We start from the raw sequence: 69927 nt of genomic DNA, 5'->3' as shown, positions 1-69927 counted from the left end.
TTAGTGTAGCTGCTACGTTTGTGTTTGTAGGTTGCAGTCCTGTCCCGATCTCATCTGGTGTTGGTACGATCCAGTATTGATGCCTGCTTTGCTTGGGAGATGATCCATGAGATTGTAACGGGGCATTTCAGCATTTGTTCTAACTTTTTTTTTTGAGAGAACCATTTGTTTTAACTTGACATATTCTTTTGTGTGATGTGAACATGTACGCCCCTCCTGCTGTCTCTGGTTGACTGTCTTGTCCTGAGCAGTTGAAGAAGCAGTGATTATATCTGTCAAGGACATGAAACTGAAGCATGGAAAAAAGTACTAGTTAAAGAAGAATATACCAATAAATCCCATTAGAGACAAAGGAATTAAGGAAAGAAGATGAAGAACTGAAGAGCAAAAGGCTCAAAGTGGAAGAAACAGTATTACAGGCCAAATTAAAACAACGAGTTGGAAATGGAACATCACACGAACGAACGAGTTGGAAAGTAGGAGATTAGGACTAATTAAGGGGTTCCCTTGTTCCATTTCAAATTCATGATACTCACACGAACGAACCACAAAATCAAGTTCCATCAGCAGAACATTGACTAATGTGAACAAATACCATGTCTACTACAGAAGCCATTACAAGCAGTGTCTCTTTCAGGAGCAATTGAGCATTAACTGATCAAGTCGTCAGTAAATGACTCCACTGTCACCCAACGAGCAGGCCACCAACATAGTCCTAGGAGCTTGAGCACCTCCTGCTGCAATTCATCCGTAGGAGTATATCCTTGCACAGACTTCCCCATGCTTCTTGTGCAAAATTTTCATTGCACACGACACATTATTTTTTTTACCTTATTATATATCTAAAGTTCATCTTTTATCTTGTAAGTTATTCAATTTATACTTTTAATTTCTACAAAGATATCAGAGATTCTTAAAATCCTCAGCGATCTTTACTGTCGAGCACCATAGTCACAGAAATCGGGGTCGATGGTACCGTTTCTCGACCCGGAAACACCGATCCCATCCCAGAAACACGGGGTCACTTTCGTCCCCGCCTTATAAAAACCTCTTGCAAGGACCGTATCCTATTCCTCGACCCCGCCGTCCCTCGACCCTGGATCCTTGTGATTATGCCGAGCACTCGAGCTGCTGTTTATCCAGGCATGTCAGTTCCCAATAAACACATGAATTTCTGGCTGCTAAAAAGAATATATTTGCCTCACGTGTTAGTCTCCACATCTGCTGTTCATCAGAAATGCATGTTTGTATCTCATTTTCACATGACCACAAGGCCAAGTGGGCAATTTCTTTATTTATGGCGATCCTATAAGTATCCATCTTTGAGGATTTAGGATTTTAGTGTGACAAGATTGCATCAGTACTCTTCTCTAGGTTGGGAAAGGAATATATACCTCAAATGTGTGTTCTGACTTCTGTACTGCCTAACACACAGCCTGCAAGGTATCATGCTGATGCTAAAACAAGCTTGACAACAATTGGCGTCAACTATCATGAACGGTATGAAGCCAGCTTTTCTTGATTTTGCTAGAGTGAAGCGAACATTTTCATCGAGTGCGTCCAAATCCAACAACCACAAATTTGCTATGGAAGCCGAAATGGCTGCAAGGCAAGCCCAAGATGCAGATTACACCAAGTCATAATCAAACTTGATGATTTGCATTTTATTCTTTTGACACGTGTGGCCAGGCACTTTTTTTTGCTGATTTGCATTTGTACGCAAAGAAAAGGCCATTGTGACAGCAACTTACTGCAAATACTTCATATGCAAACTAAATCTTGGATGTTCATTGGTTTCTAATTGTGTCAGCAGCTTACTGCAAAATACTTCATATGCAAACTGAAATTGGGATGTTCATTGGTTTCTTATGTGCAGGAATAATGACAAAGTAATAAAAGATGTGGATACTACTATACTTTTGATGGATTTTACTTCCGATGGTTATCTCTATTTGTCTGCCCGTGAAAACGCATGGAGTAACAACAGTTCAAGGCGTTGCTTAAATTGCCGCAACTGTTCGTGCCGCAACTGTCACTATTTCCTGTGCGTGCCTGTAATCACTATTTATTACTAGGTGATACCCCGCGCGTTGCTGCGGGATTTCTTAAATTTTAACGTGAAATTTGAAAGTAGAAAAAATAAGATGATTGCATGGCAACATTCACAAAAAAAATTAATGAAAAACATAAATAGATGGCCCTAGTGGACGTTGATGTGGCATTTGATATAATGGATTCCTATATGATGCGGATAACTTGCATGTTAAGAGAAATAGAGTTAATGATTTTAGTAGGTGTCATCTATATAGGCTATATAGTTTATATGAATTTTACTTGTGATGGAAATGCTCCAACGTCTCTTTCAACGGGCTGCTTCACTCGGCGTTCTGTCACCACCAGCTAGCCAGGTCATCCAGCATCAGTGCTCTCTGTACGCCGACGATGTTGTCCTCTTCGTGAATCCAGCGGCCCAGGACATGATCACCACCAAAGAGATCTTGGCGTTGTTTGGTGATGCTTCTGGTCTGCACACAAATCTGCAGAAAAGCCTCATCGCGCCAATCGCCTACAGCAACAGTGAGATCACGCTCGCCGCACAGCTGTTTCCAGCTGAAATCTCTGATTTCCCAATTAAATACCTCGGGTTACCGCTTACGGTAAGACGTCTGCGCAAAGCACACCTACAGCCTCTGGTCAACCGTGTGGCTGCCTACATTCCAACTTGGAAGGCCTCGCTGTTGAATAAAGCCGGAAGGTTAACCTTGGTGAAAGTCACAATGTCTGCTGCTTGTGTGCACACCCTAATCTCCCTCAAGGTGCCTGACTGGGTGTTCCAGGAAATTGACAAGAGGAGGTGTGGCTTTCTTTGGTCTGGCAAAGAGAAAGCTAATGGGGGTCAATGCTTGGTGGCTTGGTCCTTCGTTTGTCAGCCGACAGAGGTCGGAGGGTTGGGAGTGGTGGACCTTCGTTTAGCAGCATTTGCTTTGCGCCTAAGGTGGATGTGGCTTAGGCGCACGGATGCTAACAAACCTTGGAAGAATTTGGACGTGGACTTTGGAAAGGATTCTGTGCTGCAGGCGATGTTCAACGCCTCCATTGTGATCGAGCTGGGGGATGGCAACTTGAGTTTATTTTGGTCGGATCACTGGCTCGGACACAACTCACCTTGCCTAATCGCACCGGAACTCTGCAAGCTGATCAAACCGAAGACGCGGAACACTAGAACGGTTGACGCTGCACTGCTAGACAAGAGATGGATTCAGGACATCACAGGCACGTTGACTGTCCAAGCTCTCTATGAATACTTAATCCTCTGGGAAGCTGCTGAGGGCGTGCAGCTAAGGCAGGGCGTTGAGGATACTATCAAATGGAAATGGACCTCAGATGCCACCTATTCTGCACGGTCAGCTTACCAAGCTTTCTTCCTCGGAAGCGCTCAGTTTGAGGGAGCTAGGCCAATTTGGAAGGCTTGGACGCCATTGACAGTAAAAAATTTTACTTGGCTGGTAGTCAAAGGCCGCATCTGGACAGCAGACCGCAGGTGTCACCGGGGGCTAACTACGGACACGACTTGCCGTCTATGCGATCAGGAAGACGAGACAGCCGACCATCTACTCTGCAATTGCAGCTTCACCAGGGAAATTTGGTACGCCCTGCTGCTTGTGATCGACTACCAGAGCCCTCCGCCTTCTGCCGATCTAAGCCTCCTACAATGGTGGCTCCTGCTACGCCAAGACTTGTCACATGATCAAAAGAAGGGGCTAGACACAGCTGTAATGCTCATCTCTTGGCTGGTGTGGAAGGAGCGGAACGCCAGGGTGTTCAACAATCTTGAGCGAACACCAGGCCAGCTGCTGGACGACATTCTCGCCGAGGGAGGTAGCTGGATTCGGGCTGGGGCGACTAAGCTCGCTGCTATCGGCTGGCCACATCGGTCGCTCACGGGTACAAATGTCAATGGTAGCTAGGTCTCTTAGCACAGGGTGCTCTCTGGTTGTAATCTACGGCCGTATAGTCCTCTTCTAGTTTCGGTTGAGGTGTGCGTGCGCCCCTTTTTGGCCCGCGTTGTAAACTTTGAACAATCTTTTCTTCTTAGTGAAATGATACGCAGACCTCCTGCGTATTCTCGAAAAAAAACTTGCATGTTATTTTTTATCAAGATCTGGTAGAAATCGATAAACTAACATCAATAGAATATTTTATCACATTATAAAAGAATAGGTGCTCAAAGAAATAGAGTATGTATATGAGTTTTTACGTTAATAGATTAAAGATGAAAAGTATTGCAAAAATAGAGTATGTATATGACTCTACATTAATAAATTAAATATTAAAAGTATTGCACATAGTAGAGATCATATGGACATTTTCTTGTTTATTGAATCTCGTAAAAATTGATAAGCTAAAAGAAGAAACACTAATAGAATATTTGACACATTATAGAAGAATATGTGATGAAAAAATAGCGTATGTATATGATTTTACTTTAGTTAATTAAAAATATTGCATATTGTAGAGATGACATGAATATTTTTTTTATAATTAATAAGGTAGTTGAAAGTTAGTGGGACACTTAGTGGAGAATGATGTGGACACCTTGCATGAAGAGAGAAATAGTTAGTGGGTGTTATGTATATAGAATATATAGATTGGGTTTATCCACTGAATGATACCTGACCCTACAATGCATACATGATAAAACAGAACGGGGTTTTGTATGCATGATTCCTCGTTTTGAAGATAGCCAAAAAGCCTAAGGCCTTGCAGTGTTTGCACATATGGCATTTGTTGTGTTAAAATTGCAGCAAAAGCTCACAACTGCAGGTCTGCAAGCAGACCGCAGTTCCCAGAAGTCCAGAACATCAATTTCAGCACACAACAATTTCACATGAAGATTAAGCTAGTTACTATGCAATTTCACAACATTAAGCTCTCACAAGTGATTCCTAGTGATATCCGATTCCTAGATGTTTGGAAAATGCTGTCTTAAGTTCAGAAACTGTAACTCTTAAATGTAGAATTGATATATCAAAGCTCATCATCATCAGTGTAAACAATTTATATGAAATCCAACACTAAGTAACATAATATGATCACAATTGAGATGCTCCCAGGGCTGCTTTGACAACAGGAATCTAGGTTTTGCTTATGATCAGCATCCTCACAAATGCAGATGTTGAACATGAATTCTCTGTTCTACCAAAGTATCAACTTGCTACACAACCAAGGTTACAAACCATAGTGTACAAATCGTGTTTTCTCATGTTGTTAGAAGATCAGACGGACAAGTCACCCACAGAAAAAACTCGTGTGGCCTCTAATCAGTAAAGAAATGTATATCAGGTGAGAGGTTTTGCTTCCTCTTCTGCATTTGCCCCTCGTTTTATTCCACATGAGCTTGAACATGGATTGACTGAATCATGCAGTACTAACTGAATATCACGGCCTCATATTTCTTGAATGATATTCCATGGCAGTCATGCCGCTGATGACGATGAACCTATATTATCACTAGACCTGTGGACCAAACAGCGAAGGATTTTAACAATTTCTCCAACCTCAGGTCGTTCAACATCATCTGTCATAGTGCACATCCACGCGGTAGCAAGAGCCTTGTAGAGGTCATCAGACTTAGGTGCACAGCCAGGTAACATTGGATCAAGTAGTTCATTGAATTTGTTTGGATCTTCTAACTTGGATCTAGCCTGCAAAGGTGTTATTTGTGAAATGATAATCTAGGAGAAATGAGATCAGGTTCTTGAGACAAAGTGTAGTGGTTTACAACTGGGTGCATCACACCTTCAAAACGATGAATAGCCCTCTCCGACAAGTAACCCTCTCTGACAAGTATCTGGTACCAAATAACCCTCTCCGACAAGTAAAGCATATAATTTTGACGGGTCTTTTAAACTTGCTGCTCCATGCAAAAGTGATATTTGTGAATGATGACCTAGGTAGGAGATAAAATACTTGCTGCAAAGTGTAGTCGTGTACACAACCAGGTGTGGCACTCTTCCAAATATGAACAGTATATGTACAAACAACTCTCTCCGGTATTATTCGTCTTCAGATAAGTAACAGACAAACCACATACATGTCTAACATGTCCAACAGTTTATATATCTCCATTAGTTCCAGAAATGATGTTTCAACCTTAAACTGTCCATAGATTTGTTGGACTTTCAAACACAGTCAAATGAGCCACTACTCCAAAACTTGTTCTTAAATAACATAATAAGATCCAAAACTTGCCTTCTAATACCATGAAAAATGGTCAAAGAATTAGGTACCGGGGAAGACAATTGAAGAGGGAAAAAAGGAAATAAAAAAGAGTTAAATATATTGTTAGAAACAAGAAACGTACCCAAGAAGCTAGATGTTGTTCTTCGTCTTGTCTCTTACTATCCATGGCTTTCCGTCCAGTAATGAGCTCCAAGAGCACAACCCCAAAACTGTAAATATCTGACCGGATCGATATGGATTTACAAAAAGCAACCTCTGGTGCCATATATCCAAATGTTCCCACCTGTCCAGATCCTACGCCCCCAGATGGGACAATTTTAGCAGACCCAAAATCAGAAACCTTTGGCTCAAAGTCCAAGCATAATAAAATGTTGTCTGATTTGATGTCCCTGTGAATGATTGATGGATTGACTTGGAGGTGGAGTCACTCCAGAGCCTTAGCTGCACCAAGGGCAATATTCATTCTTTTCTGCCAGTCCAACTCTGCAACAGTTCAGTTCAATTATTAACAAAACTTGAGCATTAGAGCTTAGTAAATAATAAATCCAGGAAAACATATGCGCATAGCATATACTTCAAAAGCAATAATCATCAAAATGAGAAAATAATGGTTTCTCACATTTTTCTTTGATAGACTACATCCTCAGGTTCACAGTAACATGAACGGGGTTGCATTTTTACTTGTGGAGCTACATTTTTCCTAAAGAAGCGAACAAAGTTTCGTTTTAAAGGAGTACAGATTATAGTTAGCTACTATTTAGCTCACAAAAATAAATTGACCCGACACATGCATTCTTCAAAATACAGAACAAAATAGTACAAATGATGAAATGGTTCGAAATTGTAGAATATCAATATATTGTCCTTGAGTTCATGCGGCAAACAGAGCAATCCAGAAAATAAAGGAAGTGTCTGCTTTTCAATAAAAAAGCTGCACAATGTAAGGGACTGTTGGGGTTGCCTAATAGATCTAAGAAATTATGGGAACTTAAATGTTGTGATAATTCTGGAGTTCATGGATAAAAAAATCTTTGGAATTGGGTAAATCTCTGCTCATTTGCTATTTATCAATGTGTATTCTCTTGTCTCATTTTTGTACTTTAATCACTATAAATTTATCTGAGAGTTTGCATCTCTTTATTGGGACTGTTCTGTGTAGCCTGATTGCTTCCATCAAATCATATCAATTGTTAGTGCTACTTGTTGATTTGTTTAGCAGCCAATATCATTGGCAAGACGCCAAGGCCCTTCTTGATTGTTTTCCTAATTAATTATAATAGATAGCCCATTCATGGTGGTCCTGAAATGTGTCCGCATTCTCATCTAGGTCCATGGCCTCTCATGATGCATATCTATGTCCCAGAACTTGCTAATTGTACAGCGCATGATACAAATCACCTGAATAAGTAATAACACTTACATGGAACACTGAGTATGGGAGATACCGAGATAGGAAGAGAAATGAGAGAGAAGGAAAAGACAGCCCATAAAATTTGGGTCCCAAATATCCACGTCCACATAGGTGAGCAACACCACGTAGAGGTGATTTAGATCTTGAGTGATACAATTAGCAAGCTTAGGGAAATTGATATGCATTTTGAGAGTTTGTGGCCTAGATGAGAATGTGGACAAGTTAAGGACCACTAAGTTTCGCCCTTAATTATAATCAAGTACATAAGCAACCAAGTCTTATCAATTTATATAACTAAAGGATATATAGGTAGCAGAGAAGAGTGCAGGGATGGGAGAACTAACCAGTCAAACGTTTACGCATAGACCCCCAGTAAATATATTCATACACAAGTCGTTCACTTTCCTCAGAACAGCAACCAATTAGCCTCACAATGTTAGGGCGGATAATTGAATTGAGCACAAAGACCTCCCTAAGAAACCCTCTTTGCAGATGGGCAGCTGTATGTCTAGAAACTCCATCAAAGCTCAACCGCTTGACAGCAACCTGGTAAGGTTTGAGAAGATAGTGAACTGTTATAATCTGGAAATATAGTAGTAACCATCCAAAACATGTAACAAACTATAGGTACAGAATCCAAATTTGGTATTGTTTGAACATAGGATTTTTCTTGTTCCAATCAGACAAATTGAGGTTTCTTTAATCTGTTTCACTGTGGCAACTGCAATAACCCTGCATATGCCATTCCTAACACGTGATATGTGTTGCTAGTTAAGTTCAGCGATTTCATCATTCAATACAAGAGGACTGCAGGAAAAAAAATCTCCTCAATCAGCTTATGGTGACACAGTGACAATGTTTTAAAATGTATGCATTACTATGATATGTAGCAGATTGACCTTTCCAATCCCGGGTAAGTGGCCTTCATAGACTTTGGAAGAGCCTCCAGAGCCTATCAGGAAGATATCATTGAATTCAGCGGTTGCATCAGATAGCTCTTTGAAGCTAAACGTTTCCACATTCAGTGTGAATCTTGTATCCTCATCATCTGATCCTGTTGACACTACTCAAGACAACATCTAGTTAGCTTGAAATCGAGCTTAATAACTTTTATCTAAACAGACCTCCAGAATTGCAGATTCAACAACACTAGGGATCTTGACTAGTCCAATAAAAATAAAACTGAGTATTGCTTCAGTGCCCTCCCAAAAATTCAATTGCAGAATTAAATCCAGGGAGGACTTGAAGTAAAGATGACACAAGAACCATATCACTGTAATTCTGCATAAACAGTTCATCCACGCTACGAGTTGGAGAAAACAAGAACAAACAAACGAACCTTCGTTTAGAAACCATCCAATTAGCACGCATTTCTTTAGAAAAGCAAAGAAAACGGAAAATCAAGAATCCCACTCAGCGACGTGCATTTCTTGGAACGAATCAAAACTGGTAAATAAATCTAGCTTTTTTTTCCTCCTGAATGTGAGGGTACACGTACTAATTCGTCGTTTCTTCAAACAGCTCGAGACTAACATTGCACAAAGGAATTCAAGGACCTGGCGGAGCCATGTATTGGCCAACATGGGCCATGGCCCCCCTTGGTCCATACAAATTTCTAGGCATATGTATAGGATTATAGAGATGAGTTACAAGAATACAGAGTTATAACAGCTAGCTAGTCAGACCATGACTGCTCCTGCAAGCCCACGCATGACCACGTAAGTCTCATTGCATGGGCACAACAAGCAGTAACAATGTACTCAATCTACATTTCTACAGCTGCGAGAGGTTGGAATGTTGTACTTTATCTAAAAAACATTTCTACTACTGCACTCCTTGCTTTTCTGCGTCAACATTCGAGCTCACATATGCAGTCTGCTATATATATATATATATATATATATATATATATATATATATATATATATATATATATATATATATATATCCATTTTTGTCAATACAATTCTACACATGTTAACTGAATGATTGTCACTTCCTATGTATAACATGTGCGTGTTGTTGGCCTCCACCCGTCCACCACTTCACAGCTGCCATATGTGTAAGTGTTGTAGAAACCGGCCCCTCCTTGAGTTGATTCCTAGCTCCGCCAGCATAGGAAGTACCTAACTATCTTCAAACAAGCACGCGCGGTTGAAGATAAACGGAAAGGAAAACATCACATCACAGAAAGAAAGAAACCAAACAAAGAAACCAAGAAGTCAGACACGAACCCCCACAGATCCCCCCGAAATGCTGCCCAAGAAAAGACCCAACCTGCTGTTCCGGCCGCGGTATCCTTCTCTTTCCCCCTCCCCAAATCTTTCAGATTGAAGAAGCGGCGCACCCTCTTCATCCTATCTCCTGTGGTACAGAGTACAGACCAACGAGTTGGAAGATTCGGGGCAACCTCAGAGCAAGGAACTGGTTCTTGGGGGGTGAATCGTACTCGCCGCTTGCGGTTTGATCGGGAACCGAGCTCGAGGGAGACGGGCGGGGCGGAACGAGAGAGCGAGCTATGCGAGTAGAGCGGCGCCTTTTGTCTTGGCGGAAGGGAAGAGGGGGTATTCTAGAAAATGAAACGGAGAAGAGGGATGGATGTGTAAATATATATGTAGAGGTCGGACCGTCGGATGCATATGTCGGCGATTTACACAGATTATGGCCTTGAGATCAGACTCTGTAAACCCGTAAACGTTAAAAAAAATATCACATCAAATATTTAGATACATGTATGGAATATTAAATGAAATTTATTTACAAAACTTTTTGTATGAATAGGCTGTAAATCGCGAGACGAATCTAATAAGCCTACTTAATCTATGATTTGTAACTGTGATGCTACAGTAACCATCAGCTAATTATTAATTAATCATAGATTAATTAGCATTATTAGATTCGTCTCGCGATTTACAACTCATCTGTGAAAAAAATTTATAAATAGACTTCATTTAGTACTTCAAATTGGCAAGATTCCATCGAAAAAAAAATTACGTTTCATCTAAACAAAGCGTATAGCACAGAGTCAAATTTTGCATTAGTCGAAGAATTCTAGGTTCTTAAACTGGATGGGATTTATTTTCCATTTTAGAACAGTCGTGTGCAATTCATTGGCTCATTTATTGTAGTGTTCAAACTAACCACTAGAACGGTTGCAAAATTATGAATTGAAATTTTATATACTCCAAAAGAATTAGCTGCAAATGTGTTGTGCTTAGAGCATTCCCCTTTGTATATGGTTGAGAAAAGTAGGGGTACATATTTAAATTTTTTATGAAATACATATTTACATATTATCACGTTACACCAAGTGTAGGCTAACAAAAAAATCCTATTCTAAGTTTAAACATATAGACTCAAACCCTGTTTATTTTCCAAAAATTTCCCAATACTATCTATCACATCGAATTTTCGAACACATGCATGGAGTATTAAATACAGTTGAAAAAAACAATTAACTACACAGTTCAACTGAAAATGTGAAGCGTCCCCTCATAAGAGAGAACTCAAATGTGATACAAACATCAGTCCCAGGAGGCTGATGCCACATTTATTACATCAGATGGTTCATTACCGTACAAACCTCCGAGGAGAACACTCGATACAGATGATAATAATAAGTAACCAAGCTACGACATAACACCAGAGCGCGACCCATATGGGATCTAGCTCGGGCTCAGAGTACTGCGTCAGCGAAATCATCTCGAACAGGGTAGGTTCCACAGGCAAGGTTGGGTGTAGAACGATAACCCTACTCGGCGTCGTCTGGTACGAAGTCTGGGTCTTCCTCTGTAAAAAGTAAGAATGGGGTGAGTACAAACGTACTCAGCAAGTCCAACCACACCCATGGAGGGGGGTTATATCAGAATAATATGCACAGGTAAATCAAGGGTAAGGTTACAGTTTAATTTGCAGAAAGCTAACTTTTATGCAGGAGTTTATTTAGCAGAAAATATTTCAGAAACTAGTTTTTGTATTGAGTAACACGGAGTTCAAGTTTTAACTGCTACCGGACTCCCCGTCCGTCGTAGCACACGGCACAACTGCCGGACACATTTTCAAAACAACTCACGCTAGCCCGTCCCGAAGAAACACTAGTTATATGACCACACCGTAACTCGCCTAGTATCGTGGGCACGACTATTCGAATAGCTTTTAATTCTGCAGAGGTGTGCAACTTTACCCACAAGCGGGTATCACAACACGAGCACCGAAGTGTCGGTGTAGATCCCGACATAGCCATTACCCACCTTAACTAGACCTGATTCGCCATTCCGGGATTCAACAAGGGGTCATCGACCTATCTCTGAGGTACGACCGGGGTATAAGTCACACTGAACATATCCCTTCTCCCTGGTCACCCGTTGCTCTCAGCCCTCCTGATGGCTATCACATCAACTAGTGGGGTTTATGCTAAGCCGTTGCCCATTCAACGGTCGAGTGGTTTGCACGATAGTGGAGTTAGGTGAGACGACACACCAACTCGGTCCTTAGACACGACAAGATGGATATCTCCCTTCTTTGCCCTGCCACATTGGCACGAGCACACCAAATGGTAAATCCGTAGAAATGCCATCCATCCCGTCTAAACTTTTTTTACAAAAACACCACATTTATCTCATCCCACATACGCACACATTTTATTTATAAAATAAATCGTATTATGAGTAAAGTCCTAAGCGTTCTAATATCGATTAACATCCAAGCAAAATCAGACATTAATCTAGGTGGTCAAGGAATGGTCATCACAAATCAAGGGGTGGTTATCCAACCGTGTTTTCATGCAAGCAAAACATATGCAATTTTATAAAGCAGGCCATTGGGTTGTGTTTATAAAAACTAGGACAGAAACATGCATCAAAGGATAGGATTAAACTTGCCGTCTTCGTAGCCTTCGGGGAAGTCCTGGTTGACGCAGTGTCTTTTGGGCTCGGGGTCGTGGAACTGGTCCTCGTTCACCTACTTGCAGTACTGCTCGTTGGCGGACTCTCCTTCGTTCACACCATGGTCTACGTTGCACACAATCAAGAAAAGAAATAAAGGTTTTATCGTTGAGCTCGAATCGGAAGTAATTAAGATATGGAGTTCGGAGTAGTATTTTTGGTTGGTTTCGTAATGGCATGGCCGAAACTAGGTTAAGAAAGGCGTGGTAGAGTTTTGGGCCGATCAGAGTTCGTTTGGTGCATGAAATGATAGGTTACAAGAGGGTTTAGGGGTTAAATAGGGGTCTAGGGACCTATTTGTAATTATAATTGAGAAGGCAGGGGCTTGGTTTGTAATTTAGAAACTATTTGGATTATTCTAAAAAGGGTCAGAGGTTTATTTATAACTATGTTTATATGGGAGGAGGGTTTATTTCGAAATATATTAAAGAGAAGGGTTTTATTTGCAAACATATTAAAAGGTGGAAGAGTTCTTGAGTAATTAGAGGAAGGGCCAGGGGGTTATGGGCAAAATGCCCTGTCCTCTTCCACCCCTCGCGCCGGGAAACAGGGGAGGGGGAGACGGCTCGCCGGCGGTGCTGATTCCGGCGGCCAGGAGCTCGGGGCGGCTCCGGGTTAAGGGGAAAAGGAGAGGGGAGGCCCGCGGGGTCGATCCCCGGCCGCAGCTCGGGCGGGGTGGTCCCAGGGCGGTCTGGCCGCGACGGCGGGCGGCGGCGGCTTCGGGCCGGCGTCCCAGAGGCGCGACACTGAGCAAGGGGAGGGGGAAAAGCATCACGGGGTTCCGGGAACTCGATTCACCCGCTCACCTTGGGTGGTGGCGTCCTGTGGATGGCTCTCCACGGCGGCGGGCGGCGCTTGGTGGTTACGGTGGCGGTGGCGGTGCTGGGGCTCGGGAGGAAGTTGTGCGGCGGTGGCTGGGGAGCTCGGGGGCTCTTTATAGGCGAGCAACGCTGTGACGGCTTGGCGGAGTGCGGGCGGAGGCCGGCGGCCGAGTTAATGGCGGGGGGCGGCTCGGCGCTGTGCTGTCCGAGCGCCGAGGCGAGTAGTGGGCCGTGGTGGCGCGTAGCGGGGACGGCGGCGGCTGGACGATGGCGAGGTGACCACTGGTGACGTGATGCTTCGAGCGGGCGGCCACCGGCGCTGTGCGGGCGTCAACGGCGGTGCGGACGGCGAGGTGACGCAACGCCTCGGGCAGGCGGCGACCGTCGCAGGCGGCGCTGTGCCGAGGTCACCGGTGCTGTGCGCCCAGGGTGTCGGCGCGTGTGCGCGGGCGGGGCGGTGTGTGTGCGTGCAGGCGGGCTGGTGCCGCGGCTCGGCGCACCGTGGCGCGGCGAGCTCGCGCGTCCGCGCGTGCGCAGCCTGTCTTGGCGTGGCGCGTCGCTCGGCCAGGGAGGGGAGGCCGGGGTGGAACGCGCGGGCGTGCGCGGGTGGAAGCAGGGAGCGGTCGGGGTGGCGCACGGGGCAGGCAAGCGGGGGCGAGCGGCGTTCGGGGCGCTCGTGCGGGGGCGGAGCAGAGGAGAAGGGGGAAACGGGAGAAGGAAGGAGGGGAAAGAGAAAAAGAAAGGAAAAAGAAAATGGAGAAAGGAGAAATGGAAAAAGGAAAAAAAAAGAAAAGAAAAGGAGGGGAGAGAGAGAAAAAGGAGAGGGCGGTGGTGGGATTCGCGCCGCGAGGCGATCGCGGCGCCCGGTCGGCCACGCGCGACGTCGGGTATGCGTGCACGGTCGGTCGCGACACGCGGGCCGAGGGCGGACAGTGTGATGGATTCAGATGTCGGGGTCGGGTCTTTCGGAGATCAGGAGATCAGGCGGGAAAATGGTTTGAGCTCAACGACGAAAAACTTTTTAAACCATCTTATCGCGTGAATTAATTCGGTGGATTTTGGGATGTTACAAAATGACGAGACGAATCTTTTAAGACTAATTAGTTCATAATTAAATATTAATTATCAAATAACAATGAAAGTGCTACAGTACCTAACTCAAAAAATTTCATGAACTAAACACTCCCTGAAGCTCTTTGTTTCGGCAAGAACAAAAATGATGTTGAATCCGTAATCCGTCTGTTTGGGCCGGTTTGGCACAAACGTGTCGAACAGACGAACACCCGGCCCACAAGAAATTGACAGGCAACTAAGCAAGAAAAGAAAAGATGAGCAAGTCGAGCCTTTTCTTTTGAACGAAATGAGCAAGTGGAGCTCGGCAACCGGCCGCCGGTGCGGTGGCATGGCAGGCTCAACCATGCCGGCCATGGCCGCCGGTATCCACCGAGCTGAGGCAGCAAGTACACACATATAGAGTAGAGATCAGCTCTACCACTTGAATTCCTTGTCAATCCTCAGATCATGAATGTCATTTGTCCTTCAATGGAGAGAGTTTTTTTTCCAATCTATACCTATATATTATTTCTAGAACAAGTAATGTTTTCATATAAATTTTTTGTTAGGTCCATCTCATATTATTGATACGTAGGTCTTAGTTTATCCCGTATGCGAGTTGTATCAACTCCTTCCGTCCACGACTTGATCACATAAATTTCTACAACTTAACGCACAACACCTATACATAATTGATATTTATTCCAACTTTATCAGTAACAAAACATAACACATGAGCGTAATTGCGTGTAGTGCCGGCACGAGGTAGATGAACATGCCGCGGTTCCCCGAGCAGACGACACGAGCGCAGCCAATGTGCGTGGAGCTGCGCCACACCACCTGCGTGTAGTGCCAGCACATGTTTGGTTTGGACCTTGGCGATAGCTGCCTGGGCCAGGCAGCTCCCCAGGCCGTCGGATTTGGCTGCCTGTGGTGGGATCATGGTTCACCAAACCGGTGGAAACCGGTCCGGTTTGATCGGTTACCGGTCCGGCTCGATTTCGGTTTGGGCCGGTATCAAACCATCTCAAATTCAAAATTCAAATTTGAATTCAAAAAATGAAAAATTCCTAAAAATTCTTAAAAACACTTCAAGGTGCGACGAATCTAATGGTGTCAAATTTTCTCAAAAATTCGTTCATTTAGTATAATTTGCGGGGATTTGAAGTTAAAAAAAACGTACATACAAAAGTATACAAATACAATATAAAAATAGTACAAAAGAGGGTTGGAGGGTTCATTTAGGCTAAAATATGTTATACAAACATTTATTTAGTATAATTTGCGGGCATTTGAATTTAAATAAAAAAATTGAATTTGACCGGTTACCAGTCAAACCGACCGGTAAACCGATCAAACCGGCCGGTATACCGGTACGAACCGTTTGCACAGCGGATTTTAAATTTAAATTTGATTTCGACCGGTTTGGACCGGTTTCGGCCTGGGCGGTAACCTGCCTACCAGGCTGAAACCAAACAAGCCCGCCGGGGGTCGCAGCTTTTGGTGTTGTAGTGGTAGTGCGCCTTCTTAAGTTCTTATCCACCCACATCTTCATCGCGCTCAGCGCCGTCCCAGCGGGCAGCGGCGAGGTTCTCGCCTTACGGCCCCTAGGATGCAGTGCACCATTGCGAAGTCACCGGCGCGCTTCGCCGCGTAGCTCTGGGCGTACCTGGCCACCTTGGCGTCCCATATGGCCGGCGTGTGCCTTGTTGTGCAATCTGGGTGTACGTGGCCACCTTGGCGTCCCGCATGGCCGGCGTGTGCCTTGTTGTGCACTCTGGGCGGCGTACGTGGCCACCTTGGCGTCCCATACGGCCAACGTGTGCCTTGTTCTGCACTCTGGGCGTACGTGGCCACCTTGGCGTCCCATATGGCCGGCGTGTACCTTGTTGTGCAGGTTGACGAAGTCCCGTGGTGTGTTCTGAGCTGACGATGAGGTTGACGCAAAGATAGGGATGCATAATTATTGGATTATTGGGTCGATCTAAAAATTGATAAAATAAATTTGAATGATATTCTGTATAAATAATTTGGGAGAAGAAATAGAGTAGAGTGACATGCCATCATAATTAATTAGTTGTTAGAAAATACCATTGGTTCTCACTTGCATCCTTAAAGTAGAGGGTATAATCGCACCGGCTACTCTTGTGTATTTAACTTTTGTTGTGAGATGAGAGTGGACTACTGCGCTGCCCCGGCCGGATCCGGTGGCCACGCGACGCGACGGGAGGCACGTGGATGTGTGTGTGTGTGGGGGGAGGGGCGGCACTGGGTTACAGCGGCGGCGGCGGCGACCGGCACGGACAGCACCGGCAGCGGCGGCGGCCGGCGCAGGTCGACGGTGGTAGTGGCTGCCGGTGTGAATGGGCGCAGGGGCTGCAGGTGGTGGCTGCAGGCCGTGGCCTAGCCGTGGCTCACCGGGGCTGCTGGTGGTGGCTGCAAGCCGTGGCTGGCCATGGCGGCCGTTGGCTGGTCGTGGCCGCCCGTGACCATGGCTGGCTGGGGTCAGCACTCGGGCGACGGGATCTAAGGTGAGGCGGTTGGTGCTTCTCGACGGTGATGCTGGCCCGACGCCGCCTTGGTGGTGGGGTTGGGGAGCTGGCTGGCGTATGCTGATGGCGCTATGGTGGTGCTTCAGGCTGGGCCGGGCTTCTTCCGATGGAGGCGATACGGAGGCAACGAGGAGTGGGCTACTGACTTGACCAAGAACGTGTGGCAGGCATGGTGCTGAGTAGGGAGAAAGCCTTTACTGACGCTTTTGTCAGTGGCGATGGTGGCGGCGCTCTTGTGGCGTCGTTGTCCCTGCTGGGGGCACCATTGTGAGGCACCATGTTCCCTGCTGCATGAGGCTCTTGAGGGTGAGAACCCTGTCCATCTCTGGACGTGCGACGGCAGCGCCATTGGCGTCGTGCCCTCCTTAGAGGCGTCACATCTGAGGCCCGCTTTGGTTAGGTAGTGGCGATGGTTGGTTGATGGTGTTGCTCGCGTGCAGCGGCAGTGGAGGTGCGCTTGGTTCGTGTTGGCAGGGAGGTGCAGAGAACCCATGGGTGCTTGAGGTCTTGAGCTGGCGCACTTGGTGCTGTGGTGACTCCGGTGTCGGCTGGGCTGAGATGTCGCTCTCATAGTGGTTTTATATATCTGAGTCCTTAGCAGAGAAGTGCGAGGCGGTGGGAGAGGCGAGGCCCCCACGCAAAGTGGCCAGGATCAGTGATTTTCATCGGCGCTGTGACGGGAGTGTTCTGCTAATGCTCCTTTGGGACCGGGGGATCGACGATCGTGTGTGTGGCTTGAGGATGATCTCCCATGGTGGAGGAGTTCGAGGTGCCGCTCAAGTTTGCAGCGGGCTGCGGTTTTCGGCGTGGCACAGCGTTGGCGACGACGGCGCAGTTCGCGTTGGTTTCTTTCACTTCCTCTCCCAGTTTGTGGTGGTGTAGTGTTTTGTTGGGTGTGTTGTTTGCGTGCGTTGTTTGTGTGGTGGTGGTGTTCGCTTCGGCACGTTATGTACGAATGCTTCTTCTTCTTATATGATGTGGCACTGCTCCTGCCTTTTATTAAAAAAAAATGAGAGTGGAAACTTACCGATTATTTATAGGCTGGGGATATGGAAGTAGGATGGCTGAAGGATAATAGAATAATCTTTCAGTCGGTTCAATTTATTTGTTTGTACATTCATCTTAATTTTCTATTCAACAATGTAATTAAACCGACATTATATCTGCGTAGTGACATGCGTGTGCCGATTCCATACAATGGAACGAAGTTCCTCTAATTTAAATAGCTTACTTTTGGAAGTTGATCAAGTTCTGCACGATTGACTCGAACACTCAAATATGTTCATCAAAACCAGTAATCCCTCCATCTTAGAATATAGTTACTTTAGTTTAGATTTATTTTCTAAGTCAACTGTTTCTAAAGTAAGGATTGATTCCGTGATTTATTGATCGTAATCCTAATCAGAATCCGAATGACTATATGTTGAGATAAGGGTCCGAAACCATTGAGAATTGGCGTTTGATGAATAAAATAAAAAGAGATTGATGTTCTCAACCAACACGCACCAGTGCACGAAGTGGAAAGAGCACAAATTTGATGGTCTCATATAGATCTAAGTAAAATTTATATTACCTGTAGTGACCTATGTTACGGTACTAGGCTAGTCTAGAAACAGTAAAAGAGTCCTATAATGTTACAACTTGACACGGATGGAAAGTCATTTGATCTCGAGAAGAATCCTAATCCTAATGAAAGTAATGATCCCTGTTTCCAAACTTTGCACGACTCCATGCGCATACAAGAACCAAAGTACCAAACCCTTCCTACCCCGCGTCGTGGATCGACACCACAGCCGACATGGATCCAAACGTGGGTGTCGCGTCGCCGCCGTGGGCCGAGCTCCCCGCCGAGGTGCTCGGCGTGGTCGCGCGCCACCTGCACGACGCCGCGGATTTCCTGTGCTTTCACGCCGCGTGCAGGGCGTGGCGCGCGGCGTCGTCGTCGGCGCCGGCGCGCCTCTACCCGTGGCTCGTCGCGCCGTGCGGCCTCTTCTCCTCCGGCATGTTCTTCCGCTGGCCGTTCTCGCCGGGGGAGGGGAAGGGCGGCGCATACCTGTCCCACTTCCCGGCCCTCTGCGGCAGGAGGTTCGACAGCGCCGACGCCGCTAGCGGCCGCGTCCTCGCCGCCGGCATTTTCGACGACGACCGCACAGCCAACCTCGTGAACCCGCTCACCGGGGACGCCGCCCCGCTGCCTCCGCTGCCTTGCGCGGTCGCCCGGGGCCCCGCGTGGTCGAGAGGCGTCTTCTGCAGCAATGGCGCCGTCCTGTGTGACACCACGGTCGGCCGTCTAGTCGAGGCCGTCCTGCAGCCCGGCGAGGCAGACTGGGAGGAAATTCACGTGGCCTCCCCGGTGGGGCTGGGCCTCCGCGACGTCCTGCGCCTGGACGAGCACGACCGCCGCGCCGCGGCGCTGTGCTCGGCCGGCGTCCTCGCCGGCGGCAACCGCGCCGTGGCGAAGCTGCCGAGTATCGTGGCGAGCTGCTGTGCGTTGACGTCCTGGACATAGACACGGCGGCGGCTTCGGTGTCCGTCCACGCGCTAGAAGCGGGCGACGACGGGGCGGCTCCTCGGTGGGTGGAGAGGGAGCGCGGCCGCGGCACCACGGAGCGGGTCTGCCTGTTCCTCGGCTGGGAGAGCAGCTTCGCCGTCGACGCTCGGGAGTTCGCTGGTGCGGAGGTGGCCGGCGGGTGCGCCTACTTCGTGGGCAGGAATCCGAGGTGGACGACGACGGAGTGCAAGGAGGTCTATGGCGTGTGCAGGTACAACTTCCAAGACGGCACGGTGACGGTCGTGGACGAGTTGCCGGCCCTGTTTGACAAGAAGTCCATGTGGTACACGCCTCGGCCAAGAATATCACCGGTGCCTTCTTCACGAGAGCCGGCGCTCCACGCAACAGATCAGGCGGCAGGGGCTATTCATCGCGCTCGCGGCTGGCAGCCGAGGCGTCGCAGACCTAGAGGAGGACCCGGCGGCAGAGGCGGTTCGGCCGGCGGAGGGCGCGGTGGCGCGGGAGCGCCGCCGGCCGGGCGGTGCCAGCGGCCGGGGCGAAGAGAAGACAGCGCGGCGGTGGCTGGGCGGCGCGGTGGCGGTCTCGGCTAGTGTGGCGGCGGTGGAGGGCGGCGGCAGAGGCCGCCGGAGCCGGGGGCGGCAGGGGCGCAGCTCGCTTCTGCGATTGGACGGGTTCCAATCGCAGAAGGCGATAAATAGACGCCCTCGATCAGGCTTCGAGGTTGTGTGGGTTTTCAGTTTACACATACTAGCTTTGTACTTCCCTTTGTCTATTTATATTTTTGTAATTGATCAAGGGTTTGAAAGTCTAAACATATTTAGAAGAAATTATATTCAAGTTACAATGAAACTCTTTCATTTTTGGGACGAATTGATTTCAGCCTTTTCAAGTACACATTGCATGAATTTTTTATCGAAGAACTAGAACAGAGGATGACGCATTGACGCCGCCCCGTGCAACAGCAACCCAGTGATTACTGCGTGGCCAGAGCCCAACACGGACGCGGCCTCCGGCGCCGCCACCCCCACCGATGACCTCCAGTCAGCTGCATCTTCATGGTGTGACGCTGCTCCCCGGCGTCCGGTCCAAATATCCACGGCGATCTCCAAGTTCTCGCGCACCTGTTGCCGCGCTCTGCTCGCGTGCCGGCCTCGGATCAGAGCACGCACCGCGCCGCCGGCCTCTCCAGGTCCTCCGGGCTCATTGCCTCCGCGCACGCCGGCAACACGACCTGCTTGTTCCTCCTGTCGGTGTGCATCCGTATGAGCGAGTAGCTCCGCAGCTCCTGCCTCGCGGTCGGTGCCCTTGCCGGCGGCGTGGCCCGCCGAACCGCGGTGCCGCGACGGCGCCTTCCTGTCCGCGAAGAAGCAGACCGATGGCGCCTCCTCCCTGGCGCTCCGGAACACTTCCTCGCAGCGTTTGGAGCGCAAGAGGGATGGCGGCGGAGGTCAGGACGGCGCGCTGCCGTCGATGGCGCCGGCGGCCTGAGCCAGGGGCGGACGGTATTCGATTTACCATCCAGGGGATGTGGACGGTAAATGAAATACCGTCCACCCCTAGACCTCTCGTAACCATCCGATTGCAGTCGTGCGGCCGAGATCGACGCAGATATGCAGGCAGCGAGCGGCCTCTTCGTCGTCCTCTCGCGACAGGCTGCCCGCGTTCTGCTGCCCCTCGCGACGACGCGCTGTTGCAGCGTTCCTCGCGGCGCCGCTCAGAAACCCAAGGATCGCCGGCGAAGGCGGAGACCGTCCGGAAGCTGCCAGCCAGAAAGAAGTGCCTCGCACGTACATCTGGGCCAGCAGGCGGCACCTCGTCGAACCGTGACGTCCTCGGTGGCTCGGTGAGCATCGTCGTGCTAGTACTGGGAGAGCATCGCAGGAGTACGCCGTCCCCCAGGTTGGTGCCGCAGCACTGGCCGGCCAGGCGCGTCTACGGCAGCAGCAGCGGCATCCATCTGGGCGAGTAGCTCCACCAGAACACGTCGGTGCCCGTGCTAGCGGCGCTGGCCAACGTGGCGCGCCCCGAACCGCGCTGCCGTGACGGTGTCCTGCTCTGGTACATTGGTGGTTGTCTGAATATCAATACAGTGCACATTGACACTAGAAAAAAGAACACTTCTAGCACAAATTTCCAAATCTGCATTTGATCAGAGGGATAGTGTGAGCTAAAGATCGTCGCGCCATTCCCATAAGCTTGCACATTCACCAACTTGGTCTGCTTCTTTTTGTAGCAAGGGCGTAATTTCAGTATCCATTTTCTGAACCTTATAACAGTTGACACACAATCACTATAGGATTTGGAAAATTGCTGGAAAACCCGTATTTGATTTTTGTGGCCAATTCAGAAGCCCCTCTTTGCATGAATAAGGTGAGGACACCACTGGCACAACTTCATACTGATCCTTGCTTCTACAAGAATACTGAGCTTGATACTGATCCCTAGCACGGCCTCATGTTTTCATTGGACAAATTGACTGTGGGCTGATTCGGCATTCAGCAATGATATTTGGTGATTCAAGAGGTAATTGGTTGGTCTAATTACAAACATCTGAAATGAAATAACTGAACAGGATTTACAGGCTGATGTGAATTTCGCTCCATCGCAACACTATTTTAGCAAGCAATTGGTGATGGCATCTTTGCATTTGAGGACCTGAATGCTGAATTGCAAACAAGGGATGTTGTTCAGTTGAAGTCCCAGAAAACTAGGAAAACAGATAATCAAAAGGAATAACAGATGGGCATGGACATTCAGTGAAATGTTCAGGCAAGGGGCAGAGTGAAACACCGCCTTTAGCAACCGTGAACGTTGACAGGCAGAAGCTCAATGCGACAATTGTCATGAAGAATACGCGGACAGATGTGTCCTCCAACAATAGGGCATGTAGATCGTGAATACACTTGGTCTTTGAAAGTTGGTAATTACATTGAATTCAGTAACTTTCATACGCAGGGGTGGTTGCAATTGGCAATCTCTTCTTTCCATCATTTAGGACTAATTGTAGGTTCAGAATGAGGCGCAAAGATCCATGCATCATCGCTCAATCGCTCTTAACAGTCAACACCAAAGGCAGTGATAAGCATGGTTTGATTTACTATACTTCCCTGAAAATAGGAATGTCTGATTCTGCGATGAAACGCATAGCGACGTGACGCTGCCGATGCGGAGGCGGTAGGTCTTCCCGGCACGGCAGTGAACAGCGCGCCGGCAAGACGCAGTACGGGCTGGAGGCGTTGCAGGCGCCTGCCCCAGCGGCCAGCCCCAGCAGCGCCCCAGCGCGTCAAGGAAGTTCGTCTCCATGACGACTCGCGAACACGTTTTCCGCCGCTCCAGCCGCTGATCGCATCCATCGTCTGAGCGAGTAGCTCCGCAGCTCACACGCGGTCGGTGCCGGCGGCGTGGCGCACCGAACCGCGGTACCGCGACGGCGTGCTCCTGCCCACGACGAAGCAGACCGATGGCGCCGCCTCCTCCCTGAAGCTCCGGAACACGTCCCTGCACGGCTGCACCGTTTATGGCACAGGAGAGATGGCGGTGGGGGCCATGATGGCGTGGCTGCCGTCCATGGCGCCGGCCGGCCTGAGCCTGGGGCGGACGGTATTCAATTTACTGTCCCGGGGGTGGACGGTAAATGAAATACCGTCCACCCCTTGGGCCTCTCGAAGCCGTCAGATCAAAGTCCTGCGGTCGAAATCGACACGGATAACTGCAGGCAGAGGAACGTACTCTTCGTCTTCCTCTCGCGACGGACACCGCGCCGCTCAGCACCCCTCGACGACGCGCTGCTGCGCAAAGCTCCCATGAGCTAGCCGCGCCACCGCATCCACAGGCAGCTGCCCCAGGATGACCGACGAAGGCGGAGTCCGTCCCTGGGAGCTGGCAGCGAGAAGGAAGCTACAGGCATGGAGACTGCAGAGTGATCGTGGGCTTGCCCGGCCGTGGCCATCTATCTGAACCAGCAGGTAAAGATGGCCGACGTCCTCGGCGAGCATCGTCGTCTTTGCTGGTTCTGTGCGAGCATCGCACGAGCATACCGCCGACGCACCGCGGCATCGGCCTAAATTGCGTGGCGGTCGCCCTGTACGATGCTTGAAGCTCCTGGTGGGCATCAAGGATCTATACACCGCATCCGTAGACCTGGTATTTGTTTTATGAACTCTCTTGGCCGGTGTCTAATAATCTTAGGAATGATGATTTTTCTTGCAACAACTAGTAGTGTATTCATGTAGTTCATATAGTCTTGACACATTAGCCAAGGCTAAAAATAGTTTTTGCATGTTAATACTATTTGGGAGTAATTTTCATTACATGAAAATTGTTTTAGGTTTTTAATAATCACAATATTTGTATATGTTCTTTGTTTCATAATTTTTTGGGAACCGGTAGGCCTCGTTTAGATGCCCGTGTAAAATTTTTGAGATGAAATCTTTGCACATTTGAAGTATTAAAAATAAACTAATTATAAAATTAATTACAGAACTCGCATGTAAACTACGAGATGAATTTATTAAGATTAATTAATCCATCATTAGCACATGTTACTGTAGCATTTTAGTATCTAATTATGGTTTAATTAGGCTCATTAGATTCGTCTGGTAATTTACAAGTAAACTATGCAATTAGTTTTTTATTTCATCTACGTTTAATACTCTATACATATAAGATTCTCATTCGATGTGATAGTTTTAGAATTTTGAATTTTGTATCTAAACAAGGGGTTGCTTCAATTATAGAAAAGTTCCCGTCGCACATTGGGCAAGCAAAAAAGAAAGAAGCCTTTTAAGATATCTCTGAATTTTGAAAATTTTGAAAACCATTACAGTAGTCAAGGCCTCAATAGCCACCTCGCGTGCATCAACGCTGCAATGCCCAAAACTACTCTAAATTGCAGCCAGCGTTGACAAGCAAATGGTTTCAATAATCAATGGTTGTTGTCGGTGTATATTTGTAAAATAGATGTTTCATAGGGACTAAAATATAAAGTTTCAACCCCAAATAGATATGACCAGAGAAGGATCGAGAGAGGATGAATGATCCTTTCTTTCAAAAAAAAATAAAAAGATGAATCGATCCAAAAACCCTCATTCGGTGTTCTTCATGGTCTCTGTTCTTCCCTATCTCCAATCCCAAATCCACCACGAATTCATCCATTAAACTTCAATATGGTATCAAGAGTGGGTTAATCCTGCGGATTCCATTCCGTTTCCATCAAGTTTATTGTTTTTTCGCGGCCCGTCGCTGCCGCCGCCTGCCCATCTCTGCCGCTGTCGCGGCCGCCCGTTCCGGCCTTCAGTCTCGTTGATTCGCTGGCGTTTGATTCGCCGGCGACGTGTGAGGCGTGTCGCCGCCCGTCACCTGTGTTGCCTGCTTGCTGTCCGGTGCGTGGACTGCAGGCCTGCATCTCCATCTACCTGAGCTGCTTGGTGTTCGGAGCTAGTTTGGTTTCTGCAGATTTTGGCTTTGGACACGTGCCTCTGCTGTTGCACGTGGACCGTGGTGGAAGCCACGCAGGGACAAACAAGCTGAAGCAAGTTTTGTCGTGGACTGTATGTGCGCCCAAGAGCCGAGCTACTGTTTTGCTATTGATTTGGTCAGCCCGTAGTGCTGCTTGTGTATGAAGTTGAAGCAACTTGGTTTGGTGAGTATCTTGCAAATTGAGATTTTGTGATTTGAGTAGTAAAGAACCATGGCTGGTATTAGTGGAGAAAAGGAGGCTGATGTTAGCATTGGAAAACTATGTGAAATTTTTAGCAAAATAATGGAGCAGACTAAGGGAGTTTCAGAGATTGTCAAACATGCTCTTGAGCCGAATCCCATAAAGTTACAGGGACAAGAAAACTATTTGAGTTGGGCCCGACATGCTCGATTAATTTTGAGCTCTTATAAATATGAGAGGTTATTAGTCTCTGATGAAGGCGATGCTAAGGGTGAAATGGATTCCCAGACAAAATAGATCAATGATAGAATTTTTGTGTGGCTGTTGGGAAGTATGGAACCTGTAGTTAGAGAACAAGTTGAAATAATGACTACTGTAGCAGAAGTGCGGGATGCTTTAAAAAATCAATTTGCAGGCAAATCTAACAATATGCAGGCTTACTCGTATTATGCATGAGTTGTTGCATTTGAAGCAAGGTACGAAATCAGTAACTGAGTATTCTGGTGAATTGAAAAGATTATACAGAGATTTATATTATTACCATCCGTTTGAGCCTGTTGACCAAAAGGATATGGCTATTCATCATTCATGGTTCTAGTCATTGGTGAGCAAACTTTTTCTTGATGGGTTGAACCAAGAATTTGACCTCCGTCGGCAGCTTATCTTCTCTAAGTCAGAATGTCCTACTCTTAATGAGATAATTTCTAGCATTATAGAAGAGGAAACCAGATTGTCACATCCCACGGGGGATGAATATAAAGCAGTTAATGCTAGTGCTACCCTATCTGTATAGAAGGGCCACACATCTATCTTCCGAGGGAATCAAGAAAGAAATAAGGTGACTTGTAATCATTGTGGTGATAAGGGGCACACTATTGGGAGATGCTTTAAACTGCATGATTTTCCATCTACTAAGGTAATTTGTGATCATTGTGGTGATAAGGTGTAACATCCGTAAAAATTCATCCAATTAAATCACTCGTTAAAAATCGTTTCAAAATCTTGTCGTCGATAAGCTCGAATCATTTCAAATTCTTCTTCTGTCTGAGATCCCAATTCCACGAAATCTTTTCCGGCAATCTGCCGTCCCGACATCGGAATCAATCCCCGTCCCCTCCTTGTTTCCTTTTCCTCGTTCTGCGTACACATCGCTTCTGGCCGAAGCCACAGTGCACGCGTTCACGACCGCCGCTGCGAATCCCGCCGGCGACTCTCTTTCTTTTCCCTCTCTCTCCTTTTTCTTTTTCCATTTTCTCTTTTTCTTTTCTCTCTCCTTTCTCCTCCTCCCTCTCTCCTTCCTCACGCGCAGCACACCAGAGCAGAGCACGGCGCATGCAAGGCCGCCGCCCCCTTCCCACTTGCGTGTCCTTCACTGCCGCCGCGTCCTCTCGCCGTCGCCTCCAAGCGCCACCGCTCCGCTCTGCGACGCCAAGCTGGCCCCTACCGTCATTAACGCCACGTGCAGAGCTTGCCGGCCGGCCTTCATCGCTGCGCCCACCTTGCTCGCTCAGCTCACAAGCATAGCAAGCAGAGGCACGCCTAGCTCGCACAACAAGCTGCTCCGCGTCGAGGCCGTCGACCGCGCCTAACTGCCGCCTTCCCCGCTAGACGCCACCGACCATCCCTGCATGCCATCCCCTTAGCAACACCATAGCTGCAGGTAAGCACGTCGCCATGCCGACGGACCCCGCGTCCTCGCCACAGAGACACCATTGAAGGCGAGTTGCTGTGCTTGCCGTCCAACCACCCTCCAGCGCCTATAAAAGCCTACCTCGGGCTGCTCTCCTCGCCACCCCGAGCTCTCCGAGCCGTCCCGCTCCGCCACTCATCTTTCTCCTCGCTCCAATTCCGCTCCCCTCTATTCTTCACCAAGAACAGAGACACTCCATCGATCTCCTCGCCCAGGCCATCTTGATCCGATTCCCTTCGAGGTGAGCACCTCCACACCATCCTCCGCCAGCCCCAACCCACGGCCTTACCTCTCCCTTCCACCAGCAAGTCCCCACGAGCTTCCAGAGCCACTACCGTGGCCATCCATGGCCGGCCTCCTCCCAGCCCCTCTCCCATGCCCGGAGTCGCCGGAACACAACCCCTTCCTCTTCCTCTCTCTCCCCGCGCCCTCGGATTTGAAAACAGTGGACCGCAGCTCGATCCCAGCGAAGCTCCGTTGAGTTCCACCGTGGGAGCCGGCGGCGCTATGTCGACGGCGTTCCTGTCCCCTGTTTCCTCTCCCGTGAGCAGCTAAAGGCCTATGGGCCTTGCTGTCCCGTGCTCCCCCAGCCCAAGAAAAACCAGCGGCCCAACAAACTACCACGTGCAACTCCCTCCAATTATATTAGTTTATTTTCGGAATTAATTAAACATCCAATCTTATAACTCCAATATCTCATCCATCCAAACTCCGATTCAAATGATTCTTCTTCCTAAAATCCTATAAAATCATATATTATCCATTCATCCTATTTTCATCTCTCCTTGAACCCTAGTTTAGCTCTAACCACCTCTTTAATCTATTATTTCATGCGCCAAAAATCCTCCGATTGCCCTGAAGTTCGACCACGTCATTTCCAATATAATTTCAGCTATGCCATTAGAAAATCTCTCAAGAATATTCTTCTTATCTTCATAGCTTCATTTTTTCTGATTCGAGCTCAACGATAAAACCTTTATTTCTTTTTTCTTTATTGTGTGTTTGTTTGTGTGCGCCGTAGATCACGGTGTGAACGAGGGAGAATCCGTCGAGAAGTTTGCCGAGCAGTACCGCGAACCGGAGTACGCGGAGTAGTACCGCGAGCCGGAGCCCGAGAACGAGTACCGCGAGCAGGAGCTCCCGGAAGGTTTCGAAGACGGCAAGTCCAATCTCATCCTTTGATGCATATTTTGACCCAGTTTTTTAAACACAATCTATTGGCTTGTTTTCAAAACTGCATATTGTTTTACTGTTAAAACCCGTTTGGATAGACGCCCCTTGATTTTTATAACCATTCCTTGATGACCTAGGTTTGTCTCTAAATATGATTTTGCTCTGTTTGGATGATAAACCCTGCTAGAATACTACCCTGCTAGAATACTTAGGACCCTGTTACTCATTACACTCCAAAATATGATTACAATGTGTTTTCAAAACAAAATGCGTAGGTATCAAAAATGGGAAAATGGGATTTTGTGGAAAATAAAGAGATGCCTAGATGAGATGGATGGTGATTCATGTGTGGGACACCAAATGGTGGACTCGTACCTGTGTGGTTGAGCTAGGTTGGGAGATATCCATCTTGTCACAATTAAGAACCGAGTTGATGTGTCATCTCACCTAACTGAACTTATCGTACAACCACTCGACCGTTGTGTGTGGCAACAGCTTAGCATAAGTCCCACTAGCTAGTCTGTTAGTCATCAGGAGAGCTGGTGAGCAACGGGTGATCAAGGAGATGGGATAAGATCTGTGTGACTTATACCCTGGTTGGGCCTCATTAGTAGGTCAATGACCCCTTGGTGGATCCCGTGTTGGCTACTCAGGTCTAGTTAGGTGGGTAATTACTTCGATGGGATCTGCACCGACACTAAGGTGATCGTGCTGTGGTACCCCGCTTGTGGGTTGGAAGGAATCGGGTGCTTTAGCCTAAGAGGGGGAGGGGGTGAAATAGGCACTCTAAAAACTTAGACCTATATCTCCAACTAGTTTGCACAAAACTTAAACTAAAACATGCTATCTAGATGTGCAACTAGGTTGTTCTAGTGTGAAAACTCTATCCCAAAAGAGTTTAACAACCTATAGCCTTTCTTATCAAGAAACTATTCTATGAAAGTAAAGGCACACAAATTGCTAGTATGAAATGCGGAAGCTTAAAGAGCGGGATAGGAGGTAGCAAACTCTTGATGCGGGTGTTTATCCCGTGGTTCGGTTAGCCACAAAGTCACACCTACATCCACGTTGTTGTAGCACTCACTAAGAGTATTGCTACTCGGCCACCAAATCTCTTCCGTGAACACAATCACGGTCACCTTGGCCCCGAGTTCCACCAAGGAACTTCTCCACAAAGGATGGGGTCTCCACGTCCCCCGCACAAAGATGTCGTCGCCGCTCCACACCAAGTCGGAGGGTCGATGACGTTGCCAGCGAACTTCACGCTCCAAGGTGCCGGCGCACCAAGCTTTTGTTTTGGTTCGCTAATGAACCACAGCACAAAGGCTCTAAGCCTTGCAATCTCACTCACTAAGAGCTAATCCTTTACACAACACTCTCAAAGTGTGCTAAGGGCTAAGGATATGATCTTGATGCTTTTGTATGGCTTGGAGATGTTCTTGGGTGTGTGTGGGATGTTCAGCAACTCCAGCAGCCTTCAAATGGCCGGGGTGAGGCGTATATATAGGCCGCCAAGTCTTGTAGCCGTTGCTCCAACGGTCAGCTGAAAATCTGCGTATCACCGGAAGAACCGATGCCTCTGGCAGGGGTGGCGTCGGTCCTTCCGGTCACTCATAAACCGAAGTACCCGTTGAAGTCCTGACAGCTGACGCAGTGACCACCGGTTGAACCGATGCTTTGTTCCGATGCATCACCGGTTCATCCGGTGCTTAAGAATCTTCTCCTGACAGCTGACGTCATTACACCGATGGTATGCACCGACGCTTCACCGGTTCAACCGGTGCTGAAGACTTGGCTCTTGCGCGACTTGCATCGTCTTTGGAACATAGGACGCCCAATGCACCGATGCCCCTTTTTGACCCGTCGGTTCAACCGGTGTCTATAGGCTGACTTGGCTTCGATTCCCTTTTGCACCAAACTTCATAGCGCCGGTTCTTCCGACAAGCGTCGGATGCACCGATGCTTAGGCATCGGTTCTTCCGGTGCTCCGGATCCGAAGAGCTTTCAGCCTCGACCCCCGTCCGCTAACCGGGTAGCGGAACTCCCGTAGGGGCGGCCCTTCGGGCCTTACTACGCCTATCTTCTCTTTCTCTTTGTCATTACTTGAACCTAAAAACCTGAGAATGATTATCTTAAATATCATATTAGTCCAAGTGTTGTGTTGTCATTCGATCACCAAAATCACTCGAAATGGCATAAATGGTGCCATGTTCGTTACATGGGTAAAGTGTACACCTCTGCAGAGTCAAAAATTATTCGAATAGCCGTGCCCACGATATTGGACGAGTTACGGTTTGGTCACATAACTAGAATTTTCTTTGGGATGGTTGGTGTTGGTGTGGGTTGTTTTGGAAAGTGTCCGGCAGTTGTGCTATGTGCTATGGCTGATGAGGAGTCCGGTAGTAATTTAAAACTTGGACACTCAAATATGTTCATCAAAACCAATAATCCCTCCATCTTACAATATAGTTACTTTAGTTTAGATTTATTTTCTTAGTCAATCCCTCGCTGTTTCTAAAGTAAGGATTGATTCCATGGTTTGTCAGCTGGAATCCTAATCGGAATCCGGGTGATTATATGTTAAGGATCTGAAACCATTTAGAATTGAGGTTTGATGTGTAAAATAAAAAAGATTAAAGTTCTCAACCAACACGCACTAGTATACGAAACGGAAAGAGCACAAATTTGGTGGTCTCATCTAAATCTAAGTAAAATTTATATTATCCATAGTAACATACGATACTCTGTACTATGCTAGTCTTGAAATAAGACCGTAAAAGAGTCGTATAATGTTACAACTTGACACGGATGGACAGTCATTTGATCTCGAGAAGAATCCTAATCCTAATGAAAGTAATGATCCCTGTTTCCAAACTTTGCACGACTCCATGCGCATACAAGAACCAAAGTACCAAACCCTTCCTACCCCCGCGTCGTGGATCGACAACACAGCCGACATGGATCCAAACGTGGGTGTCGCGTCGCCGCCGTGGGCCGAGCTCCCCGCCGAGGTGCTCGGCGAGGTCGCGCGCCACCTGCACGACGCCGCGGATTTCATGCGCTTCCACGCCGCGTGCAGGGCGTGGCGCGCGGCGTCGTCGTCGGCGCCGGCGCGCCTCTACCCGTGGCTCGTCGCGCCGTGCGGCCTCTTCTCCTCCGGCATGTGCTTCCGCTGGACGTTCTCGCCGGGGGAGGGGAAGGGTGGCGCATACCTGCCCCACTTCCCGGCCCTCCGCGGCAGGAGGTTCGACAGCGCCGACGCCGCTAGCGGCCGCGTCCTCGCCGCCGGCACTTTCGACGACGACCGCACGGCCAGCCTCGTGAACCCGCTCACCGTGGACGCCGCCCCGCTGCCTCCGCTGCCTTGTGCGGTCGCCCGGGGCCCCGCGTGGTCGAGAGGCGTCTTCTGCAGCAATGGCGCCGTCCTGTGTGACACCACGGTCGGCCGTCTAGTCGCGGCCGTTCTGCAGCCCGGCAAGGCAGACTGGGAGGAAATTCACGTGGCCTCCCCAGTGGGGCTGGGCCTCCACGACGTCCCGCGCCTGGACGAGAACGACCGCCTCGCCGCGGCGCTGTGCTCGAGTACCGTGGCGAGCTGCTGTGCGTCGACGTCCTGGACGTAGACACGGCGGCGGCTTCGGTGTCCGTCCGCGCGCTGGAAGCGGGCGACGACGGGGCCTCTCCCCGCTGGGTGGAGAGGAGGGAGCTTGGCCGCGGCACCACGGAGCGGGCCTGCCTGTTCCTCGGCTGGGAGAGCAGCTTCGCCGTCGACGCTCGGGAGTTCGCTGGTTCGGAGGTGGCCGGCGGGTGCGCCTACTTCGTGGGCAGGAATCCGAGGTGGACGACGACGGAGCGCAAGGAGGTCTATGGCGTGTGCAGGTACAGCTTCGAGGACGGCACGGTGACGGTCGTGGACGAGTTGCCGGCCATGTTTGACAAGAAGTCCATGTGGTACAAGCCTCGGCCAAGAATATCACCGGTGCCTTCTTCACGAGAGCCGGCGCTCCACGCAACAGATCAGGCGGCGGGTGTCACAGCCCAAAGAAAAAAAAAGGGAAAAGAAAAAAAAATCGCGCCCGGGCCCACCTGTCAGCCCCTTCTCTCCCTCGGCGCGCGGCACACGTCGCCGCCGCCGGCGTTCATCCTCGCGAGACGTGCCACGTGCCGGCCATCTTCGCGTTCCATGCCGCCGCTTCACTCTTCCCCTCGCCTTCTCCTTATCCGTGCCCGGCCCGTCCCCGTTCCCCGCCCCAAACCCTAGCCTTCCTCTCCATTGTTGTCGCCGCCGCCGAGCTCCTTGCCGCCGCCAATTCGCCGCCCACGGTGAGTCCCTCGTCGATTCTTCGCGGGTGGAGCATCTCCTCGCTTCCCTCGACCCGTTCCACCCCTAACCCGGCCCTTTCCCCTCCCCTGCAGGGCCGCTGGCGAGCCCCTTCGCCTGCCGCCGCTCATCGCCGTCGCGCCGCCCCTCTGTTGCCGCTTCTCGCCTGCATCACCGCCGGTGAGCTTCGCCATCACCTAGGGCACGCCATGCGCCCTCGCCCCGAGCTCCTCCAGCCTCGCTCCGCCGCGCCACTGTCCGCCGGCGCCACCGCGTCGCGCACGCGCGCGCGTGGGCGCGCCCAGGCGCGGGGTCAAGGCAGGCCTTGGCCTTGACCCGGCCTGGTGGTGCCGCCCGGCCCCCTGGGCCCACTTGTCGGTGGCCGGGGTGGCTACCCTCGGGTAGACCTAGCATTTTCGCTAGGGTTTCTTAGGTTTCATATATCTGCAATCTTGTAAAATTCCTAGAAATTCGTGTATAGCTCCAAAAATTGTGAAACTTATTTTGTTGGATTCCTCTAGCTGAGATCTACTTAGGAAAAATATTGTTTTGCATGTTACTTTGTTGTAGATTTATCTTGCAAAAATGAGTTTATTGCTTAGTTAATTGTATGCTGCTCGAAAAATGCCAAACCAAATTTTGTTAGACTCCTTGTAAGGAGTAGTTTTCAGTGGTGCAACTTGTTCACTTGGTTCCTTGCTTTTTATCAAATTTTTAGCTTGTTTTTTTATGCTTTAGCTGAAAATGGTTTAATATAGAACTTTTTGCTGGAAAGTGAGAAAATAGTAAAACCAGTTTTGTTAGCCTTGTGTTCCTGCCTAGTTTCTAGGATAATTTTCTTGGATTTGTTTAGTTGAGTTTGCATGCCTTTCCTGATTTATCTTGCTTAGAGTAGCTGAAAATTGATCTATTTATGTTTACTTATAGGATAATGCTTTTGCTGCAAAACCAATTTTCTTGAGTTCCTTGTAATGTTCTCTGCATGCTCAAATTAATTCATGATTTATGCTTGTTATTTAGTTAATTTCTTAACTCTTGCATCACATTCATGCATTTTAGTGACCGAACTGTCGGAGAACGAACCCGTGGAGCCCGCCGAGCCCGTCGAGCCTGAACCTGGAGTTCTGTACGCGGTCGAGTCTGAAGCTATCCCAGGCAAGCAGCTAAGCATGAATCCTTGCTCCTATTTAATCTGACTTAACTAGTTATCTCACCGGGTAATGTTGGGTTATATATATTATCTATGTATTGCATTCTTGTACCTACTTTGATGCACTAGCATTCCTTGAATTGTTTAACCATGTCCTTGCCACATGTTAGTCAACTATTAACTTAATTTGACTAGATGCTTAGTTTTGCTTAGAATACTTATATTGCTTGCTAGAAAGGAATGGTTTGGATTATCACACTTACATGTTTATCCTTGATCGCACTTGAGCTGGGGCAAGTAGAGTTTGATAGTACCGAGATTCGAGCGGAATGGTAGGGCCTAGAGAATGAAGTCACATGGGCATAGTCCGCTTGGGTCGATTAAGGACCGAGTGGATGCCATCGGCCTTGAGCACCTTTCCGTGCTACCACATATCCAATATAATGGAATGTATGAGCCAAATACCTTCTTTGACTTGATCATTGGGGCCCGGTCCCAGATGCGTGGCCAACGGGCTATGCAGGGAGGCTTAGCAGGTCCCCGAGTGGAACTATGTGTAGGAAAATTTAGAGATGTCCTCGGTGGAACTAAGTCTCCACGCGCAAGCTGGGCGTACCCTCAACGGTTGAGCCTTATTGGGAACGGTTGACGTGAATACCCCCTTGCCCGGCGTGATCGGTTGGGTGAGTCGCATGGTCCTCGCGTCGTGTGGGTAAAGTAGTACACCCTTGCAAGGTTATAATCAATTCGAATTGGCGCGCTCTCGGATATGAGCAAGCTCTTGGTTCGCCGAATTCCTCTTAGAGAGTTTTGGTATTGTTGGTTTTTGAATCATGTCTTGTCAATGATCTATTTGTTATTACTCTCTTAATTAACTAAAAGTGTTTGGGTTGGGCAAGATTAATTAATTTTAATAGGTGATAGTGTAGAGAGCTAGTGCTTATGCAATAACTACTTAACTTTAAAGCTTTTACTTGAGCTATTGCATGATCCTTGTATACGTAATCACGTAAGTCTTGTGAGTACCTTTTGTACTCAGGTTGCTTTCTAAACCTAGTTGCAGGTGAGCCCGAAGTGGTGTTCGGCCATTTCTACCCCGCTGATCCAAACGCGGGGGAAGAATAGGTCGTGGTGGCTGTAATGATGTCCTTGAGCAAGGCGTCATTACTTTAGTAAGTCTTTATCGTAATCGAGCTCCGCGAGAGCTTGTAAATGCAATAAACTTTATGTTTCTGTTTAATATGACTTTCGTGAGCCCAAGGCTTGTATGTGAAGTTTGAAACCCACCTATGTTGAACTTGTAATATTAAGCTGTGAACTCTGATTGTATAAAACTGCTCTTTGTGGATTTTTGGCGCTGTATTCGATTGTAAACGGTATGTGCATATGCTGATTCTAGGCGTATGTTGGAGCACGTACCGGGACTACCAGATTTGATATTATTTTGAATGAATGACGTGTCGGTTATTCGTGTCTCTAAATGTGGGATAACACGTGGCACGCTCTCCGGCAAGCACGTGTTAACTCTCATCTGGATGATAATGACCGGCGGTTCGTTTAAAATAGTATCAAATTGGGCGGTTCTCACAGCGGGGGCTATTCATCGCGCGCGCGGCTGGCAGCCCAGGCGTCACAGAAGCGCCCCCACCCCTGTTCATCTTCTTTCCCAAGCCTTTCCCAAGACATGGGAGGGGGAAGTGGCCACCGCCAAGTCAGATGAGGGGAGGGGTGGCAGAGGGGTGGAAGGTGGGCGGAGCAGCCGCCGGCGAGGTCGCCACCGGCTGGGGTGATGGCGGGAGACGACAGAGCTTATGATTATGGGTTGCTGGGGTGGGGGTGAAGAAAAGATGGCACGGCGGCGGAGGGCGGCGGCCTCCGCCGTCGGAGCCGATGGCAGAAGGCGATAAATAGACTCCCTCGATCAGGCTTCATGTTGAGGTTGTGTGGGTTTTCAGTTTACACATACTAGCTTTGTACTTCCCTTTGTCTATTTATATTTTTGTAATTGATCAAGGGTTTCAAAGTCTAAGCATATTTAGAAGAAATTATATTCAAGTTACAATGAAACTCTTTCATTTTTGGGACGAATTTATTTCAGCCTTTTCAAGTGCACATTGCATGAATTTTTTTTCGAAGAACTCGAACAGAGGATGATGCCGCCCCGTGCAACCCAGTGATTACTGCGTGGCCAGAGCCCAACACCGACGCGGCCTCCGGCGCCACCACCCCCACCGATGACCTCCAGTCAGCTGCATCTTCACGGTGTGACGCTGCTTCCCGGTGTCCGGTCCAAATATCCACGGCGATCTCCAGTTCTCGCGCACCTGTTGCCGCGCTTTGCTCGCGTGCCGGCCTCGGATCGGAGCACGCACCGCGGTAAGGCACCGCCGGCGTCTCCAGGTCCTCCAGGCTCATTGCCTCCGCGCACGCCGGCAACACAACCCGCTTGTGCCCGCCAGTTGGGCAGGCAGCGAGACCACTCCGCAGGCTCCGGTCCAGCGCCGGTCAGCAGCCGCCCAAACCCAGCAACGAGTCGAGGAAGTTCGTCTCTACGACGACTCGCGATCACGTGTTCCGCCGCCCCACCGCTGAACGCATCCATCTGAGCGATTAGCTCCGCAGCTCGCGCCTCGCGGTCGGTGCCCGTGCCGGCGGCGCGTGGCGCGCCGAACCGCGGTGCCGCGACGGCGCCGTCCTGTCCGCGAAGAAGCAGACCGATGGCGCCTCCTCCTCCCTGGCGCCCCGGAACACGTCCTCGCAGCGTTTGGAGCGCAGGAGAGATGGTGGTGGAGGTCAGGACGGTGGGGCTGCCGTCGATTGCGCCGGCGGCCTCAGCCAGGGGCGGACGGTATTTCATTTACCGTCACCCCTATGCCTCTAGTAACCGTCCAATCGCAGTTGTGTGGCCGAGATCGAAGCAGATAACTGTAGCCAGCGAGCGGCCTCTTCGTCCTCCTCCACAGGTGGTAATGGGCCATGGTCCTAGTGATTTCTTCACAGCCCAACAAGACTTTTAAATTTTTTAGTTTAAAATTATATAAAATTAGAGTGCGGCCTTTAGATTTTCTAGTTCAAAACCCTTTACCACCACCTCCCTCTCGCGACAGGCCGCCCGCGTTCTGCTGCCCCTCGCGACGACACGCTGTTGCAGCGTTCCTCGCAGCGCCGCTCAGAAAGGCAGCTGCCCCAAGGATCGCCGGCGAAGGCGGAGCCCGTCCGGAAGCTGCCAGCCAGAAAGAAGTGCCTCGCACGTACATCTGGGCCAGCAGGCGGCACCTCGTCGAACCGCGACGTCCTCGGCGAGCATCGTCGTGCTTGTCCTGGGAGAGCATCGCAGGAGTACGCCGTGCCCCCGGTTGGTGCCGCAGCACCGGCCGGCCAGGCGCGTCTACGGCAGCAGCAGCGGCATCCATCTGGGCGAGTAGCTCCACCAGAACACGTCGGTGCCCGTGCTAGCGGCGCTGGCCAACGTGGCGCGCCCCGAACCGCGCTGCCGTGACGGTGTCCTGCTCTGGTACATTGGTGGTTGCCTGAATATCAATACAGTGCACATTGACACTAGAAAAAAGAACACTTCTAGCACAAAATTCCAAATCTGCATTTGATCAGAGGGATACTATGAGCTAAAGATCGTCGCGTCGCGCCATTCCCTTAAGCTTGCACATTCACCAACTTGATCTGCTTCTTGTAGCAAGAGCGTAATTTCAGTGTCCATTTTCTGAACCTTTAGGTGAGGACACCACTGGCACAACATCATACTGATCCTTGCTTCTACAGAATACTGAGCTTGCTACTGATCCCTAGCACGACCTCATGTTTCCATTGGACAAACTGACTGTGGGATGGTTCAGCAATTATATTTGGTGATTCCATCAGTGAACAGCGCGAAGCAAGCGAGGAGCAGTTGAACATTCCTCGGCCGTCGATCAGCAGAGACTGTGGCTCGCCGATGAAGTTGAGTGGATCGGACGCCCGTCGGCCTGGCCTTAGACGCTCTTGTGCCACAAGTCCAGGCTCATCGCCGCGGCACACTCCTGCAACACGACCCGCTTGTCGGTGCCGGCGGCGTGGCGCACCGAACCGCGGTACCGCCATGGCGTCCTCCTGCCCACGACGAAGCAGACCGATGGCGCCGCCTCCTCCCTGGCGCTTCGGAACACGTCCTGGCACCGTTTGGAGCACAGGAGAGATGGTGGTGGAGGTCAAGATGGCGGGGCAGCCGTTGATGGCGCTGGCCGGCCTGAGCCAACGGCGGACGGTGTTCGATTTAACGTCCTGGGGGTGGACGGTAGATGAAATACCGTCCACCCCTTGGGCATATATCAGACGTTGGATTGGACTTCTACGGCTGAGATCGATGCTTCTCCTGCGGTTCCCCTCCACGACTGGCTGCGCTCTCGTGCACCGTGCGCGGCGGCAGCGGCGCCGGCAAGAATCGCCGCCCATGTATGGCAGGGACAGGAAGCGTTGTATACCCTATGCCGGCGAGTGGCGGCCGCGGCCGCGGCGTGGACGTTGGCGCAGTTCAACGGCTCCGATGTGTGACAAGATAAAGCTTGACATCGGCTCCGGCGCTTCCTTTAGGCTCTGTTTGTTTCCGTTTTTTTGGACCTCGCTTTTCTGAGAATCAGGATTTTGAGATAAGTCAGCTGTCTGGAGAATCGGCTGTCTGAATAAGCTGGGTATTTGGCAATCCTGATTATTTTGAGTCCATTCTCTGAGCTGAGTGGTAAAATGTCTGAAATACCCTTGAGGCGGATGATATCTCATTTTATGCTGAATACGAGCAAAATTCAATAATTCCTATATTTTTTTGACAATCTTGACTACATAATTATATTACTATTTGATCAAATAGATTAATATCACAAATATAACAAGAGATGTACCAGCACTAATTTCTAAACATTGAGTACATAAATGATGGATACAACTAATTTCTAAACTAAATCACAAAACCATAGCTCATTGCACCGCTGCAGCTACGGTCGGCAGGAGGACAGGGCCGCGGCGTTGCTCCTGTTGGGGGAGAAGGCAGGGGCATCGGCGCTGCTTGCTCTCGAGGGACGGAAGGGCCAGCGCTGCTTGGTCTTGGCGAGGAGAGGGCACGAATCAGGTGGCGGCGGCGTTGCTTCGGAGAAAAGAAAAAAAAGGGCGGCGTGTGTACCTAGCGTACGGGCGGCGGCAGAGCGATTCCAGGGCGAGTCCGACTCGCAGTGGTGCGAGGCGTGCGGGGTCTCGCGGCGCTCCGAGCTCGCTCCGGGCCACGCGCGCGAGGGTTCATGTCTCCCCGACGGTCTGGCGGGCGGCGCAGAAGGGGCTTGGGTTGGCGGCGGCGGATCTCGGGGAGGAGCACTGGACGGGGGCCGGGGGCTCGGGGAGGAGCGCTGGCCGGGGTGGCGAGTGCTCGGGGAGGAGCGCTGGTGTTGTATCTACGATTCCAAGAGAAGCGGCGACACACATAAGCAAAAAATAAGCAGACCGTTTGGGTGGGATTGTGGATTATTTACATCCACAATCTGATTATAAGCGAATACAAACACCCCCTAAACCAGGATGAACATCTCTCCCTCCATGGCTGCAGCAAATCCGTGGCGCTGTCGTCTTCCATCTCTCCCTCCATGTGAACATCCTGCGGCTCAACCAGGATGAGCTAGCCGTGTACGCCCGTACGTGTCCGTGACATGCCTGATGGGCTACATGGCTGGAGTTCACCCGCGAAGGTGGCCGGCGGCGGCGCCTGCTTGGCAGGGCGAGGAGCGAGCCGAGGAGCAACTGATTCCGTGTGAACTTTGCGTAAATTTCACAGCACATACATTTGCATGAGTCTGTTTAAGTGCATGGTTATCAGGGTGGCGACCTTTTGCGGCGGCTCTGGATCACCAAGGGTGACGAGGCGACTCACCAGGCCCGTCAGGCGCATGGCAGAGTCTTCCGCGGACTCGCCCGCCCGGAACTCGAGTAGCTCGTACTTGCGGCGTGCCTTCTGGGCGGCAGTCATGCGGATGCGCTCGTCGCTGATCCACGCCGTCTTGATGCTGTCCCAGGCATCACGAGCAGACGCCTTGCCCAGGATGGAGGACACCATTTCAGCCGGCACAGCGTTCGTGAGCGCGTCCAGCGCCATGCAGTCATCGTGGGGCTCGACGTTGCCTGGCTCGATGGCTTCCCAGAGCCGGCGAGCCAGCAGCTCGATCTTCATCGGCTGCGACCATTCGGAGTAGTTCGTCTTGGTGAGTCGAGGCCATGTCCCGCCGTCGTCCCTGACGACCCGCTCGACGCACTTGATGATGCGCTCGCCGCCGTTGGTGCGGTACCGAGGACGTCTCGGAGGCAGCGAGGGAGACGGGCGGCGTCGACGCTCCCGCAAATGGCGATCCCTTGGTGGGGACCACGAGGGCAACGGGGACTTGGGCCGGACGGAGTGCGCAACGAGGCCATGTCAGTTACTGGCTCTGATGCCACTTGTCAGTCACAGCGGCGGCGGCAATGGCCGGCGACAAGCTGGACCACGAACTCACAGAACACACGCGAAGTGGACACAGGTAGTTTGGTGCTGCGACAAAGCTGTAGCTTTTTATGGTTTTCTTCCTCCTTTTATTGGACGATTACAACGAGCACATGAGGGCTTCTCTCGCCGCGCATATGCCGCGTCCATTCCCACGACGCGCGACGGGTGAGCACACGATGGCCCAAGACTCGGACGTCGCGAGCTACCCTCACCACGCCCGCCTACGCGTACGGGATCACACAACCGAACGTGTCCTCGTGCGCATGGACTCTATCCAACAGAAAACAACTAAACTAACTAACATGTACAAGATTTGATGAAGCTAACATTTTTTTTACCATAAACCTTCTGGAATTATCCCTTGGTTTCCATTCAAATTGAGTGCATCAGTTAGCAAGTCTGTATTTTGCAGAGGATAAGTCCTGCACAGTTGAAATCAAAAAATAAAATGATGGGTAATTGGTGGTGTGTGTGTGTGGGTTGGGGGGGGGGGGGGGGGGGGGGGGGTGGACCAGCACGATATCAGTTTGATGTTTTGATGCACTAGACAATGTATGTCAGCACTTACAGTAATGCTTGACAGCGATGCAACTGAACCATCAAACTTCAAGCAAAATTGAGCCACGATATGTCCAGTCTTGTTAGTCCTGTGTTTTCAAGGAAGCAAATATTTATCAGACTGTAGTCTGAAATGTCAGCTTTAATGATAACGTAGATTTGAGGTTATGATTAAATGTACCAACTAATTCTTGATATATTGTAATAGATAATATCGATAGCAACAGAATCCCACTCATAATTCCATTCAGTTACCAATTCCTTCATGACAATTTTGATAGCCTTCTTTAGCTCTCCAGTAACATACATATGTTCGGGCATCATATCAGCAACAGTAGTTTCATTGCAGATTGGATCAAATATAAATATTGTATTTGTTTGAAGGCACCATGCATATGAAACCCAGCGATGGCCAATGATACATGGGAAAAGCATCTGCATGAAATGATTAACACATTTAACATGTGTTGTGCGAAGTTAGAATTGAAATGAAATAGTAAGGGGGAATCGTTGTTGACGTATACGCAGTGATACAAATCAAATAAATGAAGATAAGTGTTGTCAATGTACCATGCTGCATGACGAAATCTTGTATGTTATGTGGGTGCCAACTATCTGGTCACGAATCAATGGACTAGTGACATCGAACATCCCAGCCAGAATCGACCCCTACCAAAAATTGCAGAGTTGGAACTTTAGTACAGATCAAGGCTGTGTTTAGATGTTTTGCAAAAAAAATTTGCGATGGAATCTTGCTAATTTGAAGTACTAAATGAAGTCTATTTACAAAACTTTTTGCACAGATGGGTTGTAAATTGCGAGACGAATCTAATGATGCTAATTAATCCATAATTAGCGGATGGTTACTGTAACATCACTGTTGCAAATCATGAATTAAATAGGCTCATTAGATTCGTCTCGCGATTTACAGCCATCCATGCAAAAAGTTTTGTAAATAGACTTCATTTAGTACTCCATGCATGTGTCGAAACATTCGATGTAACGTTTTTTTTGCGTTTACATAGTTTACGGGTTGTGATCTAAACAGGGCCCAAATAATAACATGTATTCTGACATAAAGGGCAGAACAGATATAACTGAATGATAACACGTACAAGAAAACTGGATTCAAACAAATGGCGCGTTCGTGCAGATGAACCGACTTTATGTTGAGAGTCGCACAATTCGTTGTACCGACTAATAATTGCATCAAACATGTCCATAACAATTTCTGGACTTCCATCTAGCTGAGATTTGAAAGTCCCAATTGTGACCTCAATATGCTTTGGGATACAGTGATATATGACAGGCCTGTCGGGTGGAGTAAAATAAGAATGTTAGCACTTAGCATAAATAATTTCTCAACTCAAAAATCGCATAGTATACAGCAGATGAAACTACGGATTGAAGTGATGTAGGAATGAAAAAATGCATTATACATACCAGTTATGACCAATGCCTGAATTATTAGTACTGTCAAGATGGTTCATAGTGTGGCGAGTGCGCAAGCAGGCACGCCTATCCAGACAGCTTAGTGATATGTAGAATCGTGACATTATACGGACAATCATCGAACGTTTGAATGTGTCATACCCTGTCCTGGGATCACAAGCTGAGCTGGAAGTACTGAAATGTTGTATATCGAACAAAGTTGACAAATGTTGACTTTTTTCACTGTCATTGCTTGCCATGAGAATATTGCTGTGGAATGTTGCAGGCCTAGATCGTTTATGACATCTGCAAGTGCCAGTTTCGACTATATAATCAGCTTCATTATTACTGGATGTTTCAATGACATCCGAATTGCAAGTGTTCTGCCAATTTGAGCATACAAATAGTATTGACTCCTTCAGCATACGATCAACATCAGACCCTGTTCAAAGATTTTGTGAACCAAAAATATCATTGCCAATAAAATTTGAAAACTAAAAATGTGAGGTGAAAGCCAGGTAGCTGTAATGCAGATTTAGCAATTTTAAGTACCTAGCCATGAGAGTTCAAGACTGCGCCCAGCATTGTAGAAATAACCTTTTGTGTATGGCTCAAATATGGATGTTAGAACAGCTGCAATAGTTAATGCTTGATTAAACTGTTCCCAGTTGCCCAAACTCTGAAACTCAGCAACAGCAAAGAACAAAGGTCCAGCAGCCTGAAATTTATAAAGGGATATTATCAGGTAATGTACAATGTACCGCTTAGATAGGAAATGTCTCACTGAATGGGGAGCCCAATCACCTTGGTATGGACACCAATAGCACGTGAAAAGGAGCAGGCAACCTCCCATAGACCATATAAGGTTGTGCCCAACCTACCAAGATCAGCACTGAATGAATCACATGCCCATGAGTAGCACAAGGCATAGCCATCACGAAACTGGTAATATGAAGATAAGTTTAGAGTTTGCAAGACACGGTTATAATAGACTATACCAATCACACAATGAACTGCACCTCAGTTACAAGCACATCATAGCTAACCTGTGTTTTTCCAAATTCAGAATCATTGGTATCATCAGGTCGGCCCAAGCTATCAGCTAGAACCATAGACTTCATTTTTTCGGATGAGAAATGCCTGATTCGAGGAAATGTTGAGTGAGGCATATTTAGTACGCCCAAGTCCAAACTGTCCAGATACAGTACCTAAGGAGACCAGATGTTAATTCAGTACTCCAAACATTAGAGTTTGAAAATTAATAAAGGTACAACTTATGCATTGCCAACCTGCAGGAAAATGTAGCAACCCGTGATATTTGTAACCTTGTTACTGGATTTGAGCTCAGTTTTAAGTTTAGCAACAGCTTGGAATAGCTTGTGGAGAACGTATTCAGACCAGTCAAAGTCCTTAATGCAACAAGTGTCTACAAGAGCATTCCAATAGTCAACCGACACATAATCATACTTTGATCCAGGTGATAGGACGGTGGACATAACAAATATGACAAATGCCACCTTAAATGCGTTTTGTTCATTCTCTGACATTTCACCGCGATAATTCCTCTCAAGTACCTCTTGAACAGCTTTTATACTACGATTTTCTTTAGCACCATCTCCAAGGTATAGTCCCATGACCTTGCCAATAATTTCTTTGCGTGGCATGCCTGAATCAGATATGCTACTTCCACGGCAGGGTATACCAAATACATGCTCAATGTCAACTTTATTAAATTTGATTCGCTTGGCTGAATCAATCACAAGCATTTGTGAGAGTGGATCAACCCCGACTCATCAACCACACAGCAAACCTCCGATTGATTTGCCGCAGAGGGGGGGAAGAAAAGGAGGCCACCAAAACCTATCGCTGTAACCAATTCCTTTTTCTTGTCATCAAATGCACCGCGTAGCAACGAGAAATGACCGGTCTGTTACTAGCCGCACAGCTCGTTCCCCAATAGTAGATGTTGTAACTCTAATACCGCAATAACATAACATGTAGTGGAAAAATTGGTACCTCTAGTGCCGCACATCGCTGCCGTCCTGCTCTGGTTGTTGTTCCAGCACCAGATCCCCCGTTGCTGGATGAGGCCTGCTGCATACCGATACGGAGAACAGAGCAACATCAATACGCGCGGCGGATTTTTCCAATATGTTCGCCGTAAGCAGGAATCTCTATGCCCGAGCGTTGCCTCAGCAGCGATTTGCCATGGATGGAATTAAGAAGGGGGGAACACTCTTTGGGAAGAAGATAGTACAATATTTTTTTTACCGGCCCCCGATATAGGTGGAACCGATATAAATGCGTGTACAGTGACAAACTGGTTTACCCGTGGGAACACAGGTAGCGTTAAGTGGATGCTCAAATAGCAGAATTGCCTGGGAGCCTCGTCCTCCGGTCCTCCCAAATCCACGGCGCTGTCTTCTTCCATCTCTCTGTGAGCATCCTGCGGCTCAACCGGGATGAAGTAGCCGTACGTGCTCATGACCTCACTGACCTGCCTGATGGAGTGATGGGCTACCTGGCCGGAGTTCGCCCGTGGGGGTGGCACGGCGAGGAGCCGAGGAGCACACTGATTCCGTGTGAACTTTGCGGCTTAGTTTGGAAGTAAATGGCTAATATCCCAGGGAACGTAACCCGTCAGGGGGATTATTGTGGTTAGTTGCTTCCCTGGGTGCCGCACCCCACCTCCCCCGTTGTTGTTTGGCAGCATTCCACACGATCCAACTCCTCGGCCTCCTGTTTGGCAGGTTCAGACACCATTTGCTATATAATATTCTCTAGCATATGCTATCTACTCATATAATTGCAGCACAGACACATTTGCAGCTCACTTTTTTCTAAACAATTCCATGTGTAAGAACATTAGAGAGATTTAGAAAATTAAGAAAAATTCAAGGGATAACAGAGCAACAAGAAAATCATATGGCCTTCAGAATAGTAGGATATACTGCCCAACCAAGATGAATGGATATATGGTCATGTCTATGCACATACGCAGATAGATAATACAAAATAAAATGAGACACGAGCTATTTATTTAACAATTTTCGAACTGGAACAAAATTAATACAGTAGGAAGAACTCAAGCACTAATATCTGTGATTACAAAGTAACGAGCAACACAATAATAAACTTTCACCAATCTGCATTTGCTCCACTATTGGCACAAAATAACTTCTACCTTCTATGCACCATTTCCAGCAAACCGTCTGCAAAGTAACACAAAGAAAGTTAACTTTAATTACAAAAGCACTGGTGAAGAACTAATGACACCTTCAAACCACCAATATGCATACCAATATTACTTCTCTAAACACAAAATCTAATGGTTATGTATTCAACTAATTAAAACGGCACCAAACATTAAAAGCATGAACCGCTGCTGCTATATCATTCAAGCTAAACATGGAGACAAGAACCAATAGAAGCTGCTCTAAACTGCGACTGTATTGTTATCAAAAGAAGAATAAAAATGAGACTGAATTGAATATGTATAAAGAAACTTTATCACTACAACCGAACTGAATGTGTATAAAGAACCTTTACCATGGAGATAAATGAACAAGTACATATAAATACTAACAGGCTCTAAGCTAGCTAGTAACAGATTTCATTTATCATACAACTACCATGGTTTTTACGGCGGTAAGGCGAGGCGAGGCGACTCATCCCCTTCCAGACGTCTAGGCGAGTATGGCGCGCGGCGAGGCGACGCCATACACATACCTTAACCTAGATGGAGTGATAGAAACATATACCTTGTTGCTGCAAGTTTTGGCTATAAAGAAAGCACAAAGCAGAACAGAGCAGTGCTATGGCTATATAGGAAGGAGAACAGAGCAGTGAAGGAAGAGCAAAGAAGGGGGCAGAACTAGACAAGACATACCTCCGAGGCTCTGAGCTGACGTGAAGGAAAGGAAGGGATGAGGGCACTTAGGCAAGGAGGCGGAGAAGAGGAAGCAAGCAAGCAGCCACGAAATCGATGGAGGGCAGGGCTTCATAGGTCAGAGGCGCCGATCTGCAGGTCTCCAATCGGCGGACGAGCAAAGCGCAAGCTCCAATTGGTGGACCGACAAACTCGAATCGGCGGACGGGCGGAGCGCAGGTGGAGGCCATGGAGGCGTGGTCGCATGGAGTAGCAGCAGCAAACTCAAATCGGCTGGCCTGCAGCACGCCCTCTTCTCTTCCCCCTCCCCTCTCTTTCCTCTTGCGCGCTGCAGGCCTGCAGCGATGGGGCACGCCTGCGCGGGAGTATAGGCGTGATTTCCCGTGCGCGCAGCTCCCTTCTCCCGCGCCCTACCTCTCCCTTCCCGCGCGCACAGATCCCTCACCCTTCCCGCGCGCAAGATGCCTGCTTTTTCCCCTGCGCGCGCTAAGGGGCCTGCTGCGCGCTTGCTTTTTTCCCCGCGCGGACCCGCCTTGGACTTGGGAGGTCGCCTTGGCGTCCACCCGACGCCTTGGCGACGCCTTTCCGCGCAAGGCGACGCCATACGCAGGAACGGCGTGGCGGGCAGGACGCCTCCATTGGGAAGTCGCCTGGACGCCTCCATTGGGAAGTCGCCTGGACGCCTTGCCGTCTCCTAGGCGACGCCGTGAAAACCATGACAATTACGCCAAGCACCCAATCACGGGATCAGAATCACACTCTAGATCATACCTTTCACGAAAGAAAAGGATCAGTGATCAATGGATCAAATAAAATAGATACCTAAAAATGACAGGTATTGATTGAACAGGCATGCAAATACCATGGTCACCCTTTTGATCTTGTCAACCAAATAAGGCAAAATTTGTTTGGCTTCTCAAATGATTATGATATGTCAATCATGAACAAGATTGGTCCAAATTGCTACACATGGATCACATCACATCCTACCGTGCATCAGAGCAATATGCACCAGCTCTGAAACTATTTTATTTCTAATCAGTATCTATATAGACTAATATTTAATTAAAAGATTGCACTGGCTAGCTAACTATCACCAGTAGCAGTCCCTATTTTTTCGTGAAATGAGATGAAAAAAGAAGCAAGATTACGAAATGCAGCTTAAGCCAAACCACCACCGATTAGTAATTTAGTGCCTGATTCAATGGATTGAGACAATGCAAACAAACAAAGGTGAACAAGCACTAGCATACTACATGATATCATCCTTGCATGTTCTACTCTGATGAACAAGCACCACCAGCAACATCGATCTTAACAAACAAAAGAGAATCATATGAGCAGAGAGCCCACCTTGCGGATCTTGACGACCCGCCGCTGAAGTAATAGAGCCGGATAAGATCCTTAATCAGAGAGCCCACCTGCGTCAGATCATCCTCCATCAGTGGCTGCAGCTCCTCTTTCCCATTATCTAAAAAAAGGTATAAGATGAGGAGGAGAAACCTTGTAGGTCAGGGAGATGCGGCGCAGATGTGGACTCACCTGATGCGGCACGCGGAAGTGGAGGACGTGGAGAGTACGACGGAGGTGACGTGCGAAGGCAACGCGCCACGGCGGCGGAGGAGGAGAGCGCAGCGGAGGCGACATGCGGCGGCGGCGGCGGAGGAGGAGGAGAGCGCAACGACAAGCAGAGGCGAGACGCAGGGGGAGTCGTGTCGAGACGGGGAACACTGCCCGGTGTCTAGACGTCGGGCTTGTTTCCGCGTGGAAAATCGATGAAACCGGGCCGGAGGTCCTCACCAAGATGGCTTCCAAAGGCGTCCGTGGAGTGGCCCGTGGAAATTTTACGCGTGGCCTGCCTCCACGGGGAAAAGGCCGGGAACCCGACGGGGAAATGAGTTTCCAAACGAGCCCTGCATAAATTTCACAGCACATATTTGCACGAGTCTCTGTAAGTGCATAGTTGTCAGGTTTTGCATTATGCAACATGGATTTCAGGTGTTGCATATGCTTTTGACGGTAATGTTGGATTTTCATATCAGTATGCAGCGATATTTGGCACTACAAGTAGGGCTTCAGCGTCATAGGCTTTTGCTATCAGCATTCGTAGGTTATGCCTTGACAATTACAGAGCAAATCACAGAAACAGACACCACACCACAGCCCCAAAACGGCGATGGACAGACTGTAGGCGTAACACATCATACCGACGGAGAGTCAGTCGGTATAAACCTAGAATCTGAATGTTGGCAAGTTCTGCATCACATGGTCGTTCGTCAAGAGTCGGCCACACCATATTCTTCAACGAGCTTGGTCACCAGCACCATAAGATCTACAAATGCGCTGAACGATGCTCGCAGAAACCGGGCCTCTACCGCTTCAAAGTGCCTAAATCAGTCAGAGTTCAGTATTAAAACATCGCACAGCCATGCACAGATAGCTGTTACAAATGTCAGAACGAAAATACTAACACGAAAAGCTTGCCACCAGAAACAGTCATCTCCCTCTTGACCTTGTCAGGTTGCAACTGCGATACAAAGCTAAAGGTTGTAGGCAAAACAGAAAACTAAGTTGTGACAAATAGAAAAGAACTCGATGAGTTCATGAAGGCAGATAGATGAATTTCTGTCAACAAGTTGTGGAGCTTCTTCACCTCCTTGTCAATGGCTAATGTTTTGTAGACAATGGATGCCTGTTCCTCAGACCCATAATCAACTTCAAAGTTACTGCAAAAACGAAAGGTCACGTCTGCACTCTACCCAGGAATTGTTAACACTTAACAGCGAAAATAAAACTTCAAGGGGGCACCTATCCAGCCTACCAACAAAGCTGGAAGGATAGCATTTACATCAAATCATTGCAATTTTACGAGCAAAAGTACTGAAGGCATGAAAGCAACAGATTTGTTGGTAGGCTGAGCTTGCCAAACTAGAGTGAATGACAACCAACTGGCACAGGATTTCAATAGTTTTAGCAGCGCTATTCACAGAAACACATGGCTTCAAACCATAAAGTATAACAACTAAATCAATTTTCCACCAGATCTTCGAAAAAGAATATGCAATCTTTGGCAGTTTTTATTGTCACAAAATTATGCATCCCAGCTTGACCGGGAATCAGCGAAAAGCCAAATGCACCATCATTAGGTCCCGAACAAATGTTGCATACATTAGTTTATGTTCTTTTTCATTAGCACCGTGATTGATTGCTGAAGATTAAATATCACGAATCCAAATTATCACTGGTTGACCTCAAGTGATTCTGTTGGAGTAATGGGCTTGGCCCATTCATTCTAAAACATTAAAAGAATTTAAAGCCCACTATTAATGCTAGGGAATCAATGCTTAATTCCGTACCGGGAATTGAGGAGGATCTCAACCGACTTAAAAGGTGGACTTCGTGTACACCACTTGTGAAGCCGGTAAAAGGAGGACGGTGAACCACACGCGCGCGCGCGCTCGCTCGCCTCGCCGGGCCGGGCCGTGGCCGAGGCCGAGGCCGAGGCCGAGGCGCGGCGCGGCCGGCCGGCCGGCCGGGCGGTGCGCGTGCGCGGCCGGACGTGACGTGCGGCGCGGTGCGGTGTGATGGCTATTTTGACGTTGACAGCAATTAATCGTGCAATTAAATCTATAATTAATGGCCATAACCGCATCACCTAAATGACTCTGATGGTGTCCAGGTTCAACGATCCTGAGCACCTGAGTCACTATATAAGGAGTGTCATTCCCCTCATCCATTCTGCACCAGAGCACTGAGGCAACTCGGCTCCTCTCTTCTCCCTCTCCAGTTGCAACAACTGCCGGACGTGACGTGCAGGTGCGGCGCGGCGTGGCGCGGTGCGATGTGATGGCTATTTTGACGTTGACAGCAATTAATCGTGCGATTAAACATGCAATTAAATCTGTAATTAATGGCCATAACCGCATCACCTAAATGACTCTGATGGTGTCCAGGTTCAACGATCCTGAGCACCTGAGTCACTATATAAGGAGTGCCATTCCCCTCATCCATTCTGCACCAGAGCACTGAGGCAACTCGGCTCCTCTCTTCTCCCTCTCCAGTTGCAAAACTGAGTTCCCCAACGCTAATTTCTGCGCGCACAGAATTAGCGTGAGCAGGCCTCCGAAACCTTGCTCGCCTTGAGATCCTGCACGGGATAGGCGGGCAATCAGGTTTTTGGGTAACGCTTTAGCGTGACTGCTCAAAAATACTAAGGCTTTGCCCGATTGTACGACTACTTCCTGGTGGACGAGCCGAACGACTACGTCGACTACATTCTGGTGGCCGAACGACTACGTCGACTACATCTTGGTGACCATTCGCGGGACTGCACTGCGAACACATCTTGGTGACCGTTCGCGGGACTGCACTGCGAACTTCTTCCTGCACCGATTTAGTTCGACTACTTCGACTGAGGCCAACCGAGTAGATGTCTACTCCAGTTGGTAACAGCGCAGCCAATGCCTCCGGCAACGGCCCCGCTTCAGGGTACTCCCTGAAACTTTGGTTATTTATATTGTTTATGCTTATATGTTTGATAAGTATAAACATGTTCACATGTTTTATTTTACTCATTAAAGTCATAGAAATATTGTTAGTTTATACATTTAATTTTGGAATTAAAATATACCGAAAATTGCCTAGATATCTAACAATCCAAAAACCTGATTTTGTTAATAGGCTTTCGGTATCTAGCTTTGCTGCATCAATCAAACCATCACCTTTTGATGGTTCAAATTACAAACGTTAGCAAGAGCGGCTTATACTGTGGTTAACACTATCGAGAGTGATCCATGTGAAAGAGGGTAAGCCTGAACAATTCTCTCCAGAGGAAGGGAGTGCGTTCGATGAGGCTGATATCCTCTTTCGAGGCTTGATCATTAGTGTTCTCAGTGATAACCTGGTGGATTCTTATATCCGGCTGCTAACTGGCAAAGCATTGTGGGATGCTTTTGAGGCTCAATATGGAGTATCTGATGCCGGGAGTGAGTTGTATATCATGGAGCAGTTCCTTGAGTACAGGATGGTCGAAGACCGTTCTATAGTGGAACAGGCTCATGAAATACATACTCTGGCAAAAGATCTCAAAAATTGCAGCAAAGAGTCCCCATGTGTGTTACCCAATAAGTTTGTGGCTGGAGGTATAATCTCTAAGCTGCCACCTTCTTAGAGGGACTTTGCTACTTCTCTAAAACACAAGAGACAGGAGTTCACAATAGATGGACTCATAAGGACTCTTGATGTTGAGGAGAAGGCGAGAGCAAAGGACATACGTGGGAAAGGAGTTGTTGGTGCTTCAAGTGCCAATCTTGTTCAGAAGAACAACTCCCACAAGAACAAGAAAAAGCCACCGCAGAACCAACCAAAGACTAAGAAGACAACCACTTTTAAGAAGAAGAAGAAGACGGGAGCTTGCTATGTGTGCGCTAATACGGATTACTTTGCTGCAAAGTGTCCGAACCGCAAAGGCAACGACTCCGCCAACATGGTTATTAGCGAGCCTGGAGGAACATCGGGGTACGGTAATTTATTACCTACTGTTCTTTCAGTCTTTGGTTCACCCGAGTGGTGGGTTGACACTGGTGCTAATATTCATGTTTGTGCTGATGCTTCTTTGTTCTCTTCTTACCAGACCGGCGGGACTTCCTCCTTGCTGATGGGGAACGGATCACATGCGCGTGTTCTTGGTGTTGGTACGGTAAATCTAAAGTTTACTTCGGGGAAGACCGTGCAGCTGAAGAACGTACAGCATGTCCCCACCATCAAGAAGAATTTAGTCAGCGGCTCTCTACTGTGTAGAGATGGTTTCAAATTAGTCTCTGAGTCCAATAAATGTATCTTGTCTAAGTTTGGTACTTTTGTTGGAAAAGGTTATGAAAGCGGAGGCTTGTTCCGTCTTTCTTTGTCAGATGTTTGTAATAAAATTGCATACAATGTTATTAACGTTGATGAAACAAATGTTTGGCATTCGAGGCTTTGTCACGTTAATTTTGGTTGTATGATGCGCTTAGCTAATTTGAGCTTAATTCCAAAGTTCACTTTTGTCAAAAATTCTAAGTGTCATGTATGTGTTGAATCAAAACAAACTCGTAAGCCTCATAAGACCGCGGAGGCAAGGAGCTTGGCACCCTTAGAACTAATTCATTCCGATTTGTGCGAAATGAATGGAGTGTTGACAAAAGGTGGTAAAAAATATTTCATGACTTTGATTGGTGATAGTACTAGATTTTGTTACATCTATTTGTTGAAGTCAAAAGATGAAGCTTTATACTATTTTAAAATCTATAAAGCTGAAATAGAAAACCAACTTGAGAGAAAGATCAAAAGAGTTAGGTCAGATCGTTGTGGCGAGTATTTCTCAAATTTATTTACTTTATTCTGCGAGGAACATGGTATTATTCAGGAGAGGACGCCTCCCTATTCACCTCAGTCAAATGGGGTTGCCGAAAGAAAGAACCGCACTCTAACGGATTTGGTTAACGCCATGTTAGATACAGCGGGGCTTTCCAAGGAATGGTGGGGTGAGGCTATATTGACTGCATGTCATGTCCTAAATCGTGTTCCTACAAAGAATAAAGAGATAACTCCATTCGAGGAATGGGAGAAGAAAAGGCCAACACTGTCATACTTACGTACATGGGGTTGTTTGGCAAAAGTGAGTGTGCCAATAACCAAGAAACGTAAGCTTGGACCTAAAACTGTGGATTGTATCTTTCTAGGTTATGCTATTCACAGCGTTGGATATAGATTTTTAATAGTGAAATCTGGAGTAACTGACATGCATGTTGGTACTATAATGGAGTCCAGAGATACTACATTTTTTGAAAACATTTTTCCCATGAGAGATGAAACAAGTTCATCTAGACAAGAGTTCATCGAGGATGATGGCTCTGCTGAGCCGATAGAACACAATGAACATACACTTGTAGAAAATCCTGAGGAGAATAACAATGATGCTCCGAGAAAGAGCAAGAGACAAAGGACTGTAAAGTCTTTTGGTGATGATTTCATTGTATACCTCATAGATGATATACCCAGAACCATTGAAGAGGCATATTCATCTCCTGATGCTGACTATTGGAAGGAAGCAGTAAGGAGTGAGATGGATTCTATTATGTCTAATGGAACCTGGGAGGTCGTTGAACGTCCTTATGGATGTAAACCGGTTGGATGCAAGTGGGTGTTCAAGAAAAAGCTTAGGCCAGATGGTACTATTGAAAAGTACAAGGCTAGGCTTGTGGCCAAGGGTTATACCCAAAAAGAAGGAGAAGATTTCTTTGACACTTATTCACCAGTTGCCCGATTGACCACAATTCGGGTGTTACTTTCCCTGGCAGCCTCTTATGGTCTTCTCGTTCATCAGATGGACGTTAAGACGGCTTTCCTCAATGGAGAGTTAGAAGAGGAGATCTATATGGATCAGCCGGATGGGTTTGTATCAAAGGGTCAAGAAGGAATGGTTTGTAAGTTGTTAAAATCTTTATATGGTCTCAAGCAAGCGCCTAAGCAGTGGCATGAAAAGTTTGATAGAACTTTGACCTCTGCCGGCTTTGTTGTGAACGAAGCTGACAGATGTGTGTACTATCGCTATGGTGGGGCTGAAGGAGTGATTTTGTGCTTGTATGTGGATGACATACTAATCTTTGGCACTAGCCTTAATGTGATTAAGGAAGTCAAAGAGTTTTTATCTCAAAATTTTGAGATGAAGGATCTGAGAGAAGCTGATGTTATCCTTAATATAAAACTGGTAAAAGAGATCAATGGTGGGGTGATTCTTACACAGTCTCACAATGTGGAGAAGGTGTTAAGTCGCTTTGGTTATAGCGACTATAAACCTGTCTCAACACCATATGATGTCAGTTTAATTCTTAGAAAGAACAAAAGGATAATGCGAGATCAGCTGAGATATTCTCAGATCATTGGTTCATTAATGTATTTAGCGAGCGCTACAAGACCTGACATCTCGTTTGCTGTAAGCAAACTGAGCCGGCTTGTTTCAAACCCGGGAGATGATCATTGGAAGGCTCTTGAAAGAGTAATGCGCTATCTGAAGGGGACAATGAACTATGGAATTCACTACACCGGGTACCCAAGGGTACTAGAAGGGTATAGTGATTCAAATTGGATTTCTGATGCTGATGAGATAAAGGCCACAAGTGGATATGTGTTTACACTTGGTGGTGGAGCTGTTTCCTGGAAGTCTTGCAAGCAGACCATCTTAACGAGGTCAACTATGGAAGCGGAACTCACAGCATTAGATACCGCCACTGTTGAGGCTGAGTGGCTTCGTGAGCTCCTTATGGACTTGCCGATAGTTGAAAAACCGTTACCGGCAGTCCTAATGAACTGTGACAATCAAACGGTAATTGTCAAGGTGAATAGTTCTAAGGATAACATGAAGTCATCTAGACATGTGAAAAGGCGGTTGAAATCTGTCAGAAAATTGAGAAACTCCGGAGTTATAGCCCTGGACTATGTTCAGACGGCTAAAAATCTGGCAGATCAGTTTACAAAGGGTCTTTCACGAAATGTGATAGACAATGCATCTATGGGATTGGGCTTGAGACCCACGTGAGTCATTCTATAGTGGAAACCTGTCCTATGTGATCGGAGATCCCGTGAATTAGGATGGTGAAACAAACTAAAGTCTGACTGTGAGAAGAGAACCTTTGTGAAAAGGGCTCATTCCGTGTATAAGGTGCATTTCTCTTCTAATCTGTATGGCAGGTTGGTCTATACCTTAATGTGTGCCAGGTGGTTTCTTTTAAACAAATGAGTTGTTTTCTTGAAACAAAGATATTGTCCTACAGAACATCTGAAAGGAACACACCTATATGAGTTTGACCACTGGTCATGGTCTATGAGAATTGGGTATTCTCTAGAAACTCATGAAGGGCCTGAAGTATGATTTATAAGCTCCAAACCGCGGGGATGCTTATGCAGCCTAGTACCAGTGTAGGGCTCTGGTCAAACTTGTTTGCACAAAACTGGCAATTCAAGGTATAGTCCATTGCACAGTTGTGAATAAGTGTAGCCTTTGTCCTAGATGGAAGTTCAACTTAACAGTCTCTGTCGAATACTGGTATATCAATGAGGGAATGAGGGTATTTCTAGTGTGGCTTGAATTTCTTGGTGGGGATTGTTGGAGTAATGGGCATGGCCCATTCATTCTAAAACATTAAAAGAATTTAAAGCCCACTATTAATGCTAGGGAATCAATGCTTAATTCCGTACCGGGAATTGAGGAGGATATCAACCGACTTAAAAGGTGGACTTCATGTACACCACTTGTGAAGCCGGTAAGAGGAGGACGGTGAACCACACGCGCGCGCGCGCTCGCTCGCCTCGCCGAGCCGGGCCGGGCCGGGCCGGGCCGAGGCCGAGACGAGGCGCGGCCGGCCGGCCGGCCGGGCGGTGCGGTGCGCGTGCGCGTGCGCGTGCGCGTGCGCGGCCGGACGTGACGTGCAGGTGCAGTGCGGTGCGGTGCGGCGTGGCGCGGTGCGATGTGATGGCTATTTTGACGTTGACAGCAATTAATCGTGCGATTAAACGTGCAATTAAATCTGTAATTAATGGCCATAACCGCATCACCTAAATGACTCTGATGGTGTCCAGGTTCAACGATCCTGAGCACCTGAGTCACTATATAAGGAGTGCCATTCCCCTCATCCATTCTGCACCAGAGCACTGAGGCAACTCGGCTCCTCTCTTCTCCCTCTCCAGTTGCAACAACTGAGTTCCCCAACGCTAATTTCTGCGCGCACAGAATTAGCGTGAGCAGGCCTTCGAAACCTTGCTCGCCTTGAGATCCTGCACGGGATAGGCGGGCAATCAGGTTTTTGGGTAATGCTTTAGCGTGTCTGCTCAAAAATACTAAGGCTTTGCCCGATTGTACGACTACTTCCTGGTGGACGAGCCGAACGACTACGTCGACTACATTCTGGTGGCCGAACGACTACGTCGACTACATCTTGGTGACCGTTCGCGAGACTGCACTGCGAACACATCTTGGTGACCGTTCGCGGGACTGCACTGCGAACTTCTTCCTGCACCGATTTAGTTCGACTACTTCGACTGAGGCCAACCGAGTAGATGTCTACTCCAGTTGGTAACAGCGCAGCCAATGCCTCCGGCAACGGTCCCGCTTCAGGGTACTCCCTGAAACTTTGGTTATTTATATTGTTTATGCTTATATGTGTGATAAGTATAAACATGTTCACATGTATTATTTTACTCCTTAAAGTCATAGAAATATTGTTAGTTTATACATTTAATTTTGGAATTAAAATATACCGAAAATTGCCTAGATATCTAACAGATTCAATACACATATTGCTTTATCATAGAAACCCAATATATACCGCATCAGATTCGGATGCCTCTGCTACTAGGCTTCAAGTTTTTTACGTAAAAAAAGAATTTGATGTAATACACGAACAACAAGCTTTTTTTTACACTTAGAAGCAGATATGGTTTAGACAGAAACATTATGCCTAAAAACAATGCTTGCTTCTTTAAGGCAATCAATCGAACACATAGCATGCATTTGGAGAGTGGAGGTAGCAACAGGTGGCACGATGCGCCGTGAGCACTGTAGCACAGAGGCCATCAGCTAGCAGAGAGCGCTGTCGCTGATTGCTGGAGGAGAGTTCAAAAGAAGCACACGAACATACCAATAATAAGCTACCATGATAGGTAGTAGTGCTGTCTTGCTACAGCGATTTACCGCCGCCACTCATCGGCAAGATAGGGAGGAGCAAAGAGGAGTCACTCACCATTTGAAGTCCCATCCGGAGGACGGCTCCGGGGTCGAAGCGGCAGCAGCCATCTCGACCGTGGGTGGTCGAGCTCCACGCCCCCCCCCCCCCCCCCCCCCCCCCCCCTGTCAGCCGGCTCGCTGGGTGCAGCGCGGGAGCGCTTGGACTGGAGGCAGAAATTAGTCAACGGCGCTGGCGATCGGAGCAGCAAACGTGCAGCCAACAGAAAGATGGGCTGTGGGCGGCAAACCCAGCTTGGGCCTTCAGCTGCCGAAGCCCATATCACTGGTTCAGGAATAATCATGATAATATATGCGTTTCTCATCCCAGCAAAAAAAAAAAAACGTTTCTCAGAGATTCCGACGCAGAACAGACATGCATCTCCTATGAATTCTCTTCTCTTAATGGAAACGTGCTCAGGCCCAAAAAAAACTCCTATAAATCCACATGATAACATGAATGTCTTTTTATAATTGAGCGCCTCATTGTATATTTCATAAAAATAAAAATAAACTGACCCACAATGGAAAGAGCCGTATGCCCGATTGTCTTATCCGCATTCCAGTTTTAGGATTATCGAGGGAAATTACTTTTGTAGTCTCTCAATAACTTTCTCTCAATAGAACTATTTTATTGGAAGAGTTACAACTTCTCCTTTTTTGGGGAGAGTTGGGGTGAATTAGAGCAACTCCAGTGGAGTGACTAAATTTGAGTGACTAAAACTCATTTTAGTCACCCACTTTTCAAGGTTAGTCATCTAAAATGTAGTCTCTACTCCAGCAGCACCGACTAAATAGACTTCTAAATAGACTAAAAGGAAAAAAATGATGGGCCCTACTTTTGGTAGCCTAAGTAGAGGGTGACTAAATTAAGGCGGTGGGAGAGGAAATTTAGTTACCCCCTCATTTTAGTCACCCAAGAAGGGGCTCTGCTGGATATGGAAATTTGAGCAAAATGACTAAAATGTGGGTTTAGTCACCCAAATAGGGGCCCTGCTGGAGTTGCTCTTATTGGGTTGTCCTAATAATTATTGGGAAAAAGAAAAGATTTTGGAAAACTGTTGGAGCACTATTTTTTATCTACTCTCCTAATATGGTAATTGGATTGGGGATTGAGAAACTGTTGGAGATGCTCTAATCAAAACGCGAAGTACTTAAAATTACTTTTACAATAGCATTGACGGGTAATTTAATGACAGTGAGTTATTTTATACTATTTTCATAATGGTGGGTGTGTGTGTTTAGATATGTGTTAGGGGTTAAGACTATTTTAATATGACAGGAAGGGATATTTTTTTGTAGGAAAACAGGATAGCTATATTGTTGTGATGATTGGATCCTAATAAAATTATGGTCCTATATTGAAGTATTTCGGAAGAATTCCTAATATTTATATTTTCTTTAGCACGCACTGGAGGAGTCTCGGATATAGTCATATATAGCCAGCAACTCGACCATCGAACCACAATTAATGGTCCACAAAGTCAAGAGGTAAACGAATGGCCTCTCAAAATCCCTCGTTTGCCACGGTAAATAAGGATGCGAGTAGATACCCAATAGTCAGCTAATTAATTACAATAGCATATCACTCTATTTTATTTTCCCTCTCAAATTATTTACACATAATGTCATTATAGTTCATTTTATTAATTTTTTGGGTCGATTCAATGACTCAAAAATTATTTAACTTGCATCCCTAGCGGTAAAGTTTCGACCCTGCCAGAATGTCAAAGAACAATTGCAACCAAATCACACATCATCCAGGTGTTAAACCCTCGGGCAATGGATGTCGATTGTGCAGAGCCTCGTAATCTTTGCAGGCAAATCTAGGCGCAAGCTGACAGGCCTGCAAATAAAGAAGATCCTGGTCTCGAAGCTAATGTCTTAAAAAGTAACCTGCTGTCCACACACCGAGACACTATCTGCACTAAGTCAACTTGCAACCCATAATCGAGTGTGTAGATCAACTGCATTATTGGCATGAAACCACTGTGAGCCTGAGTAGACAGTGGGCGATGGTGGACTCCTGCTGGTCCTCTGCCCCAGTCAGTAGACCTCTGGTTTTGTGCAGTAGCCAAGAATTTTCTTCTTCCAATTGTGTATGCACCTCGTTTCAGCCATATTGCAACCAGAGGACATCAAGGACGATACGCAAGTGTAGGTCCTGCAATATGAAGGCAGTGCAAGGACGCGAGGTCCGGATTAAAAGAACTCAATCCTCTCATTCTTTTTAATGCTGGAGCAAGAAGACCAAAACATCTCATCACCTGCTCCTAAATGTTAAATGTGTCATCACACAGTTAGAGTCAAGACCTACTCGACGTAGCCAGCGCAGCTATATAAACATGGTGCGGTGCAGCAACCTTCAGGCCCTCTCCCCTATCCAACACCAAACTTTAATTTAGCACAAACCCTCTCAGTACATTAGTACTCTCTTGATGTCGCCAACAAGCAAATCAGCACGAAACAACACCTTCAGAATGACATAAAATGGATGATATCAAGGCCTTGATCTGATGCATGGAGTCTGAACCTGAACATTTCTCGCTACACGTTGGCAACCTCCACTAGATCAGCCGTCTTGTTGCTCACTCTTGCACTCTGCTGTGTGCTGTGTGTTCCTTTCCTACCCCAGCTCAAGCTTCTTGTGTGCGCGTGTGGTGTGGATGAAAGAGATCAGAGCCATGAGGGCGCTGCTGGACCGGTGCCTGTCGTCCAAGAAGGCCAGCCGGGGCCGGGAGCCGCCGCCGGAGGGCTGCCTGGCAGTGTACGTGGGCGCGGCGAGAGAGCGGTTCGTGGTCCGGGCCGAGTGCGTCAACCACCGCCTGTTCCGGGCGCTGCTGGAGGAGGCCGAGGAGGCGCGCGGGCCCTACTGCTACGCGGCGGACGGCCCGCTCGAGCTACCCTGCGACGCCGCCGCGTTCGCGCGCGCCGTGGAGGCCATCGAGCGGGAGATGGGCGTGCGGCGGCGCGAGGGCAGGGCACACGGCGTCGCACCGGACGGTGGAGCCGGCGGCAGGCAGACCGTGGGTTGACTTAGCGACCGGGTGTGTTCACGCCGTCAGGATTTCCTGATGGATGTTCCGACTTCCGAGTGTTTGATGTACTGATGATAGGGCTCGTTTGGAAACTCATTTCGCCGTCGGGTTCCCGGCCTTTTCCCCGTGGAGGCAGGCCACGCGTAAAATTTCCACGGGCCACTCCACGGACGCCATCTAGGCGAGGACCTCCGGCCCGGTTTCATCGATTTTCCACGCGGAAACAAGCCCGACCTCTAGACACCGGGCAGTGTTCCCCGTCTCGACACGACTCCCCTGCGTCTCGCCCCTGCTTGTCGTTGCGCTCTCCTCCTCCTCCGCCGCCGCCGCATGTCGCCTCCGCTGCGCTCTCCTCCTCCTCCGCCGCCGTGGCCCGTTGCCTTCACACGTCACCTCCGTCGTGCTCTCCTCGTCCTCCACTTCCGCGTGCCGCATCAGGTGAGTCCACATCTGCGCCGCATCTCCCTGACCTACAAGGTTTCTCCTCCTCATCTTATACCTTTTTTTAGATAATGGGAAAGAGGAGCTGCAGCCACTGATGGAGGATGATCTGACGCAGGTGGGCTCTCTGATTAAGGATCTTATCCGGCTCTATTACTTCAGCGGCGGGTCGTCAAGATCCGCAAGGTGGGCGCTCTGCTCATATGATTCTCTTTGTTTGTTTGTTAAGATCGATGTTGCTGGTGGTGCTTGTTCATCAGAGTAGAACATGCAAGGACGATATCATGTAGTATGCTAGTGCTTGTTCACCTTTGTTTGTTTGCATTGTCTCAATCCATTGAATCAGGCACTAAATTACTAATCGGTGGTGGTTTGGCTTAAGCTGCATTTCGTAATCTTGCTTCTTTTTTCATCTCATTTCACGAAAAAATAGGGACTGCTACTGGTGATAGTTAGCTAGACAGTGCAATCTTTTAATTAAATATTAGTCTATATAGATATTGATTAGAAATAAAATAGTTTCAGAGCTGGTGCATATTGCTCTGATGCACGGTAGGATGTGATGTGATCCATGTGTAGCAATTTGGACCAATCTTGTTCATGATTGACATATCATAATCATTTGAGAAGCCAAACAAATTTTGCCTTATTTGGTTGACAAGATCAAAAGGGTGACCATGGTATTTGCATGCCTGTTCAATCAATACCTGTCATTTTTAGGTATCTATTTTATTTGATCCATTGATCACTGATCCTTTTCTTTCGTGAAAGGTATGATCTAGAGTGTGATTCTGATCCCGTGATTGGGTGCTTGGCGTAATTGTCATGGTTTTCACGGCGTCGCCTAGGAGACGCCAAGGCGTCCAAGCGACTTCCCAATGGAGGCGTCCTGCCCGCCACGCCGTTCCTGCGTATGGCGTCGCCTTGCGTGGAAAGGCATCGCCAAGGCGTCGGGTGGACGCCAAGGCGACCTCCCAAGTCCAAGGCGGGTCCGCGCGGGGAAAAAAGCAAGCGGGCAGCAGGCCCCTTAGCGCGCGCAGGGGAAAAAGCAGGCATCTTGCGCGCGGGAAGGGTGAGGGATCTGCGCACGCGGGAAGGGAGAGGTAGGGCGCGGGAGAAGGGAGCTGCGCGCGCGGGAAATCACACCTATACTCCCGCGCAGGCGTGCCCCATCGCTGCAGGCCTGCAGCGCGCAAGAGGAAAGAGAGGGGAGGGGGAAGAGAAGAGGGCGTGCTGCAGGCCAGCCGATTTGAGTTTGCTACTGCTGCTCCATGCGACCACGCCTCCACGGCCTCCACCTGCGCTCCGCCCGTCTGCCGATTCGAGTCTGTCGGTCCACCAATTGGAGCTTGCGCTCTGCTCGTCCGCCGATTGGAGACCTGCAGATCGGCGCCTTTGACCTATGAAACCCTGCCCTCCATCGATTGCGTAGCTGCTTGCTTGCTTCCTCTTCTCTGCCTCCTTGCCTGAGTGCCCTCATCCCTTCCTTTCCTTCACGTCAGCTCAGAGCCTCGGAGGTATGTCTTGTCCAGTTCTGCCCCCTTCTTTGCTCTTCCTTCACTGCTCTGTTCTCCTTCCTATATAGCCATAGCACTGCTCTGTTCTGCTTTGTGCTTTCTTTATAGCCAAAACTTGCAGCAACAAGGTATATGTTTCTATCACTCCATCTAGGTTAAGATATGTGTATGGCGTCGCCTCGCCGCGCGCCATACTAGCCTAGGCGTCTGGAAGGGGATGAGTCGCCTCGCCTCGCCTTACCGCCGTAAAAACCATGGTAGTTGTATGATAAATGAAATCTGTTACTAGCTAGCTTAGAGCCTGTTAGTATTTATATGTACTTGTTCATTTATCTCCATGGTAAAGGTTCTTTATACACATTCAGTTCGGTTGTAGTGATAAAGCTTCTTTATACATATTCAATTCAGTCTCATTTTTATTCTTCTTTTGATAACAATACAGTCGCAGTTTAGAGCAGCTTCTATTGGTTCTTGTCTCCATGTTTAGCATGAATGATATAGCAGCAGCGATTCATGCTTTTAATGTTTGGTGCCGTTTTAATTAGTTGAATACATAACCATTAGATTTTGTGTTTAGAGAAGTAATATTGGTATGCATATTGGTGGTTTGAAGGTGTCATTAGTTCTTCACTAGTGCTTTTGTAATTAAAGTTAACTTTCTTTGTGTTACTTTGCAGAGGGTTTGCTGGAAATGGTGCATAGAAGGTAGAAGTTATTTTGTGCCAATAGTGGAGCAAATGCAGATTGGTGAAAGTTTATTATTGTGTTGCTCGTTACTTTGTAATCACAGATATTAGTGCTTGAGTTCTTCCTACTGTCTTAATTTTGTTCCAGTTCGAAAATTGTTAAATAAATAGCTCATGTCTCATTTTATTTTGTATTATCTATCTGCGTATGTGCATAGACATGACCATATATCCATTCATCTTGGTTGGGCAGTATATCCTACTATTCTGAAGGCCATATGATTTTCTTGTTGCTCTGTTATCCCTTGAATTTTTCTTAATTTTCTAAATCTCTCTAATGTTCTTACACATGGAATTGTTTAGAAAAAAAGTGAGCTGCAAATGTGTCTGTGCTGCAATTATATGAGTAGATAGCATATGCTAGAGAATATTATATAGCAAATGGTGTCTGAACGCTGCAAAACAACAACAGAGGAGGCCGAGGAGTTGGATCGTGTGGAATGCTGCCAAACAACAACGGGGGAGGTGGGGTGCGGCACCCAGGGAAGCAACTAACCACAATAATCCCCCTGACGGGTTACATTCCCTGGGATATTAGCCATTTACTTCCAAACTAAGCCATAGAGTGTGCATGCATAGTAGTTGTGATCTGTGATGTTGCGACACAAAGGAACCCTCGGTGCCGTCCCCTTTTTCTTCTTTTTCCCGTCTCCTCTCCGGCGGGTTTCACCGGAGCAACCTCACCCTCGATGATGTTCCTCCACCGCGTGCACCAGCAGGCTGCAGCCAGCGGCAGCACAGGACCGCCGGCTAGCCATCTGAAGCGCATCTAGGCCCGTAGATGCAATCGGTAAGTTTCGGTGATTAATGACGACCGTATGCGACTAACATGTGTTTTGAAGAAAATTATTTTTAAAAATTAAGTCTCATATGAAATATGAAAGGAGACTCCTCAAAATTCATGATCAATCGATTCACAGACTCATTTTTCAAGAATAAGGACCATTCTAGATTCAAGTGTCACAAGAAGATGAAGTACACTTGATTTAGTTTGAGTTTTATAGATTTAAGTTAGTGATCGTTCTATTAAGAGGGGTTCTCGGGTTAGTAGTGTAACACCCCTGTGTTAATTAATGTTGCTAATCACGTGTTTAATGGCTAATCATGGCTTAAGCGTGTCATTAGCGCTAATCGAGTTTGCATAGTAAACTTCGATTTAGCCGTGTTCGACCGCGTTTTTCTCTCTGATTTGGGTCTCAAATCAACTTTCGCCCAAAACGAAAGTTGTAGATCTTCTCTTCCTCTACAACTTTTATTTTGGTCAAATTTTAAGTTCTCATATGAAAATTCGAGTTTTGGATGGTCAAACTTGGGTCAAAATTCGCTGAACTTCACTGTGCTTCTCCTGTGCGTCACTGTGTGCGCCCCGACGCCCATACCGGCGACCAGCACAGCGCCGGCGATCTCCACGCGTCGCGACCGCCGGCGAACCTCGCCCTCCGCGCGTCGCCCTTATCCATTCGCGTGCCTGGATGCTTCTCGCCCCGTCCCCTTTCTTCTTCCTTCGAGCTCGCGCCGAGCCGACACGAGCAGAGCCTGCTGCCGGCGTTCTTCCGACCAAACCCGCCACCCTCGCCTCGATTCCTCGCGCCAGAGCCTCCCTCGCCTCACCCCGCATGCACACCGTCCCATCCCGAGCCCGATTGCGCCGTGCCACGGCCAGATTGAGCTCCAGACCGCCGTCCGCCATTGCCATCTTCACCGAAGCTCCGCCCTCGCCGTCGATCTCCTACTTCCGGCCCTTCTCTGCTCAATTGGGCGACATGGTGAGCTTCCCCACGCCGCTCTCGTGCTTACCGACCCCGTTCCCTTCCTCTTCCTGCACGGGCGCCGCCGGAACGCAGCCATGCCGCCACCGGCCGGCCCGCCTATCACCGCCGCCGTAGCGGGCCGCGCTCATGCGGCCCCGTGCCACGCCACCGCGCGCATCGGGTCCGCCCGCCCACCGCCCCGCCCCGCTGCCACCTAGCATCGCGGCCGCCTGGGCTGTTGCGCCGCCGCCGTGGCCGCCATGGGCGCCGCCGCGCCGTCCTGAGCCGCCCCGCGTGCCCCCTGCGCCGCCCCGCGGGCGCCCCCGCTCCGCCGGTCCGCCCTGGCCGCGCCGTCGGCCGGCCGCCGCTGGCGGGAGAAGCCGCGCCGCCGCCGAGCCTGGTCGTGGCCACAGCCCTGGCGCGCGTGCGGGGCAGAGCAGGGGAGCTGGGCTGGGCTCCCTCCCACTGACGGGTGGGGCCCAGTCGTCAGCCCCTATTTAGGTTTTATTCTTTTTCCAAAATCCGTTATTTCGGCTGAAAATTTTGAAAAATTGTAAAAAATGTAGAAAAATGTGAAAAATGCAGACTAATTTTTGTTGTGTTGCTTAAACCAAGACCTTCAGAGGAAAAATATTCATGCTTGTGAAATGTCACTTTTGCCCCTGCTAAATTTTGGTTTGTGTTTAAGCTTTTTTATTTAATACAGGTTGTTCTATCGCTCTAAAAATTATGACATTTATGCAGTAGCTTACTCTTTATGTGTGTAGTTCACTGAAAAAAATTTAGGTACATAGCCTATATACATATTTGTGGATCTGTTGTTGTCCAGTTTATTTTGCTAGGGCAAAAATAAATGTTTTCTTTTTGTAATAAAAGTTAATAAATTTTCTTGCATGTGATATCAATGTATCTTCATGCTAGTAAAATTGTGCCTTTATTAATGTCTGTAGGTTGAGTTCTTGCACGTGTTTCGCTCCTAGCCGCAGTTTTTCTTTTCGCGTTGCCAAATAATCTTTCTTTCGGTAATATCATTGCATCATGAACACTTGTATCATTTCATTGCACCATTTTAATTATTGCATGGCATCCTTTTTCATACGTGTAGACACCGCGAATGAAGCCGTCTATGAGCTAGTTGCTAAGCCGGTCCAGGAGCCTTCCGCAGGAGAACCGCAGCCAGGAGAAGTCGTTGATCAAGCTCCCGAAGAAGTCACTAACCCTACTGACCTGCAAGGCAAGCCCCGGAGCATAACCCCTACTTTTAGTATTCAATATTATTATTTAAGTGTTGTGCATTAAGTTTTCTAGGAGTTGAATGAAACCCTAGTATGCATGTCTCTCCCTAGGTACCTATGAGTCTCTACTAGTATACAAGTATCGTTAGAAATGGTGTGCAAAGTAGGATCCCGATAGAAGTCGAGTGATTCCTGTCACTCGCGAGATATAGGTCCTTGCTATTTATGAAAGGGTTGCTAGAGAATGAATCATTGGGAAAGAAAGGAAAAATGGAGACCGGGCGGAGATGAATTTGGTATGGATATGGAAGGTATGGAAAGTGAGTCTCCGCCTGTGTCGATTGAGGACCGTACCGTTGTTGGCACTACTAATCGAGGATTGAACAGTACTAACCACATGCTGGAAGTAGGAGGTAGTCGAAACCGGTAAGTTGTGTATCACTTTACAACAATACTTTGAATCCCTACCTGCTACGTTGGGCGTGGGAGTTGGCGGGTGATGGATGGATGTCACCTTCGGGTTCTCTGGGAGTTCACCGTGAGGAGCCCAACACCTGGGTTTTAGCAGGCGTGATTCAGATGTCATGGTAACGATTGAACAGTTGATGCGTGTGGCCCGATGGGGTTTACATCTGTCGTGTTGGTTAGGTCTAGCTTGCAAGGTTAAATCGAATCGATTCGCCGTGACTCGCGGATATGAAAACCTTGATCTCTGTCACATCGTAGTAAATGATGGAATTGGGAATGGAAAGTTGAGAATATGAGATATGGCTGTGGTACTCTAAAAAGATAATGTGATCAACCATGCGTGCTCTAGATGTTCAGGCAAATCTAGTCGGTATTTGTATAATAAACTTGAGCTAAAATACTGAAAGTAAGGATCCACTATTAGTAGCTTTTCAGCAAAATAACTCCAGAGCCAAACAGCTTTGCATGTCTAGGAGTCGGCTAAATATATACTATAGTCGGGTAAGACTTGCTGAGTATTAGTATACTCAGAGTTGTTGTTGTAACCCCTTTGAGCAGGTTGTGTCTCCGCTGACTTCGAGGAGGTCTGTGCGTCCTGCATTGGACAACCACTTCCTCCTAGGTGGACTGTCGAGTGGGTCCCATCTTCTTCGTGAAGGTCGGGCAGATCGGCATCATATTGGGGGCAGAATGTGGAGTTCACCTTGTATCGTCGTTTGCTTCTACCGTATTGTATTTGAAACCCCGTTTTAAACTTCTGCTGTACGTTTAAAAACACTGTAGTTGATATATCGAACTTATCTGTAAAACTCAGTGTTGTAAATTAATTTAGTTTTGTTGTATGCTTGTATCACTTGTGCTCGTCTTCGTATGGGTCTACTAGTGCAATTGTGATCCTGGAGTACAGTAGTTTAATCGGAATTTACCTGACAGCCTGTCAGATTACACTGTTTTAAGTGCACAGTAACTTGATTGAGTATTAAGATGATGGTTAGTGCACTTAAACCAGTTTAATTTAGACGGTGCTGCTACAGCTGGTATCAGAGCTAAATTGCACTGGGGGTGATTACTTGCGTGCTTAATTAAGTTATGCAACTTTTGTTTTGCAAAAAAAAACTTTTGGGTTTTTTGAAAAGTTGACGCTAGATGCGCTAAGGAATAGGATAGATAGTTCGTATGCCCTAATTATATGTTATAAGAGTTAGATGGCAACTAAATATCTATTTTATTCCAGCACTTCCAGCATTTACTTTTCGTTAAACCTTACTTTTGTGCACAACTACTATTCTGTAACGACACAACTACGCTGAGGTAAGCAAGGTAAGCATTCTGGTAGTCCTTAGAGTAGCCATGTGTTTCATACGTGCGCGGGTCCCGTATGATAAGCATACGAGGAGGCAATAAGGCTCAATTGAAATGAGCATGTCGCTATCTGCTGCCTGATATGGAGTGCGGACTTCCCACCGTGTGATTGTAATCATGGCCATCTCGTAAGGCAATGTTACGAGATGAAGACTCGTTATGCAGTTGGTCATAACCGTGTACTTTGGGACACGTTTACCCTTGGGTGTCCCGTAAGGCAATTTGTACGGGAAGTGAATACGTTGCCCCGGTAACGTATGCAGCGCTGCCCATTCAGTGTCGAACGTTTGGATGCCATCTCTATAGTGGATGGTAATGTATGTGTGAATATGTAGGAAACTGCATATGCGTTACCCGTGTGGCGTAGGACACATGGGGGCCGTTCGTGAGTGCTGGCACGAAGGGTCTAGAAGTGGTTATATATCTGTCTGTTGTATTCTGCTGCAGGTAAACTAACTACGATCAGCGCGTTATAAAATCCTTGATTGTAGGAACGACTAGTATATATAGGGAGATTACGTAATTGTGCCACTAGTCGCCTTCGTATACCATAATTGGTAGTTGTTTGGGTGAGAACGATAGAACGTGCATGCATCTTGCATATTCGAGTTGGTTGATCGCTTCATTATTAGTAGTTGGGCAACCTTAAGACTACAACTTTGTGGCTAGCCGAGTTACCAACCTGCTGTTCGAATCCGAATAGATGAGGTTTCCAATTGAAGCAAGCCATTTTGTTCTCTTGGTGAACCATATCGCAAAGGGAACGATTCATGCTGTGTTCATATTAATTATGCACATTCTTTATTTGCATGGATTAGTCCCGATAGCGGAATGGTTAACCAAGGGGTGGTGCTTTGCAGATGGGTAATAACAACGCTGCTAACCGTGGAAATGGGGTGTCCCAGAACAGTCCAAATAATACTGATCAAGTGCAATAATTAACAACTTAAGCTTAAACCACAGCTTCTGCACTCAACCAGTACACCCAGACTGCCTGTTGTAACCTGGATCGATTACATGGGAACTCTCAACAAAAGACGAGCACAGGTGATTACAAGCAAAAGCAGAGTTCAAATTAATTTACAAACAGAGTTTAACACAAGCTTCATAAATAATTTACAACAAAGTTTTACAATCCAGGGTTTACAATCCAAATCTCAGAGTTCAACACAGCGGAAGTAAAACAGAGTTTGAAACAGAGACCCAAAATACAATTCGATAACTGCCATCGACGACGAAAGACGAGCTTCACATCTTGCCCACTGATGTGAGGCCAATCTGCCCGTACTTCACGAAGAAGGCGGAACCCACTCGACAGTCCAACCCGGAGGAAGAGACTGACCACTCCAAGACGCGCAGATCTCCTCAAAATCTCCCGGAACACAGCCTGCTCAGAAGGGTTGCAACCAAAACCCTGAGTACTCTAATACTCAGCAAGGCTTACCCGACTATGGGTATACTTAGCCCATTACTTAGACATGCAAAGCTCTTTGGCTCTGGAGTTGTTTTGCGGAAAAGCTACTAATACTGAGTCCTTACTTTCAATATTTTAGCTCCAATTGATTTGACAGCTACAAACTAGGTTCGCCTATTTCTCTAGAGCATACATGGTTGATCATATTATCTTTTAGTAACATACAACTCAACATTTCCATTCCAGTCTCATTTCACTTCTTTACTACGATGTGACAGAGAGATCAAGGTTCTCATATCCGCGAGTCACGGCGAATCGATCCGATTTAACCTTGCAAGGTGGACCTAACTCACACGCCCAGTGCGACCCCGCCGAGTTACAATGAGCAACCATTCCCACGATTACCCCGAAGCCTAAATCAAGCCCGCCAGCACCCGGATGATGAGCCCTGCACGTGCGAACACCCGGTGAACCCGTGGATGACTTCACCATCCATCATCCCTACCCAGCACCGCAGGTCGAGAATTAGAGTTCGACGCAATTTAGGTAATTAGCTTACCGGTTTCGACTACCTCCTACTCCCGGTATGTGGTTAGTACTGTTCAATCCTCGATCAATAGTGCCAACAACGGTACGGTCCTCAATCGACACAGGTGGAGTCTCGGATTTTCCTTTATTCCATAGTCATGTCCAACTTTCCTCCACCCGATCTCCACTTTCAATCATACAGTACTCTTTTCCCATAACCTTCTGAAATAACAACCCTATATCTCGCAGGTGACAGGAAATCACCCGTCTTCTACCGAATCTTCTTTACGTGTAGCAGTGCTATCGTCCTGCACATACTAGGGATTATGCATCTAGGGTTCCATACAACTCCTAGAAACTTAATGCACAAGTACATACTTTAATAACACTTTGTAAATTTAAAGTAAGGGTTATGCTCTGGGGCTTGCCTTGCAGGTCAGCTGGGTTAGCAACTTCTTCTGGCACTGGCTCAACGGCTTCTTCGATCTGCTGCTCTCCTGCTGGTGGCTCCTGGATCGGCTCGGCAACCAGCTCGTAGGCTACCTCGGTGTCAGCGGCTACATGAGTAAAATATGCTATGCATGAGATGCATAAAAAGAAAGGCAATGCAATGCAAAGCAATGCTTCCAAAAGAATGCGCGGCCAAAACTGGAAACAACCTTCTTAGCTATGGTTCAAAGATGGTGCAGTGCTGAATGGAATTTTAGTCCTTAATTACTTTTAGCTTGAAGTGTCTATAGCATGACGACCAGGA

At 47.9% G+C, this 69927-nt stretch overlaps 5 protein-coding genes and 1 long non-coding RNA gene across 11 annotated transcripts in view; 3 read left to right on the top strand and 3 right to left on the bottom strand.

Annotated features, from left to right (window-relative positions):
• The window catches only part of LOC120679782 (bidirectional sugar transporter SWEET11-like), a 2727-nt gene extending 2609 nt beyond the window's left edge, over positions 1 to 118 (top strand). Inside the window, exon 4 of the mRNA XM_039961434.1 lies at positions 1 to 118. This exon is cut by the window's left edge and continues 628 nt beyond it. The gene's annotated coding sequence lies outside the window, so the exon portion shown is untranslated.
• Positions 119 to 5063: 4945 nt separating this feature from the next.
• On the bottom strand, positions 5064 to 10202 carry LOC120677437 (probable serine/threonine-protein kinase PBL21). Of its 3 annotated transcripts, XR_005676329.1 has the most exons (6): positions 9932 to 10202; positions 8554 to 8717; positions 7999 to 8200; positions 6365 to 6726; positions 5800 to 6255; positions 5064 to 5705 (listed from the first exon to the last, which is right to left on the bottom strand). XR_005676329.1 is itself a non-coding variant. In XM_039958591.1 (4 exons), exons 1-4 carry the CDS (start codon positions 10008 to 10010, stop codon positions 6668 to 6670), a joined length of 504 nt encoding a protein of 167 aa, XP_039814525.1. In that variant the 5' UTR covers positions 10011 to 10202; the 3' UTR covers positions 5064 to 6667. The 3 variants fall into 3 exon arrangements, 1 of the variants encoding a protein (XP_039814525.1); XR_005676328.1 differs by having other exon boundaries at positions 5064 to 6255; XM_039958591.1 differs by having other exon boundaries at positions 5064 to 6726.
• Positions 10203 to 40077: 29875 nt separating this feature from the next.
• LOC120680001 lies at positions 40078 to 44384 on the bottom strand. 4 transcript variants are annotated; one of them, XM_039961650.1, is made up of 11 exons: positions 44045 to 44375; positions 43318 to 43454; positions 43075 to 43236; positions 42833 to 42970; positions 42581 to 42746; positions 42041 to 42470; positions 41713 to 41908; positions 41168 to 41266; positions 40779 to 41032; positions 40608 to 40686; positions 40078 to 40461 (listed from the first exon to the last, which is right to left on the bottom strand). In XM_039961650.1, the coding sequence occupies exons 1-11, from the start codon at positions 44151 to 44153 to the stop codon at positions 40426 to 40428; spliced, it is 1806 nt and encodes a 601-aa protein (XP_039817584.1). In that variant the 5' UTR covers positions 44154 to 44375; the 3' UTR covers positions 40078 to 40425. The 4 variants fall into 4 exon arrangements, with proteins under 4 accessions (XP_039817584.1, XP_039817586.1, XP_039817583.1 ...); XM_039961652.1 differs by lacking the exon at positions 44045 to 44375 and adding an exon at positions 43546 to 43684; XM_039961649.1 differs by having other exon boundaries at positions 43318 to 44384.
• Positions 44385 to 47869: 3485 nt separating this feature from the next.
• LOC120679799 lies at positions 47870 to 56777 on the bottom strand. The gene is made up of 4 exons (XM_039961454.1): positions 56693 to 56777; positions 48571 to 48643; positions 48389 to 48444; positions 47870 to 48305 (listed from the first exon to the last, which is right to left on the bottom strand). The coding sequence occupies exons 1-4, from the start codon at positions 56743 to 56745 to the stop codon at positions 48194 to 48196; spliced, it is 294 nt and encodes a 97-aa protein (XP_039817388.1). The 5' UTR covers positions 56746 to 56777; the 3' UTR covers positions 47870 to 48193.
• Positions 56778 to 59055: 2278 nt separating this feature from the next.
• LOC120679798 (auxin-responsive protein SAUR71-like) lies at positions 59056 to 59783 on the top strand. Its single transcript, XM_039961453.1, has one exon. The coding sequence runs from the start codon at positions 59340 to 59342 to the stop codon at positions 59706 to 59708; it is 369 nt and encodes a 122-aa protein (XP_039817387.1). The 5' UTR covers positions 59056 to 59339; the 3' UTR covers positions 59709 to 59783.
• Positions 59784 to 60103: 320 nt separating this feature from the next.
• Positions 60104 to 62634, top strand: LOC120679800. The gene is made up of 3 exons (XR_005677329.1): positions 60104 to 60149; positions 60221 to 60338; positions 62347 to 62634. It is a non-coding gene; the product is annotated as an uncharacterized LOC120679800 (long non-coding RNA).
• Positions 62635 to 69927: the final 7293 nt, after the last annotated feature.

Source organism: Panicum virgatum, chromosome 6N (assembly GCF_016808335.1).
Source record: "Panicum virgatum strain AP13 chromosome 6N, P.virgatum_v5, whole genome shotgun sequence".
In the NCBI taxonomy this organism is placed as follows: Eukaryota; Viridiplantae; Streptophyta; class Magnoliopsida; order Poales; family Poaceae; genus Panicum; species Panicum virgatum.
This window is presented reverse-complemented; position numbering and strand designations above follow the sequence as displayed.

Coding starts and splice junctions, on each gene's coding strand:
- LOC120677437 (XM_039958591.1), bottom strand. CDS start 10,010: ATGAAGAGGGTGCGCCGCTTCTTCAATCTGAAAGATTTGGGGAGGGGG. Junction 8,718..9,931: donor TACCGCGGCCGGAACAGCAG/GTTGGGTCTTTT, acceptor TGTCTTGAGTAG/TGTCAACAGGATCAGATGAT. Junction 8,201..8,553: donor ACTTACCCGGGATTGGAAAG/GTCAATCTGCTA, acceptor AAACCTTACCAG/GTTGCTGTCAAGCGGTTGAG.
- LOC120680001 (XM_039961649.1), bottom strand. CDS start 43,794: ATGCTTGTGATTGATTCAGCCAAGCGAATCAAATTTAATAAAGTTGAC. Junction 42,971..43,074: donor CTGAATTTGGAAAAACACAG/GTTAGCTATGAT, acceptor TCATATTACCAG/TTTCGTGATGGCTATGCCTT. Junction 41,909..42,040: donor TCAGGCATTGGTCATAACTG/GTATGTATAATG, acceptor TCCACCCGACAG/GCCTGTCATATATCACTGTA.
- LOC120679799 (XM_039961454.1), bottom strand. CDS start 56,745: ATGGCTGCTGCCGCTTCGACCCCGGAGCCGTCCTCCGGATGGGACTTC. Junction 48,644..56,692: donor TCCGGATGGGACTTCAAATG/GTGAGTGACTCC, acceptor TCGTTTTTGCAG/TAACTTTGAAGTTGATTATG. Junction 48,445..48,570: donor CATTAGCCATTGACAAGGAG/GTGAAGAAGCTC, acceptor TTTGTATCGCAG/TTGCAACCTGACAAGGTCAA.
- LOC120679798 (XM_039961453.1), top strand. CDS start 59,340: ATGAAAGAGATCAGAGCCATGAGGGCGCTGCTGGACCGGTGCCTGTCG.